The sequence below is a fragment of the Sander vitreus genome, chromosome 15, assembly GCF_031162955.1.
Source record: "Sander vitreus isolate 19-12246 chromosome 15, sanVit1, whole genome shotgun sequence".
NCBI lineage: Eukaryota > Metazoa > Chordata > Actinopteri > Perciformes > Percidae > Sander > Sander vitreus.
Window position 1 is genome coordinate 11,935,563 of NC_135869.1, and position 72,089 is coordinate 12,007,651.

The 72,089-nt window shown below is 39.8% G+C and overlaps 2 protein-coding genes across 3 annotated transcripts; one reads left to right on the forward strand and one right to left on the reverse strand.

Moving 5' to 3' along the window:
• Window positions 1–2,845: 2,845 nt before the first annotated feature.
• znf281a (zinc finger protein 281a) lies at window positions 2,846–13,833 on the reverse strand. Of its 2 annotated transcripts, none has more exons than XM_078269786.1 (7): window positions 13,714–13,833; window positions 11,019–11,472; window positions 8,344–8,445; window positions 7,874–8,000; window positions 5,502–5,585; window positions 5,277–5,395; window positions 2,846–5,177 (listed from the first exon to the last, which is right to left on the reverse strand). In XM_078269786.1, exons 2-7 carry the CDS (start codon window positions 11,421–11,423, stop codon window positions 3,576–3,578), a joined length of 2,439 nt encoding a protein of 812 aa, XP_078125912.1. In that variant the 5' UTR covers window positions 11,424–11,472; window positions 13,714–13,833; the 3' UTR covers window positions 2,846–3,575. The 2 variants fall into 2 exon arrangements, with proteins under 2 accessions (XP_078125912.1, XP_078125913.1); XM_078269787.1 differs by lacking the exon at window positions 13,714–13,833 and adding an exon at window positions 13,431–13,537.
• Window positions 13,834–19,713: 5,880 nt separating this feature from the next.
• On the forward strand, window positions 19,714–35,307 carry LOC144529911 (G protein-activated inward rectifier potassium channel 1-like). Its single transcript, XM_078269273.1, has 3 exons — window positions 19,714–20,505; window positions 30,021–30,237; window positions 33,732–35,307. Exons 1-3 carry the CDS (start codon window positions 19,840–19,842, stop codon window positions 34,388–34,390), a joined length of 1,542 nt encoding a protein of 513 aa, XP_078125399.1. The 5' UTR covers window positions 19,714–19,839; the 3' UTR covers window positions 34,391–35,307.
• Window positions 35,308–72,089: the final 36,782 nt, after the last annotated feature.

Consider the following 72,089-nt stretch of genomic DNA (forward strand, 5'->3'; position numbering starts at 1 on the left):
GGTTGGTTGGGGTGGTGGATGGGTCAAACACAGGACTTTCACCCAAGAGACCGGGGATCGTGTCCCATTTCCTAAACCGAAACGTAACCGTCCCGTTCTTTTCCTAAACCAAACCGTCCCGTTGTTATCCCGCATCCTGTTATTGTTTTCCTAAACCCAATCATCCCGTTCTTCTTTTCCTAAACTCAACCGTCCCGTTGTTGTCCCGCATGTCATGGAAACGTAAGTCCACCCACCACCTTTTCCTTAACTTAAGGGGCTGTGTTCATTTCACGGAATTTTCGCCGATCTGTGTTCATTTCACGGAATTCTTCCGTATGCCCATCACGGAATATTTTGTGATTCTGTTAAACTGCCACAGATTTTGAGTTAAGGGGCCGTGTTCATTTCACGGTTACTGCTCTGTCAGACGTGGGCTGGGCTCGGACAGGAAAACGCAGCCCGATCCGCACTCTAATCTGTATGGAAATAAAGGGGAAAAAGTTAAGGTTGGTGTAATTAATGTGCTCTTAGAAACCAAGAAATGAAGGGAAATGTACATAACTAAAACAGGGTGAGACAACTTTAGTTTTCTTGTTGTATCCTTAGACACCGGCTCACAGATCACTTTTATTGGGTGTGATGTGATATTATTTGAGTGAATGTAAACCCTATTCCATTAAGCTTTCATCATAAAAAAGAAAGACTTGCTACATTTCTTTTAATCCCAGAATAAGCTGTTGAATGAGCCAAGTGGGTGGCACACCTATATATAAAGCAGGCCTCCATTAGAAGCGATACATTTATTATGAATTCACAAACATAACTGAGGCCTACAGTTTCCCACTTCAAGAGGAACACTATCACCACCCAGTGGTGAGATAAATTAACAGCTAACATTAAACAGCTACATTAAGCCTCTTATGTGCTGGTGGCTATACCAAACACTAATATGCAGAGTATACGCATCGACTGCCACTGCGACGATGAATGACAAATTACATGCAGTCATTACCAGAATCCCATGAACGCCTCTGATGACTGACATTACATTTCAGTGTAGACATAATGTATTTGACTAATGCATTTACAGGTTTAACACCACTTCCAACATATAGGATGACAATAACAGCTCTTGATAACAGCATTTTATTGTTTTCTCCCTAATCAGTTTTAAATTCATTGGACAAGTACAGTCTTGTGAAACATGTCACAAGAAGCTGAAAGAACATAAAAATGGAAGATATCATCAGCTACAAAAATTTGGCGGTGATAAAAACAAAAAGGCAAAGAAATATAGTAAAATAAAATTTGTACAGGGGTCAAAATTCAGTTAAGTAAGATGTAGTGTTTTGTACTTCTTTTGTAAACAATAAGCATATTGAAATAATATGGCAAATCAGATCTAGAGGAGAGGAGGTCAAACTGAAGAGACTGAACACTGGTTGGCATGAGACATTTGCAGAAACCCTTAAAGCAACAACTTCTTAGTGGGTCACATAAATGTAGACAGATGTTTTAAACTAGTCACAGAAACATGACAATTTCTGTTTGTTTTTCTTTTTACATACAACAGCATCTCTGCTACATACATCAAACCTTCACTCCTTTGTCTCTGGTTTACTGTGATATGAGGTATATGCGAGGCAAATTCTTGTTAACGCCTCAACTGTTCAGCATGGCAACATTATTTAGGATATTACAGCATTGCATTCACTCTGCCATGTTTAATGATTGCTTAAAACAGGCCATCGGGGCATAAAGGGGTTTAAAGACTCATTCAGCAGAGTGATATCATTTCCAGCACTCAAGGCCAGTGGCAATGGAAGACAGCGTCCTTATTGTTGTCTTTACAAAAGAATCGTACAGCATAAATACATTTAAAAATCAGCAAGAAATTACATTTAACATTTACTAGACAATATCTTGCACCTGCACTTCTCAGGAATAGGCACCCAATTTCTAACGGGACATATATGCTTGGTACTGCCAGCACACGTGAAATATCTAAAACGCATACAAATTTTTGGTCAGCCACCTTTTTGCTCATAATGCATATGGCTGCCTCTCAGTAACAGCTGAAGAAATACTTGATCACTAACACATTTGTCATCAATTTTAATAAGAAAGCAAAGCTTCTAAGTTGGGTAACAAGTCAAAACTAAAACTAGAGGTTTGAATTACATTTACATTATCCCGATTAAATGTTACTGTATTTTAAAAGTCCCCCGTCCCACCCTCTCTCCCAATCTAAACCCTCCCTAAAAGTAAGGAGAAAGAGAAAATGTCAATGAAAAATCCCACTTTCACATAACCCTGCCACTCCCTCCCCCCCGCCGCCCACCATCCCTATATAAACCATGCTACCCAAACAAAAGGGTATCCATATTATACACCCAGAATATGTTCAACCCAGAAACCCCATCTGCATACGCCCAAACAACATCTCTCTGTCAAAAAGCCAGTCCATTCCTAACGTTTGAGCTTCCTTGATCCAACGGAGTATTTTACGCAATGTAAGAAAACGGCTCAAAGTGCTAATTGGATTCTTTTAAAGAAATAAGAGAACCGAGAAAGAAGCGGAGGACAGGAAAAGGGGAAGGCCATTCTATCACTGCCCAACAGCAACCTCTATTGGCCAAAGAAAAGCCCTAACATCACTTTTGTTCTCCAAAAATATACCAAGGACAACATTACCCCCCCCTAACCAGCCCTCATTCTTCCTCTACTTCAACTGGCAGTCTCCCAGAATGATTAAATCTGTTATTTTACATTACTATATATTCTTATAAATAAATATATATATATATATATATATATATATATATATATATATATATATATATATATATATATATATATATATATATATATATATATATATATATGGCCCTTATTGAAGAAAACATGAGTTTCACATTGACACGAAAGTACCATAATCTCTATATAGCCAAGTAGAAAGTGTTTTCAGTGCTCAAGTGAGCTGGCAGCAGTCTGTTTATGTCACACTCATTCAACAAGTAATTAAACATAAGAAAAATCCTCTTAGAAGTTGCAAGCTTAAACTTCTGAAAAGAGCGTTCACTGCACCTCGTAGGCTTCTCCTTTTTCACTTTTTCCTGAGTAATACTTTAAACCTTGTAACAGACAATTACTTTTTTTTTTTTTTTTGCTGTTTAAACTCTGGGCTATTCCCTGCCATCATGGTTATTTTCATTATTATTTTACAATTGTAAAGTTGATTGCTCAAACACTTCAGTTCATTGTAAAAGAAATACGTCCTGTGCTACTCTATGCTTATTCAAAAAGCACTTTCAGTTCATGATTCATGACCAGACCTAATGCCACTAATATGACAAGAATAAACAGTAAATACATATTAACTTAAAAATAACAGATACTTAAAAAAAATTGCATTTGCAGGAAGCCTTGTGGGCTTACTGTGGGGAGAGGAGTGGGCACAATAACAGAGCATCAGTATAATTAAAAGCATGTCACTTTAAAAAAATAATAATTACAATAATAATAAAATAGGAGCACTAAAAAATTAAAATAAGAACATCAACTTTACCGAGTGTTCTCTCCCTCTCAGGCTCTCATCTGTAGCTTTGGCTTGTTGTAGTTTTGGAACCTGTACTTACTGGCTCATTGACATCAGATAATAAACTACTATACCCTGAGAATTCAGACACAGGTGTCCGTATCCTGTGATCCACCTCCCCGCTAGAGTCAGTGCCGTAAGACAAGCCACGGCCGTCTGACTTGAACTGGGAGCCAAAGGCCTGGGCAAAGTTTTCTATCTGGTAGGAAGGCTTGGAGGAGTCCAGAGAAGCCAGATCCTGCGAGGGGGGCAGATGATAGACCACCGTGCCATTCTTGACCGGCATTTGGTCCTTGTGGCTGCTCAGGTCAGATGGGCTAATCTGGTAGGAGGAAGGGGGAGTGGAGGAGTGCTGCTTCTCCATCTGCTCGGTGAGCTCCTGAGAAGGGGTGAGCTGCTGGTGTGTGGAAGCCTCCAGGCCGCTCAGGTGGAAGCTGTGCTGTGGTGAGGAGCCCGTCAGCATCGCAAAGTGGGACTTTGGCACAGAGGAGGGCAGCGAAGGTGAGGACACTGACTGGCCAAACCCACACTCCAGTGGGGACGTAGTGTACATGTTCTTGTCCGCGTAGAGGGGGTTACCCGGGTGGGAACTGGTGAACGGTCCCGAGGCAGGAGGCCCGGGGCCCAGAGGGAAGCTGGCACTGTGGCTGGTGCGCTCCAAAGCCTGCAGCAGGAAGCGAGAGTATTCGTGCATCATGACAGTCTTCTCTCCAGAAGGGCTGGGGGTGTCAGTGTTGTGGCCCATGTCGGTGCCGTCTGCTGAGCTGGGGTGCAGCTCCACATGATGGTCACTGATGTCAAAGTGAATGTCGTGGTGCGAACCATCAGATTTCTGGGTGTAGTGGTCGAGGAGGCTCTGCAGCACCTCATCTGGGATCCCCGACTTGTCGAGACCCAGAGGCGCGTCACTGTCCATCACACTGGAAACGACACCCTGAATGACAGACTGCTGGGAAGACAAGTGACCAACGCCGACATCATACTCACTGCTGGTTCCTCCAGCCACCACTGGCCCTGAGGAGTTTGCATTGTTTGCTGCGTGAAGGTAGCGTCTTTTCTTGATGAACTGCATGGCATCGTCGTAGTTGCTGCTGCTGGTGGGCCCTACTTTAGCCCCGTTACCATGCATGAGGCCAAGGCCATCCATGCCATCACTCTGCTCCAACGAGCCTGCTTTGGCCTGTCCCAGATCCACTTTATCCAGGCTCTTACGATTAGCCTTCTTGAATGCCATCTTTGGAGCTCGGCCGTGGTGGCCCTGCTGCATGCTGGGTCCTGGCTCAGTAGAGGAAGACACCGTTTGATTCTCCACCGAGTAATCGTGGATGCTGTAGACTTCAGGTACAGTCCCATGAATGTGCGGTACCCTCATCCCTCCTGCATCCCCCTTCTTCTTCTTGCGATCCCCTCCCTCTCCAGAGTTTTTGGACTTTCCCCTCTTTCTCCCAGTATGTCCAACATTTACCTGAGTGCTTCCATAGCTGCCATGTCCCAAGTTTACACAACCCAGGTCCATCATCCCAGGATCCAGCCCCTTCTTTATGGCTTCTCCACAGGTTCGCTTGTGCTTAAGCAGTCGGTCTGTCCTAGAAAAAAACTGAAAGGAACAAACAACAAATATTTATATATATTTTTTCTAGTTCTAGATATATGAAGTATCACATTAGATAATCGGAATATTAAGCAGCTCACTAACCTGTTGGCAGGTCTCACATCTGTAGGGCTTTTCTCCGCTGTGAGTCCTCTTGTGCCTCTCCATGTGGTACTTCTGAATGAAACGCATGTTACACTGGTCACAGCTGAATGGCTTCTCTCCTGCATTACAAAAAGAGCACCGCTCAAGGTTAGTTGTCATTAGAAGCACACAAAGGCTCACAGATTAAATCAGATACAATACAGATGGTTGTTGTTAATCACTCACCACTGTGGATTTTCTCGTGTCGCTGGAGAAGGTATTTCTGAATGAAGCTCATGTTGCACTGACTGCATCTGAAGGGTCTTTCACCTGAAACGAAACCCCAGAGATTTATACGGTTACAATGTTGCATCCCCCAGAAGGTAATTATAGGCATCATAAATAACACAAGCACCTGTACAATGTAATGCAATCCAACCACGACACCCACTCAACCACAACCACTCTTTACTAAAAAGAGTGGTTGTAGCAGTAGGTGTTGCATGGCTATTGCATTGTATTTCACAGGTGTTCACATCATTGTGCTCATCCATTACTGTGTTTTTACTCCAACGTTGACTATACAGATATAGTTCATTGTTTTGAAAAACTGGTAAATGAAAAACTTTGAATCATTAAATCTAATAATTCAACATAGAAGTCTGAGTTTAGAAAACATTTTTCTCACAACATATGCCTAACTCAATAGAGCTCAACAGTCCGACCCCTCCTCTGAGAGACCTTGGGTTCCGGAAGTAAATTTGCCATTCATTTCTCCCATTGACGTCTGGAAAAATCTGGACTCATAAGCATACAACGTATCATTTTGAGCGAAAAAACAAACAGAAAATCCAAAAAAAGACAAAGATACAAGACTGTGTACATATTTTCATTTCAGAGCAAAGGAACTACTCATCCCATAAACCTCCGCGCACCACTGAATAAAGGAAGCTACGTTAGTTTAGCTAACAGCTAATCGCTAGCTGAGACAGCATGTAATAACTTTAAAAAGACCCTCAAAATAAAACCTGAAAATAACAGTTAAAATATATAACAGCTGTTACGTCAGCTGTAGCCTGCTTTTCCCAGTGTTTAGTTTGAGTTAATGTTATTTGGACTGAATCAAGCTGTCAGCTAGCGGTTAGCCGAATTAGCTGTTAGCTAAACTAACGTTAGCTTCCCGGTGGAGGCTAACGGCAGAAGCGTGGAACAGATCGTGATTTGTGCAGTGTCATAAATCCTTGTTAAACAGGATTATCATCTTGCGCATGCACATGACGGATCGTGCAGGTAGCACAGATCGGGTACTGACACCCCCCCTCCTCACCAGCATGAATTCCACCAATCAGAGGCATCACTGGGGGATTGTGGGATTGTTCAGGATTGTGGGTAATGAAGTACTTATCCAAGACATCGCGAATAAAAGACATTTATCTCAACAAGGTTGGTGCCCCATGAACCTTTGGCGTCTATATGAGCATATACAATCGTTTAGTCATGTCGGCATACTGGTTTTAAGTCTACCATCGACGGTTACAATTTTATGGCTTATAATAATAATAATAATAATAATAATAATAATAATAATAGAGAAATTGCATTGTATTTTTACTTCCGCACATGACCTCTAGCTGATATTCCACTGTAAATTGATTTTCTAAAATCACTGAACTCTAGCAATTATCATGTAACAGCTAATCATTCTGGCACATTACACAAATGGGAAAGATGATATTAAATAAAGAGTGAAGAGTGATTCATGAAAAAGGCATCAGTCCCTTGTCGAGTCAGAACAAGGAAGGAGTCAGGCTTACAATTAGGCACAAAACAAAACACTCAATTGTGCATTATAATACAGTAGCCCAGGCGAGTAGTCAAACCTGGATTTTTATCCTCATGTCCCAGGTTGTACATACTTGGCTAGGACTGTACCCTGACTAGAGCAGCTGCCCCATACCCATCCCATTAACAGCCTCGTAAGTCTTGTTTTACCTGCAAGACTCATGTTTTAATACCTGTGTTCATCTTCTGTTATATGAAAACACTGGAGTAGTAGTAGTAGTAGTAGTAGTAGTAGTGGAGGTTGTACCAGTGTGTGGTTCAAAAGTAGTTTAACAGACTTCACTAACATTTATCACCAGAGCATTGAGCATCAGAGGAGCAACAGAAATGAGTTGTGAATAAGAAAAAAGGGTCACGCTGCCATTCATCAGTTTCCATCACAGTATGGTGATTTTGAGACAGTAAAAGTTTACAGCCTGGCACACTGTTATCCTGCGATACTCTGTACTTGTGTACAATGACGATTTGAATCAATGTTTAGGGGCAGCCCTACATGTGTGATGCTAAATGCCAGGGATCATTTCAAACAACCTAAATATTGTGCAAATATGTGCAACTATGTTTACTTGACAGCTCTTACCAAGTACACTGAGAACTATCTGAAGATATTGTTGGTTAAACTGTACAAGCAGTAATGATAACATTAGCTTCAGTTTCTTCAGCTGGCGTAATAATGGCATCAATGATTTATTTTTGTGTTATCAAAAAAAGTGATAAAAGAAGCAAAGAAAGGAGAACATATTAGCATCATGGTGAAAATGTGCACATTACCATACCTGTGTGGATGAGGACGTGTCTGCGTAGGTGATAGGAGCTTCTGAAGGATGCAGCGCAGTGCTCACAGATGTGAGGCTTGGTTCCTGGCGACAGACAGCCTCCATCTGCATCCAGCATCATTGATTGCTGTGGAACAATGACAAAGAAACACAGGGTTCAGATTCAGTCAGCTGTCTTCAAAGACATCTGAATCTATTTAAAGGATCAGCTCATATTGGGCAAAATTGATATGTATGATGAGCACTATTTAAACTTTTTTTTTTATCATGTTAACAGTTTAAAACAGACTTAAGTAGACAGATTATTAATGTATAATTTTACAGATAAGGTTTATTTGTTTTTATTTGACAAAAAACAGGAATTAACTGAACATAACTAACTGCTAACATGCAATTATAAATGGTTCTTTGGTAAGGACTTAAATGGCAAAATATGAATACATTCACAGATACAGAAATATATGACAAACCTTTGCCTCGCTTCTCTTCTTTTTTGGTCTAACCTCCTGTCCATCACCATTTGACCTTCGACCTTTTCTCCCAGTGGGCTCCTTTCCTAACTGACTCGGCAGCTGTGAGGATGACAAAGGGAGAGGGCCGTGAGAGCGAGCTACGACAAGGAAATTACTTGATTGAAGGTTAACAGACTTCAGTCTAAAAACTATCACACAAACAAGTCCATGTTTGTTGCTCATGCAAACAAAACACTTGGACAATGTCTAGTGATTGTCTGTGGGAAACTCAAGAAGTGGTTCCAGTGGGCGAAACAACAATGCCTTAAATGTATGGCTTCTCTTTGCATAAGCAGCCTGTAATTCAATTTGAGAGCCTTTCATCTAACTATTCTGAAGAAATAGACAAACTGCACACATCATAACTGCATCATATACAAAACTAAACATTCAGAAGTATTACTCCTCTCTAAACGTTATCACAAACAATCTGTGTGGGGTATTTATTCAAGAAGGAAAAAAAATGGGTTCCTGATTTCCTCGGTTTACCTTCCAGCACTGCCCTTTCATTCCCAGTGAACATGCTGCACCTCAGTGCATATAGGGGCTTCTTGATTAACATAGCTTTTAAGAATAAAAAAATTATCATGAGAGCCAGACTGAAAAATGTATATGTGTGGGCTCCACCTGTTGTGTTAAATAAAATCCAAAAATCTAAACAAAAAGTGTAGACAAAGTAGACAAAAAGAATCTGGCACAGTGAAGACAAGAATTCATTCTGGTTTTCAAAAAACTTGCATGTGAAGCCCTGAAGACCTCTGATGCCTGGCTATTGTTTGAAGTGTGTGGATGTGTGTATTTCTATTTGAATGAGCACAAAAGACGACTGAAATGAAGTGCAAGCTCAAACAAGACAGCTGTGTCCTTGCTAGGACGTTTTCATTCACGCTGAGGGGGAATGACGTCACCCTTCTACCCAGAAAGAGAAACAGAAGGGGGGGCTCATTTATATTTTGCACCTCAAGCCGCTGGTAGTTTTATGTCACAATAAACAATTTCACATAAGCTCCTCCCCTGTACCCGTCCTCCCTCAGGCTCCTCCCTCCCAGGCTTTTAAAATATCACCTGCTTCACAACACAGCAGGGCTTTTTTGGGGGGACAAACTAACCTAAAATTATTCAAAATCAAGTAGATTTATTTTGACAAATCTCAGTGTCTATTGCTCGTGTTTGATTCTAAATTGGTCATGTTAAATGCATAAAAACTGTAGCTAATCACACAATAATGCACAAAAGCCTTATAAACATCTTTAAAAAAAAAAAAGAAAAAAAAAAAAGGTTGAACCTGAACTTAACCATGTCTCAGGGGAAATTATGGCTAGCTGGATCTACAGCAGCAAAAAGGTTGCTAGCAAAAAAAGTAGATGGAATTAGTGCGTTGTATGTATAGTAGGGATGCTAATTAGATTTTTTGACCAATAGCCAACCCTCGTTAACCAATCATTAACTGTTAACCACCAAGCACGCAACCGAGTCCCAGTTCTCCAGTTCAGGACGCTCGGACATACTTTCCACAGCCACACACAGCTGGGGACTTGTACCGGCTGCACAGCTACGATGTTGCACGCATTGTCGCAGACACACTTTCCTGGAACTGCTTGTGCGTCCATGTGACTGACACAAGTTCGCAGCTGTCCGCGAATCAAAATTTTCTAGTCCATCTCCACGTGTGAGGTTGTCAGCTGTGTGTCTGCCCGGTATACTCTGTGTGTTGGACGGCCAATTTAGCCTGCCAGTCCTCATTGACACAGTGGCAAGCGCCACGTAGCTTTCCACTGTGAGCACCGTCCAGCAGAGCTACAAACTTACAAAGCAGAAAAAGAGCTTAAAACGCAACTTGCTACTGCAAGTTAAATTGCAGTTAAGAAATACATGGTGCCATGCAAAAAATGTTTTTTTTAAATTTATTTTTAACTGTGTAACTGATAGGGGTGGGGGAAAAAATCGATACAGCATAGTATTGCAATATTTTCCGTGGCAATACTGTATCGATACACAGACGCCAAGTATCGATCTTTTATTATATACGTGTTGGTCAGTTTGTCTGCTTGACAATCCCATTTTGCAGCAATAAAATTGAAGTGAGATGAACAAACAGAGAAATGTATCTTTTTAGATAAAACAGATGTTGACAAAGTTTCCTTTTGGGGACATCATTTGAAATTGGGAAAAATTTGAAGTTGGGAAAAAGGTAATGAATTGCAATATATCGCAGAATATTGCAATACGTTTAAAAATTGCAATAATATCGTATCGTGACATAAGTATCGTGATGATATCGTATCGTAAGGCCTCTGGTGATTCCCACCCCTAGTAACTGATAGTATTAATCAGTCAAAGTTGTTATTGTCAGTTAACAGTTAATCATTAACTTTCCTATTGTATAGATATATTGACAATGCAGTTATCTGTTGCAGTTATTTGTGGCTCGTAGAAAAGATCTGAACCAGGAGGTGCTGGGGGGGCCTGGAAGAGTACTTGAGGCAGCAAAATCCTAACTTTCATAAGAACTTTAATGTGATATCTGGTGATATACGGAGTTAAAATATGTTGATATTTACCGATCAATTGTCTCAAAAACAGAAATAAACCAACTCCCCCTCACGTTCTGATTTGCTATCAGTGGTACTTACGTTTCCCATGCTGAGTTCATGCACCAGCAGGCTCTGGTTGTTACTGACGGTCACCTCCAGCAGCTCTGTGCTCTTCCCGAGCCCTCCAGGGTAAACTGGCAGGCGATAATCGTGCTCTGACAGCTTCTCCTGCTTGATACCCATGGAGTGAACATAGTCTCCCACTCCCACACACCCCATACGCCCACCCTGGGTGCCCATGCTGCAGTCAGGCGAGTCACGCTCCTTCTTCAGGATCATTTCTTGCGGTGGAAGGTCCTGCATGACCGAGTGGGCGGCCAGCCGGGTGAAGCTGGTCACCGGGGGGAGGTGGCTAAACATTATCATGCCAGGGCCGAAATTGGAGTCCATGCTCCCGTTGGAGCGCAGGTATTCATTGCCTAGTTTGTCTTGAATGATGTTCATGGTGTATGCCGGCGGGCAAGAAAACTATGGGGTGGTAATCAGTGTCATCCTGTGTAGGGAAAAAAAAACAGCAAAAGTCAATGTTAAAACAGTATTAGGGTGGCCGGTTAGCTCAGTTGGTAGAGCGGGCACACACATGCAGAGGTTTATTCCTCTACGCAGAAGGTCCAGGGTTTGAGTCCGACCTGTGACGGTTTTCTTGCATGTCTTCTCCCCTCTCTCTCCCCTTTCCTATCCAATAAAGGCAGAAATGGCCCAAAAAAAATAAAAACAGTATTAGGTAGGGATGCACGATCCAATACTGACTCAAATAGCTGGATAGGGAAATCGTCAACAATGTGGCAGATCTATTCAATTTGATATTTACATCTGATAATTAGACTGCATTTAAAAAGGTTTACACTTGAATTGTAAAGATTGTTAGAAAGTTGATTCAGTACATTTATATTCAAATCTATTGTTACATTATTTTACAAATTTAGAAAAGCAATGTTTAAGTCAAGACTGATGTTGCCTTACACATAAAAGAATGTCTCGAGTCACTTCCACACAGTGAGGCATACATCATAAACACTGGTATCGAATCAGTACCTGGTATCAACCAAAGCCCAGGTATTGGATCCGAAAAAGTTGGATCGGTGCATCCCTAGTAATAGGTCACTTTTAAGGAGGCACCATAACTAGCAATCAATCTGTGAGGATATAACACTCAAATAATAGTCAACAGACAATTGTGGAGTCAGTTAAGCTTGGTCTTCAGGAATCAGTGTCACAGCCTCTGATCTCTAAGTCGGATTAAAATTGACAATTTGTGGGTCAACAAATGGCTGCAGTCTGGCACAATGACATGTGGAAACAAGCAAAATGGACAAAAATGGGGCTACAGTGTACAAAATTCTCTGGTTGATTACAGTGTGTGCACAATATTTTGTACAGGGCAAAAAGGTCACTGTGGCTGCAATGCTAGACACAACATGAGATGAGGAATGAGAGGATTGAAGTTGTGTGTTAATCTGTTTGATGGGCCTGTCTGACCCAGTCATCCTATTTGCATGAGCTTATCTGTCAATGAGAGTGCACACAAACTGCATTTGAAAGACTGTTGGTGTAATTACGTACCTGCTGCATAAATAAAATGCATGTTTTGTAATACCTCTACACGTGGTGTTTAACGCAGATATTTGAAAGGTGTTGCTATAACGTGTTAATACCTATAAAATGCAATTACCTATGACCAAATGCAATTTATGAAGGTACCCAAATGGTTGGGAGGTGTCTCTTCGAAGCACAATTTAAAATTGTCCTGCATCTTTCATTAAATTTACATTAAAATGTATAGATATAAATTTACAATATCATAAACCATAATTAAAAGTTCTACAATTATCGTCGGCAACCGCATGAAAGACCCATCCAGCTAATGAGTGCTATCGAACTGCTGCCAAATGCCTTCAGCTCTGATAGTGAGCTAGCAGCAATAACCTACTCAGCTAACACAAAGCCAACTTTTAAAAAATGAAACAAGAGTTAAGCCACTCAGACTAACTTCATCTTTCTCAAATGTGTTTAAGTAGACAAACAAGTGTGATGAGGACCCTTGGTCTGCGTACATTTAGAAAGAACTACAAAGCTTGTTCGCTATGCAATTAGCTGCCTAGCTAACCATTTGGCTAACCACTCTTGCGGGGCCCTTCTTTGTGATGCAGGATCAGGCAATAATTAATATAGCCATGCAATAACAGCAGCAGACCTGCGCTTGATGAACACCAACAACAACGTAATATGAACAGGAAAAACAACGTAATCACGAGTAAAGGCGGCGTTCTCTTAGACATGCAAACAAAGTTCGTTTAGTACTTTTTTTAGTTGAAATTAAAGAATTAGTGGCAGGTATCACTGCATACACAAGACACAACATCAGCGCGCTGAAGAAATGATTAAGGACGAATGCTGGTTAGCGCCTAAAAAAAAACCCCAAAAAAACACGTAATCTTGCATCGTTTGTACTTATTCTTGGCTGTTTTCTCCAAGATGTTGGCTTAGTTTCCTGGATAGTGAACCGACTGTAAATGATGGAGCGACAACACAAGCATGACCCATAACAAACGGCCCATACAACTCCAGTGAACAATGACGCTCGTCGGCTAGCCGAGACAGCTAACTTAGCAGCTAACTAGCGGTGACGTTAACGTTAGTGCGCCGCGCTTTGTTGTCTGTCCCGTACAAAGAGTTCAACTACTACAGCGACCAACTCTGCCCCCAAAGCTCTGTTTTTATGGATTTATCTTACCGGTGCAGGACCATGACCTGCTGTTTTGGCTCGCGTAGTTCACCCTCAGCTGTCCGTTTCGATATCTAGAGCCAAAACATTGTTCTCCCTCAGCTGCTGGGTTCTTCCATCTTGCCTTAGCGCAGAGGATTCTGGGTCCTGAGCACTGAGACCATGCATGTATTAAGAAAACGAGTGACACGCTAAAATAAAAATAAAAAAATCATATTTGTAATTCTTGCATTTGAGATGTAAGGCTTGCAGTGCATGGGGAGACAGAAAGCGACTGCAAAAATCTTAATAGACCTTACATTCTTCAGATTCTAATATAATATAGTATAATCTTTTATTTGTTTATATACACGCCTTACATTTCAGTAGATTTTTCAGGATTAGTCGTGGTGAAAAAATTAACAAATTCTCCAAGTGAAACAATGCCACAATGTGAAAGCGTTAGAGTTTAGAGTTCTAAATCGGAAAATAAATAATTAATAATAACAATTGCAGGAAGAACAAACAATGCTTATTTATTAGCCTACTTGTATCTAAAATGATATACGCTAAGATATAGGCTATGTTAAAAACTCTGTTAAAAGTGAAAATAACGCCCAAATGTTGCTAGGCTAAGTAAAAGCACATAGTAAAAAATAAGGTACAAATTACACACAATCAGCTAGGCTATATTTTCTTAAATTATCAAAAGTAAAAGTAGCTCTAAAAGTAACTCATTACGCAGAATGACTCCTTTCAGAGTGGTAGGCTATAATATTTCATACATCACATTAGGTCATTGCAACCCTGGATTACTATTGTTAATGTATTAACATGTAAGCAGCATTTTAATGTTGTAGCTGGTTCAGACAAAGCAAATGTTATAGTTTCCACAGTAGTACAGTGTGTAGTCTAAAGATAGAGGGTGTCATATGCTGTACAGATTTATATAATATTTGAGATAATATATAGGTCTAAGGTGATCATATTGTTTTTAATTTAAAATATTACCTGGAGATTAAGCATAGGTGTTAAAATGCAGAGGAGTTAAAACTACTCTGAAATGTAATGAAATAACACAAAAGTACAAAGTACAAAATGATCAATACATTTGACCTTAGTATAATACTTAAGTCAATTACTTAATTGCACCACCAAGCACAAGTTGCAGATCACATCCAGTATAGTGTTTTTGCATAATCTTGGCTTTCTTTTGTCACTGCCTTGTTTTGGTTAAGTGTTTAGTTTAGTAATAATCAAGGAAGAAAAATGACTTCTATCATTTTGTTGTTTGTTCACTTTCAACAAGTAATGCCGTGTCATTTCAGTCATTAATGAAAAGAGGAAAGAAAATCACCTTGAATGGCAGTAGTGAATAAATATCCCTGAAATTCAAATGGCTGAATTGTTTAAAACAGCAAGTCTCAGATGATCATTCAGATGATCAGATGTATTAATTGTAGTAAAGTATGTATACATCTATACATACTTTAAACACAAGTATACATCTATGAGCACATCAGAGTCAACCGTTGCACCCCCACTCCATTTGCCTTTTCTAATGAACCAATTAATTCAGAAAGCAGAGCATAATTGAAATGCAGACAGTAGAGTAATGCAAAAAAAGGTCAGCGAGTGCATTTTTTATGTCCCTGCTCCTTTAATACATCCATGATGATAACCCACACAGCTGACACTGATATATTTGAAATCACTCTCATCTTGGAGTGTTTAAATATGTACGATAGTCGACTGATGAACTGAGTAAAGATGAAAATCAGTGATTAGAATTGGAGTGATTCAAATTGGAGTTCCAGGTTAATAAAGTTTACCATCTTACAATTTCAATGTAGCTAAGAAACGGGTTAGGGTTAGATTAGTTAATAAACAGGGTTTGGGTTAGGGTAACTACATTCTAGGATGTATCCGAAAAACTAGTGTCCTAGAAATAAGGTCCTGCAGCTTCCTTTATTGCAGTAACATACTACTCTGTTCACCAGTGTCTAACTGTGTCTGTCTGCCGCAGTGATGGAGTACTCCAGTCCTGGAATCAGACTTCTGTCGCTATTCTCTGGACTCGTGACTCAACTTAGACTCACGCACTTATGACTTGGACTGGAGATTTATGAAATCGGACTTGAGCATTCATAGAAATAGGAGTCGGAAGTTGGATGAAGTTTCTGACTACTTTTATGTGTAATAGGTAGTTATGGAGAACTGGACTCAGACCCAAGTCTGACTCGAGTCACTATTCTCTGGACTTGTGACTCTACTTTGACTCAGGTAATGTTCACTTGACTCAGACTCTTTTTTGGTGACTCAGACTTGGACTCGGACTTGAATACTGGGGAATCGAGACTTGACTCAGACTCGACAGTTGGTGACTTGACTATTACACTGGTCTGCCGTTTAGTGCAGAGCAGGTAGTGTACAGTGTGTTTTTTAGGGCTTTTGACTGAAAACATCTGCCGGCTGCAACCTATGGTAAATGGACTGCATTTATACAGCACTTTTTCTAGTCTTAGCGACCACTCTCACTTTACACTTCAGGCACCATACACCAGCTCATCAGATAAACATTCATGCACATTCACAGCAACTTGGGGTTCAGTATCATACTGAAGGACACTTTGACATGTAGACTGCAGGAGCCAAGGATCGAACCACCGACCGCTCTAGCTCCTCCAAAAACAGCAAAATTGCAGGCTAATGTGCTAAAAGATGCTACAATTTGATGATTCTCTGTTGGTTTGTCACTACAAGTTGACCCCTTTTTACATACACTATATCCACATGTTGTAGTAGTAGTGTGATCCATTGTTGACCTAAAGAATATTCATTATAGCTGTAAAAGAGCACAGGGCTGCTTTCAGCATATTTTTGTTTTGTTACTCAATTCAGACTTTTAGTAAAATCCTGTCAAGCTTGAGCAAAAACACAAAAGCACATAAACAGACACAAAGACAGGACATCCTGTAAGTGTGGTGTTACTTCAATGTCCTGTTCTGAGTCTTATATGTCAATCTCAGCTAAGGTTAGAAAATGTCACCCTATAGCTCAACTTTCCACCAGTCCTTACTATCAGCTGCGCGTTGAGGACATTAGGGTCTGACTCCACTTTAAATGAAGTAATCTGCCTTCGTTGGAAAGAGGACAGACAGACCTGCACCAGACCACAGTTAGGTTAGAATGATGAACATTCATGTCTGGAATCTGTGGCAATTTGTGTATCATATAAAGCAGATGGTTATCAATTCTAACTCCTCATTAATAATTCAGCCTATGCAGCATGTCTTTGTTTTCACTCCCTCCTCCCCTAAATCCATCCCAACCTCACACCACAAATCATTTGGATGTGAAAGCTGAATTACCTTCCTCATCTAACATTGGAGGCCAAGAAAACTGTGAACAATTGTGAGCCAAGGCTTGGTGGTTGCTTGTGCTTGTGCTGACTTAGATTCCTCTCACTGGGAAAGTCTGATGCCTACACATAACAGATGGCAATCCTGGCTGTCTACACTCTAATCCTCAATTGTCAGGAGGATCACAGCCGTGTGTGAGTTCCCTCTACTGGGATAGAAATCCCTTGTCAGTTATTAAAAACCTGTGCAATGGGGAGAATTGTGCTGTAATATTTGGGTGATTCTATTTGGTGTGTTGATAGTTGATATTTGATGGCATCTGCTACACATCAGAAACTAGGTCAATACTTCTCCCAATTATTAGGTGTTATATACAGTAGGGGCCTATATACACTGGTAAACTTATTTTGTAGTCACAGTTATACCCCAACAGATCGAACAAAGTCTGTCTGACTGGGCTTACAATTTTTGTGACTAAATTTAAAGTGTTGGTTCCACGACATTTATTTAAAAGCAGAAAAGGGATTAAAAAAATGCAGCCAATTTGTTTGCAGAAAAATAGTTTGACATTTTGGGAAATGCACTTGCTTTCTTGCCAAGATTTGGATTTGAAGAGTGATTGCACTACGCTAAATGTGTAGCTACCACCAGCAGCTGCTTAGCTTAGCTTAGCATAAAATCAGTTTGATCACCTGCAGCTGGGATGGTGAAATATCTTACAGTGTAACTGAAAGGGGATACACTTAAATAACACAGCAGGCAAATACATTACTAGATTATTCTGTATTTATTGTATGAAATATTCCAAAATAATCTGGAAATACCGAAAGGTCTATAGCACTTTTTTCTCATCCTCTCCTGTCTAAAGCTGCTGTCTCTTTGGAAGCCATCTTCCTCTTTCATTTATGACCTGAAAATAATGCAGGGATTTTTTTTTCATTATTTTGTCCACCCTATTTATATCTGTGAGGGTAGGCTAACTAACAGAGACACCGCTCTGTATATTGCTGTTCAACAGCACCAGAAACTACATCCTCATAAAGTTGAATCAACATCTCTCTAAACAGTTTCAACACAAACTGAACATTTTAACCTTCATGAAGGGAGGATTTACTGCAGGACTGTTAGACTGCATTACTTGTAGCTAGGAGTACCTAATAAACTGAGTTATGACTATTGCTTCTTCAGAGTCACTAAAGGTGCACTTCATTCATAAGCTGCAGTCTCTGTTTTTATTTGTGAGTTTTCAAATTGTCAGTTACTTTATTAAATGTTTTCTGGTGTGTTGTTGCCCCAAAACAGCAACTAAAAAAAGTACACAGAGGCAGACACTCTTGAAAACCAGGATCCAAAATCTGTCCATTACTGATTAAGTGCTCAAAATAATAAATGATGTAATGACCTAATTGTGAATCTTGTTTTCTTTTTAAAGAGCACAGGCTTCTTTCATGCCAGAAATACTCCTGGGTCTCAGCACAATTAAAGGTCTGAACAAAAAGGATTTGAGACGAGGGTCAGTTGATTAAATCAGTCAAGGGCTTCTTCATCCCACCTGTGTGATTGAAATTATAAATATACATTAGTTAATATTAGTAGTACTTATATGCAATGCAGACATTTGTGTTCTGTCTGATTAAAACGAGGGCAGAGAGAGGGCCTAGCATGCTTTTTTGGACTGTCCTTTGGGAGGATACATGTCCAGGAAATCCTCCTCTAGCCATCCAATGTCTAAATCAATAAGAAGGCTTCACAGGAAAGAGGAGAAGCACTGACTTAATGTCAGACCTAAAATGGCCAAAGCCTTTTGACAGTGAGTGGAACATTTAAGTTATTTACAAGAAGTCCAAAAAACAACAAGATTTTTTTGGAAAATACTGAAAACATTTCTCGTTGTTAGTAGATTGTTAGTTTACTTAACATAATTAACTCAATTTAATAAGCTTTAGTGATATGGCACAGGTTAACAGAGGCACACAGCATTACTATAGCCTATCTGCACTTATAGCAATTGGTTGTTACCCCCAATATTGCCCTGTATTAGATCTAATATGCACATTGATCGTCCTTCCAGTAGATGGCACAGTTTAACTTGAAAGCCCAAAGATCCTCCAGTCTCTGTGTGACCCTCCATGCTGTTAATCATACATAGAATCAGCTAACATGTAAACACAATATAAGCACTTATGAGGAATGAACACATTAATCAACCAATGAATTAATATATAAATATAGTCGTCCAATTGTCCACCACTCTCTCTCTTGTTTTTTTAACACACAAATGCTGTCTTGTGTAACTCTTCCCTCCTCTTTCCCTGCCCATTTCTCTCCCTCTCCTTGCATCTCTCTCTCCCACACACACACACACACACACACACACACACACACACACACACACCTCTTCATCCTCTACAGCCCACCAGAAGCTGTGAATGGTAGACAGCTCTTCGTATTTTGCTCTGCTGGCAGAGTTAGTGGAGACTGAGCAGAGCGCACAGCTACAGTCACCTATCTTTTGATGTCGTGTAAATACCTAGAATAATTTGATATTGATATATATATATATATATATATATATATTATTATTATTATTATTATTATTATTAACGGATAATATAAGTGCTTTAAAAATAACTGAAATACGTGATTTGTTTTTGTTTTATTCCTAGGATTTACACGCGCTAAGTGGCCATGGCGCATTTTACGCACTGCAGGTAACCAGTGATTTTGAGGCTCAAACAACCCAAAACATGGATTAAACAGCAAGTCGTTTTCCTTTTACTTCAGGAGAGCTCAAATGGCGGCACTTCGTAGAAAATTTGGCGAAGACTACCAGGTAGTGAACACAAATCGGGCAGCCACTTTTTCTGCTCCGGTTAAGAAGAAACGCCAGCGCTTTGTGGACAAAAACGGTCGCTGCAACGTGCAGCACGGAAACCTCGGTGGAGAGACCAGCAGGTACTTCTCTGACCTCTTCACCACTTTGGTAGACCTAAAGTGGCGATGGAACATGCTCATCTTCATCCTAACGTACACGATCGCTTGGCTGGTCATGGCATCTATGTGGTGGATCATCGCTTATATCAGAGGAGACCTAAATCACGGCCACGACGCGTCCTACACCCCCTGTGTGGCCAATGTGTACAACTTCCCTTCAGCTTTTCTGTTTTTCATCGAGACTGAAGCCACGATCGGTTATGGCTACCGGTACATTACAGAGAAGTGCCCGGAGGGCATCATCCTCTTCTTGTTTCAGTCGCTGATGGGCTCCATAGTGGACGCTTTTCTCATCGGCTGCATGTTCATAAAAATGTCCCAACCGAAGAAACGCGCAGAGACGCTCATGTTCAGTCAGGACGCAGTGATTTCCCAGCGAGACGGCAAACTGTGCCTCATGTTCCGTGTGGGCAACCTGCGGAACAGCCACATGGTGTCCGCTCAGATCAGGTGCAAACTCATAAAGGTAAGCTCAACACCAGATCCTCTCTGATGATACTAACTCCCTGAAAATTAACCCAAGTGTAGGAACTGATGTAAATAAATCACACCTTCTTTCACCAATAAAGCAATATCAATTGCACCGAGTTAAATGAAAATAAACATTCAGTATAATTAACTTTTATAACTTATAAGACGCCCTGCTGAATTGGATAGCACCGTTTTCTCTCCACAGTGTGGAACACTTCAACCAAAGTATTGCATATTGTAGTATATGGAAATAGTAGAAGCTCAGGGAAAGTAAAAAAACTAACAGCCTTTTTTTTTGCACAATGCTGTACTCTTAATTCCCTTGACTTTCATTTCATCTGAGCCCAGAGGGAAAACAAATAGTTGCATATTGCAGGTTTACATTTTTTTTTCATTCAAAGCTTAATTGTAAGCAGGTCCCACTACACAATGTACGCCTTGTTAAACAAAACAGTCTGGTAGCATTACCATAATCCTTGAGCTGCAGGATGGTGAGGCTGAGTGGCAGCCAGGTGCATCTGAAACCACTGAGATAAGAACAGTAAAGGCTGTCGGTCTTTGTTGTAAGCGCTGCAGTGTGGATGGTTGACACTGCGTCCAGCATCAGTGGTGACATCTGGTCAGATATGTGTGTATCAGTAAGTGGATGTGATAGAGTGATGGCCCCATGGGGAAGAAAATGATGCTCAGTGTATCAGCAGTGAGAGGGAGCTTCACACACTACCACAGATTGCTGGAGTCAGTAAAACAGCACTCCTGGGAAAGACCATGCAGGCATAAAAAGTATTTATGGCATCCATAAAGAAATGCATTATTTTCTTTCTTCTCTTTAGGTTTTCTTTTTTTTTTTTTTTCAACAAAAAAGGACAGCTGTTGGGCAGTCTAATGATGCAGGCAGGGAGGGAGGCAAGGCAGACTGAGCTATTCCACAGTTATAAGCATTGAGGAGGAAGTGAACAGCCCATAGGCATAAAGTACAATCACACATGTCAACGTCAACTTCCCTCATCTCTCCTGTGTGTGTAGGCTCTCGGCATCGCAATCATCTCTCATCTGTGCAACAAACCAGCACACTGGAACTCATACTAATTGGATTGTATGTGATTTTTTTTTAAACAATGGCACGCAGAACTAGAAGAAAAAAAATCAGGATTTGTGTTATTTTAAAAAAAGAAAAGAAAAAACGTTATTAATAATAATAATAATAATAATAATAATAATAATAATAATGACTGAGGCTCATGGATTTTATTTTTATACTGGAGATCCTCTTTTCACCTTTCCTTCTGGACTGCAAGAAATAAAATCTGTATAAATTCCAAGACCTCTCTGCCAACCCCACATCTTTTTTACACTCCCTCTCTGTGAAATACAATAAATACAGCTGTGTGCTCCTTAGTGTTTTTTTCAGTTTTGCTCCAGGGCTTTGTGATCTAAGACTCTCTCACAAAGACAGAATTTTTGAAGCAGCTCTGTCAGAGTACAGAACACAAAAAATAAATGAGTCATGAACAAAGATGTGTTTAGGCTAAACACACCTTTAGATATTACACATCACATACAATGTTTAAAAACTCAAATAATAAAACTTAAGTAGTCACATTTTAGACTCAATGCTTTCAGTGCAGTCCCTGTATAGAAATGTTGGTGGAGCTGTTGAGCTGCAACCCTCTTCAAGTCATACCTCATCATATAATACTCAGCCATTACTGGCACAGGAAGCATTTTAACTTGTATGGAAACCGTGTGTGTTTATGTGTGTGAGAGTTTGTGAAAAAGTTTTTGTGATGATTTATATAATACATCAAGCTGCATCTTAAAAAGGGTGAATGAACAGCTCTCTGGCATAAAATCTAACCAGATGCACCCAAAATCTTCTATGGTTAAAACTAAACTATTTCTTTGACACCACCTCATCATATAAAAGCTTAAATGAATTGCAGTTCCCGGGCACAAGCACCAGAGTTCGGTTTAACCTGACCAAACCAAACCGGTTAGGTGTGAAAGCATGCTTATGCCACATCCCCACTGCATAGTACGGCAAGGCTCTAGTAAACTCGACTCCCTCTTTTTTGGTTTTCCATTTGCAAAAGTTGTGGCTAGTACCTGGTACTTATTTTGGTACCACCTGTTAGACGACGAAACCTGTTAGAATTTGAGCCAGTTGTTGGCACTGCTGTGTTTGGACACCAGAGCCCTGCTCAACGGTCGTGGACGATTACTGGGTGACAGCAAAAAGAAGGGAGACAGACCAATGGAAGCTGTCATACAAAGTCCCACCATAAGCAGTTGAAATGCAGCTTGGCAGGGCATCCATGACAGCCTCAGAGTGCATCCTGGTGGAACATCCTAGCTAAAATATACTTTAGGAGGATAGAGAGAATGAAGGAATTGACTGAAAGTGATAAAAAGTGGTGAAAGAGCTGAAAGGAGAGTCTCACAGTAAGAGAGGGGAGACATAGAAACAATGACTAATTTACTTTTTTCTTAATATTGTCATTGTGTGAGTGGTGCCTTCTATTTCAGAGACATACAAGGGAGAGAAATCCTCTCGGCTGTACAGTATACCGTATCTCCTCAGAGGATTGCGCGATGGGCTATATAAACTAGTCACTGGAATTGATTTCCATTTCTTATCTAATAAAAATATAGATGCAATTATAAAATCATGTTGTGGAGGGCTGGGGAAAGACCTTAAAGCCCAGCAGATTAGCGAGCCAGAGAACCGGAAAACCTTAAGACTCTGGACTGCTCACGCTACGCTTTATATAGGATGTTTTGCTGTAAGAGTGTGCAATGCATAATCACAATGCATAATCACAATGCATAATCACAATACACACACACACACACACACACAAGTTTTCTTTCCGAGGCATTCAAAAGAAGGCATGTGCGAGGTGGAGTGTGTGTTATTTGTAATGTCTGAGCCAGCAGACTGAAGTCAGAAATAATACATTATTATTCTTGACTAAACACTACATCTTCAGGCTCCTGACAATAATAATGTATGAGCCTCGTTACAGTAATTTCCACACCCAAGTAGAAAATCAGAGGCAGCACAGTCACAATAAAACACATTTTTGATCAAGAACATTGTGACACCATTTCTGCCACAACAGCAGTTAAAGTCACTACTGTAAGTGTCATATTGAGGATTAAAACACAGGAAGGAAACCAAACCAAAGCAAACCAGAGCATAAGATATAAAAAGAACATTCTAGGCATTTATCTCCAAACAACATCTAATACCAGTTTTATCCTGGTTTGACTGATCTGATACTTTGGTGAAGCATACACCTGTACAGACACCCAATCAGTATGACTTCACATGCATCCTCACCAGATTAACAATGAAATCTAGCAGGTTCTTACTTTTGATACACCATCTCGCTATTAGATTTTTCAGAGCAGCCCATTATCCATAGAAATTGACTTCATATTACAAGTCTGCAGCAGACGATTTATGTAATAGCTGGCTCTTTAGTGTTACCAGTTAGTGCTGCAGTGTACACTTCAGTTGCCTAACCTTAACTTTAAAATAATTGCCATGTGCACATATTACAGAAATAAATAAGTGAAATAATGTTGGCACTGAATGTTTAAAAAATGTTGTCATGCAAAATCAAAGTAAATTCTGGCGAAAAAGTGGTCTTTCCTAAACGTTTTGACCATAGTTATCAGATTTTTGAGTTCTGACTTCAGTGAGATGGAAATATGAACATTAATTGGTCAGTCAAAATTTGGATGGTCCATGATACAGAAGTTTTCCCAGCAGAAAAGAAGAAGAGATGCAGCAGAAGACTCAATTATGTGTGTGAACAGCTCATTATTGCACACATAAACCTGAGAAAAACTAGCAGACATATTTTCCTGGGTTTGCCCACAGCTAATTGTTCGTGTTATTGTGTGAAAGGATAATAACAACCAAAATATCCAGTTCAAAGTAAAAGTAACTTAGACCACACTGACCCGGTGAAATCTTTCATTTTCCTTTTGGCCCTCTATTCACTGTAAGCCGACGTTTTCACACGTGAAAAAAAGCCTTTTCAGATATGCTTTCTAGAGTGGATACATCTGCAAATGCTCGCCTCACGATTAGTGGGAAATGGTCAGCCCGGCCAGGAGCCGAGTGGCAGGAAAATGAGTGCAACTTTTTTTTCTTTTGCCGCAGTCAATACAGCCAATTTACACAGAACAGGTGTTGTCATTATGAAGTGTTTCAGTTCATTATGTCGTAAAATAGTGAATTGTAGCAGCACAGGAATTGCTGTTCACCTGGATAACAGCTTTTATGCAGTAGCTTTTATGAGTTTCAATCAAATTACTACTTTATGCGTGTTCAGTTGCCTAAACGTAAACATTTATATGATTGAGATGATTGTTAAATTGTGAGTTTGGCTGTAACAACACAGTGTAGGTGACTGTGGAGCAAAAGAGAGGACACAACAGAAGTTTAACCAGCTGTGACAGAGCAACCAGGCTGTCTTTGATGTTGACCGTAATGCACAATTTTGTTTTGTTTTTGGACCGAAAGAAGCAGGAAGAAGAGACTTAGATCATTTCTGAAAACGGCCTAAAAAAGTTAGTGTGGAAACATCATTTTTACACCTAAAGACATTTTCAGATTTAAAATATGTGAATTTAAAATACACTGTTTTCCATTACTTTTTCCTAACTATTGAACTGTTTATCCATTACTTTTAGCTAACTGAACCTCTCTGCTCGCTTGCTTATTAGTCTTCAATTACAGTTGACGCCAAAGTGATCATACAATTGAATCAACAAATCTCTAAAACAGTTTCAACAAAAACAGAAAACTAATACAACAGTCCTGCAATACAGTAAATCTAAAGAAAATTAGACACACCTAGCAAGTGTAATCTGTGACACATTTACAGTACATGTTTACACATTCACAGTTTATGCGACCACGAGAAAACCAAGCAGTCCATCCCACGTTTGTTTCACCAATTCATTTGACTCTAGATTTGATTTAACCAATTAATCTCACTCAGTCTTGGTTGGATTGGGTGAAATGTTAGATGATGGCTCAAGCCTTTCTAAATGCACTGAGCAGGCAGAAGGTATCTGGCAGCAGGGAAGTCTGTGTGATTCAGCTAGCTTGTCTGTCAACCTGATTGCCTACAAGCTCCTTCAACCCCCTCTCAGGCTACTGATTGATGAAGGCCCGGCAGAGCATGGAGTGGAGTTGGGTTGGGTAGGAAGATCATGTCACTTTAGGTCTAATAAATTCTATTCATCACCTGTCTTCATCCATTAACATCATCCACACCACGGAAATGCTACTTTTGTTAGAATGAAACAAAACCCTGATGCCTTTCTAATGATAATGAGCAGCTGACAGGTTGGTGAGTAGTCACACGTGATGTGTATATGTGTTTGTGTGCATGTAGTGTTTTTGCTGCACAATTTCCCCAAAAGCATAATTGAAAATTATTAATAAAAGTCCCAGTTTTGATACTTCAGAGCTCGGGGAGAGAAATTTGTTTATTTGTTGGAGTGTGGGATTTACATGAAAAACAAAACAGTAGACAAGCTCAGCTATCTAAGGATCTCTGTGCTGGGAGACGCGTAGGAGAGTGCCAACGGGGTCTGTGTAAGGAGCTTTGCCTGTCAACGTTTGCATACAGGCATCCATCATTTTACTCTTCAGCAACAATGACAGACAATGAAAAGCAGAATTTCCCTTAGCTAGCATGAGATAACCCACATCCACCCAAATGGTATTCAGTGGCCTGTAAGCACCTGAACAATGCCGCCCCCTGACATGAAAGTGGTTCTCCAACATAAATCCAATTGATATTCACAGGAGATAGAAATAGAATGCAAGGTTTTCTGGCAATGCAAAGCTTATTTACTCTCACACTCACAGTGTGCCTCTCGTAGGTGATAAACTGACTCTGACTGGTAGCTGCTGCTGTGCAGGTAAAGTTTGGATGAGAGAGAAGCAGTGGTGGAAGAAGTATTCAGATCCTTTACTTGAGTAAAACTACTAATACCACACCGTAAAAGTACTCTGCTACAAGTAAAAGTCCTGCATTGAAAATGTTACTTAAGTAAAAATATGTATCATCAGGAAAATGTATTAAAAGTAAAAGTACTCAATGCAGAAAAATCCTCACATTTTATAAAAACTGGAAACGATCAAAACAGTTCTGTCAGTGTCTGTCAGTGTTTAATCGTCTAATCATTTCAGCTGAACTTGTAGGCCTAGATATTGTATTGTATTATAAAAGAACAGACTCAAGTAAAAGTACCTCAAATATTTACTTAAGTACAGTACTGGCGTAAATGTACTTACCTACATTTCATCACTGGAGAGAAGGCAGAACCAGAGATGTTGTCAACCCAATTTATGAATGAAAATCTAATGCTCACCCTCTGAAACCTGACATAAATCCATATCTTTTTATCCTTGAGTCCTGCAAAACTATCTGATAAAACAGCCAGTAAGGAAATATATAAATAAATATGATGTTTGCTATCAAAATAATTTTATGATATGGGATCATAAGTATTCTAACATTGGAGCTCATTTTCTGCTCATGGCTGTGTTTTTTAACATTTTTCAAACCCCCAAAACATGAGCAAAGTAGAAGGAATAGCATCAACATAAAATACACTGCAATTGTTAGTATGGCTGGCTAACTTACCACATACAGTGGTAACCTAACGTTTACTCCTAAGGCCAATGAGCACATTAACCAGAAGGGCAGTCGGAGAGGGCATGCCCTACCTCACAATGTCAACGCAGTGTGAATTTTCCCAATTGGGAACTCATTTTTCCAATTATTCTGACACCCCATGATTGCAGCACAGACGCCCTATCTTGCAATGTTAACGAAAGTGATATGTGATTCGGATCAGCTCCAAAATGTAATGGTTCTTCCTTGGCCCATACTATACCCTTCCACTAAGTTTCATGAAAATTGGGCCAGTAGTTTTTCTGTAATCCTGCTGACAAACAAACAGACAAACAAACCGAAAACATAACCTTCTTGGTGGAAGTAAAGTTTGTGGGTTTATAGTTTATGCTAAAAAAAGTCCTGTTCACAACGTGCACATCCATTGTGATGTAACATTATCTCCCCACTGTGTAGAATCCGGTCCTGTATGCTAACAGAGTTTAGGGTTATGGTATGGTCTGTCCTGCTCTTTATTGGATTCAGAAATGTTAACACTCCAGCCAACGCTACCCAGGATAGCTCCTTATCCAAAAAGACTTGTCTCTTTTAACGTTAAAAGTGAAACCTACTGTTCATAAGTAAGAACAAGTATGTAAGCTAGTGGAGTAGTTAAGGTTAGGATAGCCGATTGGTCAGGGGATAGGACCTGAACAAATCGAGTTCCAGGTCTTGCCTAGAACTACAGTTGGATCCATAATAACCCATCATCAACTGGTGAGGATGCATACTTTTTGGCTAGGGCCTGTTAGCTTTAGCCTCTTTTTGTTAGCATGATATCACGTAGGCCTACAGTACTGTATGTAGCCTTCAAAGTGCATATTTAGGACCCTCTTACAAGATTCTCATTACAAAATGAGTCAGCTGGAAACATTTGAAATAAAGCAAGAGCCAACCAACTCATAGAGCTAACGTTAGCTACATCTAATAAAATCTGGCATAGCAACTGTAACTATGGGGGGCATGGCAGACTTTATAGGGACAGTAATACCAGATTAATGTAATGTAAGTTACAGTGTGTTGAAATCAAAGATGTTCTTTTTTATTTTCTATTTCATTATCACCCCATGTGGGCCTGAACAAACAGATCTAGATGACATTGACTGAAAGAGGAAACTGCCTTTGTGGAAACGTATGTAATTATTTTTAAGGATTAACAAGAACAAAAGCTCCAAAAATGGAAGATATGGTTGTGGAAAAAGGGGGTGGGATTGTGTGTCTGTCTGTCTGTGTAGGAGATGATTATGAAGCTGTGTGATGCATGGAGGAATAATGTGTGCGTGGGTGGGTGGTGCCTAATTATTTGCTGATGTGAAATAAAAGGAGAAAAGGGGAAAAGTGACTAAAACTTAGCTTTTGCTATTAAATTCTTTATTAGAAAATAAACTTGACACTGATTTTGTTATTTTAATGTTAATTGTTGACTTAAAAAGAAAGTTTCCCAAGTAGGCCTATGCAGAATTTGTGTAATGCTATTTTAAGTAGAAAAGAAAGATACTGTATGTATGTAAAATCACAGAATGAAGTGTTTCTTCTCACCCTTACCACAATGGAAATCTACCTTGCTCCTCATTATTTTATAATGTGGTGATTTGCAAAGATAATCTTGACCTTTGAAGGTCAGATTTCAAGTGTGAGGGAGTGTGCAGGAATGGGTGACACAGACTTCTACGTATGGGAAGCAAACAAGAAGAGAAAAGGTGAACAGATTGATTAGACAGAATAAGACAGGATAGTAGAAAATACATCCAGGACCTTGGTGCTGAGCTCCAACGTCATCTGGGCAATTAAATGCTTCCGCACCAGTTAACTGTGGGCAAGTCCTGTCCAAACACGGCTGTCTCAAACGTCCGCCTGCAAGTCTAAAATCTACGTAAAGCGCCAAGCAAGCGTAAAGCGTCTGTGGCCACTGCAAACAAGGCACCAATGGACATTTGAGATAGACGGGGAGAGAAAACATCTGCCATCACCTTTTTAGGAGGTTGATATACATGTATTTTTACAGAATCACCCCATCACACCTTTAGACTGAAAGTTGAGGTGCTTGTTCTACTTGTACTCCTGTAGTTCCCTTTTCTGCTACCTTAGACTTTCAAACCATTGCATATAAAGTCTAATGCACTGTTACATATATCCAGTGGCTTGTGACTCCTTACAAAAACAAAGCAGTCTAGTTGGGACGTTACATTTCAGATGTCTATGAGTTATCAGTTCCACCAGACATCTAAACGTCTCATATGGTTTCATTTAAGTAACAGTTAGAGGCCCAAAGAGGTGAAATTATCTAATATTTCACAAGAAAGCGACTCTTAGAGAAAAATCCAATAAACAACCCATTTGGGTATCAGAACATTGTTTTTTCTTCATTCCTCCCTGATTAATTATCTTGTGATCCCTCTGATTTATCTTATCTCAGATTTATTTATAGGTTGGGGGTATATAAAGCAGTTAGAACTGGCTCCACCTCAACAAACTACAACAGTAAAATGCTGATTTTAAATTGATGCATCAGTATTAACCATCTAATAATGTCATATATGATGTAAGTCACATTTTTCTGCAGAAAGAGTACTTATCCTTTTGATACACTAATACATTTAAATGCAGGACATGTAATGTACTTGTAAAGACATGTTTTTACATTGTGCCATATTTTGACTCAAGAATCTTCCTTACTCTGCTTTGTGATGACATGCATCTTTTCTATCTTTATTTCACTTTCTTGTCTCTCTCGCTCTCTCTCTCGCTCTCTCTCTTGCTCGCTCTCTCTCTCGTCTTTCTCTCTCTCTCTCTCGTCTTTCAGTCCCGTCAGACACCCGAGGGTGAGTTCCTGCCTCTTGACCAATGTGAACTGGATGTTGGTTTTGGGACGGGTGCAGACCAGCTCTTCCTGGTGTCTCCGCTCACCATTTGCCACGAAATCAATACCAAGAGCCCCTTTTTCGACTTATCCCAGCGCTCCCTCATGAACGAAGAGTTTGAGATTGTCGTTATCCTTGAGGGCATTGTGGAGACCACCGGTGAGGGATTCTTCCTGAATTAAACTCCTTTTCCCATCACTTCTTTCACCTCTTTCCTTTTATGCTTCTATCCCATTCTCATTTCTTACCTTCTTCACTCTCAATCTAAATGTAAATTCCTATATTAATATGAATACACATAAACATTCCTGTCTAATAGATATTCATAATGTAACTCTGGGAAATCTCATTTCCCCTCCTAAGTTTTGCATATTTGGACGCGGAACCTGAGCAAAAAAAGTGAGAATGACAACAACATATAAGACACCCTGATTGAATTATGAGGGATATTTTATTACTGCAGGTTTATGTACACCCTATGCATAATAAAAGCCTGTGGTCATAGATGAGTGTCCCTTTGATGAATGACCCGGGTTTTAGTCGAAGTTCCACTCACACATTTTTCAGATGACAGCTGAGAGCAGAGGTAATTCTGAGCCTGTGAGACATTGTTATACAGCCGCTGCTGTAAACTACAGGCAGCCATGCTGGAGTACTCTCACTGTTCTCTCTGTTGCATATATAACAAAATGATTCTTCCCTCAAGTCCAATACGAATAAATCCTAAAAAATCTCCCTATTTTCATTTTAGCGCTGCTTCTATCCATCCTCCATAACCCTCACTTTGCCGCTGCTGTAGAAGAAACCACAGATCAGAATAGGCTTAGAGCAGGAGGGATCAGCAGGGAAGCGTAGAGGCATGCATGCAACGCAGTCTGTGCTCCGTTTATAAAACCATTAATCAGGGTGCATCCAGAAGTTTAGAGTTGCAGTGCTGTGGTACTCAGAGCTGAGGAGTAAAGGAGGGAAGACCCTGGCAGTGCCACCTCCAGTGGACCACGATATCCCATCATCCTCACAATGAGTATGTTTACATGCACACCAATATTCCACTATTATTCAGAATATGACAATATTCCGAATTTGATACAGGTCATGTAAACAGCATTTTCCGGTTGGATATTCCGAATAAGGCCTTTTTCCGAATATAGCATTTTACGATTGAGACATGTGGGATATTCCGGTATTATTCGGGTTTTAAAGGCATTCTTTGGACATGTATACAGCGCATTTGGAATATGCGTCTCAATCTGGGTTTTTACCGCAGTTTATGGCCTCGTGCCTGTTTATGGCTTATGGTCAGCTCTGTGCGTTGCTATGGTTGCTGTATACAAACCAACCAGCCAACAGTTTGCGAGGCTGCAGACCCGATAAAAAGGAGAAACACAGTTACAGTTTTCAGAATAAGGGCAAAACCCGGAATATGATGTGCATTTAAAGCTGAAGAGAATGACTGGATAGATAGAAAGTAATCTCTATAGAACATATAATCTCCATGTTACTGCATTTATTTTTTTTACGCTGAGTGACTTAATACTGTCACAAAACTAGGCTAAACATCATCACTGTATTGACTTGAAACATTTCTTTGTTGAGAAAGAAATGACAAAAATGAAGCCATCATCTAATCAATCTAGTCCTGGTAATTGAGAATGTCTTGAAATCAATGAGTGTGTTTACATAGACATTCAGGTTATGATAATCTTTTCTGGATATGATGTTGACATAAGCACAGAGAAATTGGGTTATTCATATCCCTGTATACATAATAAATACTAGTATCCCGGTTACTGGTTGCTGCAGACTATATGCACACGTGCCTGTGATGTTTACAAAACAAACCAACCCACACTGTACATTTACAGTAGAAAGGAGCCTACCTGGTCCGAATACCTGAATATCATTTAAACCCTAAAACCACAGCAGAACAGAAAGCATACCATACTACAAACCTTTGTAAACTATTTAGTATAGGGTACTTAAGATGGTTTGATGTAGGTCCCTTTACTCCTTTTTGCTCTGGAATATGGATTCCATCTGTAGGTTACACTTTCATTAATATGCAGATGACACACACCTCTCTGCAAGTGTATGTTTATTTAGATTCTTGCTAAGTAACAGTGGCCAGATTCAAATGGAGTCGAAGCATCACAATGTGCTATGTAAACAGTGCCAGTGAAGGCTACTGCCAGGAATTTTACATAAAGTCGTCTTCAGGGACGCCCTTCTCACTGTCTGCCAAGTGTTTGCATAGTTGTGATGAGGGCTTTTATTTTTATGCAAGATGCAGTCAACATTAACCAGCTAGTTGAATACCCATAGGACACCTGAAAGATGAAACAAAACTGGCATGCCCATCAGGCTTTAAACCCACAAGCTTTCACTCACCGCATCGGTATTACTGCTGTTTTATGTATCCACCGTCTTCAGAAATACAGTCATTCTCCTGGTAAGAACAGAGAATACAGCTGTACATTATCGTGGACTCACCCTTGTGATTAAAGCCAAGCCTCTAGGCTAATTAGGAAATTAAAATAACCTTTGTGTAAATGTAGAACTGACTTTCCTGTGGATGAAGATGAGTAGTGAGCCTGGAATAGCATAAGGCTATGACATAACACTGCACATATCATCCCTCAGAGGGACAGGCTTGACTCCTACAACAGCTAACTGTGGTGTTTAAAAGAAAAGCTCAGGTGGAAGCTGAGCCACTGAACCAGAACAAATATGTACTAGGTGCTTACTGATTGCGAATGACCAAACATCCAAATGTCAAGAGAATTATTTTACAAAAGGTCAAATGGAATAAAAGTTTAAGATGTTTGCGAGCTGTTATAGTGTACTGAGTGGTCACACAGTCACTAACATTTCTATAAATCCTTATATTATTAATATTATAGACAAATAATAAACAACTGCCGAAAGAGCATGATATCAGTTTGTCAAGAGATGATTGTCTGTGAACTGAGATTCAGGCCAGTACAATTCACTATGAACAAGTTACAATAAAGACCTGTACTGACAGGACCCATGGCTCTTGACATTGATGTATTGATGTGTGAACGGGGACTGCTTATTGGGTTGATCAGATTTAACCTGGCAATTATCATGACCAACACAGGCCACACTCATAACAAGCACCTCACCTTACACCCATGTTAACAGTACACAACAATGGGAATCACTCACCATTGCATGGAAACAAATAGCACTGCAATGACCTTCAGGAAAGAATATTTGAAGACAGATAAATGTCACATTAAGATGTCCTTTATCTCATATCATATGATAGTTATTCCATTTCAGTACATTAGAGGTGACATGCTTAGAATATGGAAATAGATAAAGTAGTAATTTTAGTTGGTAGTAATACCCATTTATCTGCTTCCAACAACCATTTGGGTAAGAATTCTTCCCAGTGGATTTACTGTATTCAACCTCCAGTATGTGACTACATCAGACTAGGTGGTAGATTGCACAGGAAGGAGCATGAAGCAGTGCTTCCATTAACAATAAATAAGAGCGGAGTGGAAAAAGAGGTAATGGGAGGGAATACTGCCCAGTCACATTCCTCCTTATTAGTCAACAATTGTTTTGTTGGAGTCAAACCCCATTTATTTATGTATTATCACTACCCTGTCACTCTCCTGTAGGTATGACATGCCAGGCACGAACGTCTTATACAGAGGATGAGGTTTTATGGGGCCATCGCTTCCTGCCAGTGATGTCCCTGGAGGAGGGCTTTTTCAGGGTAGACTACTCTCAGTTCCACAGCACGTTCGAGGTACCGACACCACCGTACAGCGTCAAAGAGCATGAAGAGAAGAATTCACTTCCCTCGCCTCTATCCACTCCCACCCCCACACTGACTGAGAGCTATGGTGCCCGACGTGACCGGGTGTTTTCCGTGGATTGCATCAACATATCAGAGGAAAGGAGGGGAGGGACTGGGGGTCGCCTGCCGAGCAAGCTGCAGAGGATGAGTTCATCCGGGAAGGAGGACCTGCAGAGGAAAGTGCTGCTGCTCAGCTCCCAGCACTCAGAGAAGGCCTGCAGCACAGGAGACCTGCCACTGAAGCTTCAACGCCTCAGCTCCTCGCCGGGGCCCGAGGCGGAGAACCGGCTGCAACTCAAATCCCTCAAGGTGGGGTTTGAACCCATGACCCAGTCTACTGGAGACCTGTACCAGCACAGCCCAATGCCCAAACTGTCCCCTTCTCCGGTCCCCATGCACAGCCCACTGCTCTCAGCCAGAGGGAGACCAGAGGACAACCTGCCAGCAAAGCTACGGAAGATGAACGCTGACCGCTGAAACCCAGACAGCCCCATAACAACAAACTTCCACAGACCTCTGACCACAGGTAGACCGGAGGACACGCGCATGGAAACAAATTCAGAGATGTACCTCTGGAAGCTTTGATAGGAAAAAGGCAGATGTTTCACTGACAATTTATTGATATGTTTTTTTTCTTGAGACACAACCTTTACTGAAATTACTGTGGTATTTGTGTTTCATAGCAGAGGCATTCATGCAGGCTTTTGTACACACGAAACAAGAACAAAAACACAAATTTCATGCTTAATGTAAAATTGATAATTCTGCAAGAGTTATGCATATATACACTAAATCCATGTATGCACCACTACACTTAGTAGTCAATCTTAGTTTTATCTAAATATGTTAGTTAGTTAGTTAGTTATGTTTTATTTCTGTGTCATGCCAAACATTTTGGCCCATCCCACATGGGATTACAAGACACCACAAATTTACTTATTTAACAAACATCTTCCTGTCACATATACAAATCATTCGGAGAAATACATGAATACAAATATATACATATATACACGTACACACATACACATACACACACACACACCACATTCTCATCTACAATTCATCTCAATAAAGAGCTTTTTTCCTCTTCTCCCAAGCTTTATCTAGATAATTGGCTAATTTATATGTTTCATATGTGAACAGCCATCTCAGTCTTTGAGCATCATCCATATTTACCAAGTCAATCTCAGCTTTTATCCTACGAAACAAAAAAAATCACGCTGTTCACAATAAAAAGGACAATAGAAAACAAAATGGAATTCATTTTCTATATCATTCAAACAACACATGGGACAGATCCGTTTTTCCTCTTCTACATTAACATATCGTCCTGTTTCAATAGTTAAAGGCAAAACACCAGATCTCACTTGAGCACATAAAAGATCTTTGCCTTTTTGACAAATCTCGATAAAGATGAATAATATAAAGATGATAATAAATGCTGTTTCTCTTCCTTGTGTTTTTATTGTTGTCACACCAAAGTTGAGTTGTTACAGTTTTGCCAGATGTCAATAATGGCAAGCAACACTTTTCTCAGTGGATAAAGTGCATATACCATAAGAGAGAGAGAGAGAGAGAGAGAAAGAGAGGATAATGTGCTACGCTACTGCTGAGAGAGAAATATGAAGTGTTTTTATTGGAGAATGGAGGCTGATTATAAATAACCCATTGTTCCAGACGAGAGTAATGTGGTCACTGAGGCATCATGTCTGACCAACACACAATGGATGGAAACAATGGACAATACCACAATATTTGCTTAGTATCCATTTATCCAGGTATGTAAATACAGATTTTATTTAAAGTCATATTTGGTCAACAGTGGAAATGTCTATCAAACAGCACAATATCCTGTTCCTGACCAGAACCATAATGTCTTTCAACAATTACAAACTGAGCTTAGAGGAACAGACACAGACCCAAACTAAATCTAGGGATAAACACACCACAGTGAATGGATGTAACTCCACAAAAAGCTTCTTTAGCACCACAGTATCTGAAGTACTTAGAACGCCTTAATTTTACCACTACAGCAGCACAAAGACAGGAAAATCAATGCAAGATGGAGATTTTCCCTGCTTTAACTGCACACTCGCAATGACCCTCCCCCTCTCATTATGCATCTGCAGCTTCGACCACCCTCTCAATTTACACGTAACTGCTCCGTATACTCCACCAGACAAGCACGAGCACATGCCACCGGTACCATTTCACATTATGTACATACAATTATATGTATAAATAATGCACCCCAAATGTATCAATAGTGGCCCATAGCTCATTTCTGCCCAGGGCCCTTAAGCAGTTCAATCCAGCCATCCTCACAATTGCCTTCCTGCTTGTGTGAATAAATCACTGTATTATTATAATTGAAGTGATTAACAACACCTATGTGTCAAGTCTTAACAGAGGACAAAAAGCAATTAGACGATCCAAATGACGATGGGTCCTTCTGTACTTTCTCAATAATTTCACATCATTCTACTTACATCCCAAGAAATTGGCCTCATACTGTATATAAGTTGACGACACCGATCGCCACAGAATTAGTGTTATTATTCTTCATGCAGCGATACAGTTATTCAGCAATGACCCTTCGTGTGTGACAACAGGAATTATAATTTCAAGTGGAGCCGACACGAACCGTTCGCTGCAGGGATAGGCTGAACAGGGCAGCACTGGGAGGAGACGGAACAAATGCAATGTAGGTTCTAAGAAATATTCCTCTGAAAACCCAATCATGTCTCTGTAGGGAAGACAGGGTCATTTTGTTCTTTCTAATGGAATGACAGAACGGCTGCGTGTAATGATGGGCTCTTTTTATTCTCTTGGCTTTCACTCACTGCACACATCACTGTCACACTTCTCTTTTTTTTCTCTCTCTCTATCCCCTTCTCACACACACACACACACACACACACACACACACACACACACACACACACACACACACACACAGTAAAATACAGTACAGGAAGAGTATGATTAAAAGTCTTTCGAAAGAGCGAGATTAAAAAGTAAATTACTTTTCAGTGTCTGAAGATGGATTTCAAATAAAGTCTCAGAAAAAGTTGTCATGCTTCTGCTAAGGGCTGTGAAAAGTGGGAAACAAGGGGAGAGGGGGGTGTTCTCTTTTGCAGTGGAGCCTCTAATGTCGTGTGCGTGTGTGCGTTTGCATTTGTGCGATCATATTTCGTCAAGATGCACGCCTGCGTGTGACAAGTACAATTTCACAGAAGAGGCAGTGTCAGACAAACGATGTCCGGGGAGGAAAAGTGCTTATCGGGCACAATGTAGCAAGGACACGCGGCCGTGAAACAGCAGAAAGGAACCAAAAAGAAATAAATGGATAAGAAGTAAGTAGATAAATGGAGCATAGAAGAAAGCCATTACTCATGTTTACAGGTATGAGACTCATACGGTGTACCAGTGCATGGAGTTACTGCCAGGAAGTGTGTGTGTGTGTGTGAGAGAGGTTAACAGTGCTATTTATTGTTTGCTGTCAAGTTGTGCTTTATGATGCTGGTAACTTTTATTAATAAACACATCTCCAAAATCCAAATCCTACACATGCTGACAACTCAGACTCAGGATATTATACTGAAATATAAGCCTTTCATTCAACTTAACATTATTTCCCGGTTTTCTCTGTTATTTTCCACCATTCTGCTTATTCATCATCGAAATAAATTCATTCCCCCCTCCCCAGATAGGCAATGCATAAAATGAATGAGTGAATAAAAAAACAATAATTTTATATGGCTTTTGGGTTTATATTTGACCTAATGGTTCACACTGTGATATGAGTCATTTTTTGTTAGTTTTGTAGCTGCTTATTTTGTAATGGATGCACTGCTATTCCTGGGCTTTCCCATGCAAAATGCCCTGATGACGAGATGTGTTTAACATTGTCCAATTGTGTGGAGTAAATAAAAGAAAGAGTTCTGTCTATGATTATATTAGATTTTGCATAAATTGCCATATCTTGATCTACATGAATATTGGAAACATATTCTTATCAATAGCATGATATTGATTTCAGCTTTGTTGCTCAGTCCTTTAGCCTGTTATGTTTACATACACTGGCTCAGGTAGCATTTGTACAAAAAGTACCAACACAACAGCACAGCCTCTGAAGCTGCCAGGTGTACAACTGGAAACAAATGAGACTGAATATTGTACTTTGCAGCCATGATGCCTTGCAGCTAGCTGAGCAGTGTGATGTTGAATTCCTTCTCTTTGATCACTGCACTCAGGAAGACCAAATCTTCCAAAAAACAGATATCGTATAACACAGCTGCATGCCAGAGCGTAACAGAGCACAACGATTCAAACAAAAAGCGCATCCTGCTGTTTGTCAAAAACGTAATGATTGTCTATGAAGGAAATAGTACATTTGAGTGTGCCTGAGTGAAGAATAGAGCTCACAGCTATTGATTTCTCATGAGGGGACATGACACCTCAACAGTCATCGTGCTAGGTTTGCTACACACTTCTCTCTGAGCTGTAGATGGTCCTCCCTACACCAGCTGTCAGCAGAGTCAAATAATTATCCAAGCCTCTGAGTATAGCATTGCGTCGCAGGTCATGGGTCGGGTTGGGGCAGTGAGACAGGTATTGATTGGTCCTTCGATTTTTATCCTAGTTGCATTAGGAGGAGTAATGAGAGGGATGTCCCAAGAGGATGCTCGGATTACGCTTCATTCCAGCACTTGAGCCCAGTCATAGATGCTAGCTTTGAAGAACCAATATTTACACACTCCCAACACATGGCCCATAGGGGAGTATTATGGTAATATATACAAGGGAAAATCAATGCAGTCAGCTATTCATTATTTTCAAAGCATGTAAATGGGGGTTGTCTCCACTGTAAAGCAGACACATTAAAATTAAAATGCTACACAGAAAGATTTGTGTGCTGATGTTATTTAGAATCTTTATTTTCCCCGTTTCCCACAAGCTTACTTTGCATGGATAAGAGGGAATAAATCCTCGATGATACATTTGATATCTGCAGTTTAGATCAGCGGTCCAACTCACCTGCGCACAGCGATATAGAGACACAGCCACACAGACTTATATTTTAAGTGCTGTATTTTAGTTTGGTAAATAAGAGTGGGCAAAGAGAGAACACTCACATATTGACCTCAGATGTATGCTTAGCCCCCAGTGCAAAAAGACTCCCATGTTGCCGTGGTGACAGTAGTGCAAATAATTGGCTTACATTTGATTGATGGCTGCTGCAAATGTTTGTAGTGTGTGTGTGTGTGTGTGTGTGTGTGTGTGTGTGTGTGTGTGTGTGTGTGTGTGTGTGTGTGTGTGTGTGTGTGTGTGTGTGTGTCTGTCTGTCTCAGTAAGGTGGTTCAGTCAGGAACATTTACCTTTTAGACACCACAAGTGGCAATTAGCTATTCAATCACAGTTTGTGCAACACAAAAGATGGCTCACTGTGGATTATAAATGAATGAGCTGTACATCAGAACTTCCCCACACCTTTCTATCTGATGGAAAAGAATGGGAAATGAATGTACTCTGTTTTTTCTTCTTTTTTGACAAGAGAGATAAGATTGATGTTCTTTGTCAATTGGAACTTTTTCAACTACTCATTTTGGAGCTGATATTAACATGTCAGAGTTGGAGGACAGTGAGAGAAAGTCAGAGAGACGGGCTCCTAATGAGCCTCTTCATGCCTTGTCTTGCTATTAAGTATTCATGTTCCAAGTATTTTTAACCTGTGGAGACATCAGTGTCAGGGTCATTATAGCAGAGGCTGAAACCCTCCAAAAACACTTCAGACAGGAGCTGACTCTCTAAAACTAAGGAAAAAAGGTGTCACGTAGGTCACGCCGTAGTTTTAGTAAGCAGAGGAGGCAACAGTGTTGGCACTGTGGGAATGTTTCTAGCATTGGTCGCAAATATTGGCTTGCGTCTCTGTGCCATATATTGAGTGGCATCAGGTAAATATAATTTTTTCGGTGAGGTTAATTAATCGTTATCTATGCTCTGTAGAAGTTTGATAGTTAAACAGAATAGCTCAAGGTTTGCCAAACTTGGTACTGTATATAATAAATAAAATGTGCATACTTCTGTATTTTTCCACAAAATGTGATATAGTGCCCTTTTACCAGAGCACCTCACTTACACTCAATCCCATTTGGTTGTTAGGAGACTTCCCAGACCTTAAAATGAAACTGGGTTCTTTTGGTGACACCCAGAATTTTGAAAGATGATTTTAGGAGATTTAATTGGAAATTGAACCACTTAATCATTCTCATAATGGCATGTAGGTATATAATGATGAGTCAGTATGCAAAACAAATTAGTATACATCTTTGAATATATTACTTAATCCTTGATATATTTTCATTGTATTTGTTGCTTATTTTTACCTCTGATTTAGTTTACAGGTTTAAACCATGCTTACATTTACTCAACGTTGTTACAGAATTTATTTAATGTATGTGGTTATTAAACATGAATGATTGAATGTTTATATCATGATACAGTATTTGTTTTTCAATTTCATTTTATTTAGTAAAATGTGAATTGTGTTAATGCTATCTAATTAGATTTGATGTAATACACACAAACAGTACGTAAAAAGGATAAAATGGACTTTTACATGTAATGCAACTCAATTTTAACAGCAGTAATCTTGAATTGTATTACGTCTAATGCAATTCATATGCTGACTTTAATAAAGTCGGTTGAACACATTCTTTGCCTTTTCCTGTAGACTACTTGACAGTAATGTCTTACAGCTACAGTATGTTGTAAACAACTCAGTTTTCCACCACTCAAAATACCAAGAAGTTCACTAAACTTACAAAAATACCAAGAAGTTCACTAAACTTACAAAAAATTGCTTGGAAAATTTTGCATCAATGTTTTTAAGTCTATCTAAGGTACAGTTTAATGTCTTATTTGAGTCACTGCACATACAACCTCTATCATTAGTAATCAGGATGTGTGGACAATAAGGTGTTTCAACCACTATAAAGATCACATCTAAATAAGGTAACTGGTGATACTTCACTCTTGTTGTATCAACACCGCTTTCCTCACACGGTCTCCCTCTTTTGAATCATTATCCCATCATTAACAGAGCCTCTCTCCTCTGGTCCCTTATGTCATGACGTATGAGTCTGGATCGCCACGCCTGATGTTCACTCTCTTCCCTCTGTTTTCTTGGCTTTGATATGTAAAATCTATCCTTCTCTGTCGGCCTGACCGACCCACTACACACCGGTTGCACAGCTTGCTCCTAATCTCCATCACACCGGGGTCTGCTTTAAAAGCGGCCAAACACAGCAGCCACCTCCTCACAAAAGAAGAATGCACACTCTGTTTGAACATCTGCCTGTCTGTCAGCATGCCAACTCGCTTGAGAAAGGAACTCGGTACCGGCAAATTCATTAAAACTCACTGGTCTCTACAAAGTGGGCTCAGCAGCATCAGGACCACAGGTTCTCCACTTGGTATTTTGGTAAACATGCACAGATTTAGCTGGATGTAACTACAGAGAGTAATTACGTGCCTCAATGGAGTGAAATGAAGTGCCTGTCAGTGTCTGAAACCCCCTTTCTGAAGGTGTAAGCCATTATTCCCATTAGTACTATTCATTGCGTCAAGATTACAAAGACAAAACAAGACAACATTTTTGAAGAGAGATTGGAGAGTCTGTGGGATGCAGCCAGAGGGTTACTATGACAGCCGGCTTTTCACATCCACTTCAAGTTAGCCATTAGGAAAATCAACAAATACTTTTGCCTTTTGACAAGGTCATATGACTCAACTACACAAAGCATACTGAGGCTTAAACCTGGTTTGATTGTCATTTCGAAGGGAGCTACAAGGTATAAGGAATGAGTTTTCACTCTCAACAAGTCCAAACTAAAGCTCAAAATATGTTGTTTGTCTTTCATTTGAAAGCAACATCTGAGCTTTTTCTGATCTTGAGTTGTGGTAGTTAAAAAAAACGACATTGACTATTGGTAGAAAAAAGGAAAAGGAGCTGCTACCTTGAAGTTTGTTGTTTCCTGAAGCGAACAGAGTTTGAGAACGGCAACACACAGAGAGCAGATCTATCGGCACTGGATGTTAGGCAATTATCTTGGAAATAACAACTGTTATTGATCCAGACTAGTTAAACTGTAACTGCTACGGAATTGTGCTGAACATTCTGTTGCCAGTACCAACAGAATGTCCAAGTGAAACCAACTGCAGGTGGCAGAATACTGGTTAAGGACAGCCCAAGTTCACACATAAATCTGTGATAATTTCCACAGGAATGTCGGTCCATTTTCACAACCCATCTCTATAGTGTACAGTGTCCCTGCCAACTACAGATATGTGAGGCTCCAATCCATCAGAAAACAAAACAACAAGTCTGTGTGGCCTTCACAGAATGACTCAACTACACCGAACATTATTCTCCTGAAATATAATCACACAGGTAAATGTTTTTAGCTGCTAATAACTAATTTAGGCTTAAGCTAATGTGGCTCATGCTCTTGTTTGATTTTATTTATTCAAGCCCAATCAGATGGTATTTTGAGCATGCTCCAGATTGACCTTTCCACTAGACTTTAGTTGATTCAGTCACTGCAGTCATTTTTAAAAAGAACACACTGGCATAAAAATAATCCGGCTACAATTGGCAGATATACAACTGAACTTGAATGGTGTCTAAAGGGTGGTTGGTTGTTTATCACTGAATAGGATATCATTTATTGACAGTAAAATGTCTAGAAATACCCATAAGTCCACAAACATCTTAACTCAAAGAAGTCAGACTTGAACTTCTCTGTGCAGCTCTGGCTTCTTTTTAGACCTGCCTCATCATGGCTCAGCCTTCAGTCCAGTGATCTGAGACAGAAACCTGTCCACAATTTAGATCAAAGCCCCAGGGCTTTTAAACTACAGACATGACACACAGACAGAAAACAGAAAGGGGGTAGTAGTGTGTTGTAATCTGTCCTCTCATTGACACATTACAACACAACAAGTTTAACACCACTGATAAAATATGTCAGCAACATGTCAGTAAAATATGTCACCCTGATTGGTGACACACAGCGTGATGTCAGATACTCTTTAATTATCCTCTTCTCATACCTTGTGAATTCCTGCCACCAACACCCTCTGTATCTTAGAAAACTGGAGAGGGATCACAAAGGTAATACAGCGCATCATACTTTGTATTGTTCTCTCTACATGTACGTGCACTTTTTTATATCTTTGCCTTTTACCTCTGCTTTCATCTCAGCAGCATGTTTGACTCAGGTTGAGTGCGGGAAACAATATTCTTCGTAAGCACAGAACAGATCCCTGCAGGGGGATTTGCCTGCTTACATTTTCTTATTATAAGTAGCATTATGTACGAGATATGATTAAATGAAACAGTAAAAAAAGGGGCCTGATGGCAATAAGAATTCACTTTAGATGCTTAGATAAGAACATGGATACCACTCACATATTTGTATGGTAAATGTAAAGTAGGCGGTTAGCTAAGCTTCTCAAAACGTGGTTTTAGGAGGGTTAGTCTCCGTCAGTTTAAACAAGATATAACATGTTAATAAGTGAGCTTTAGAGACGGTGGTAGGTAGATTTTGTTACCTTTGGACAGAGCCAGGATAGCTATTTCCCCATTTCTTGTCTTTGTGCTAAGCTAACTAACTGGCTGATGACTGTAGCTTTATATTACCATACAGATGTTGAGAGTAGCATTAATCTTCGCTTGGCAAGAAAGCAAATAAAAATGTGGAACTATTTATTTAACACACATTCTGTTTAGTTCATGAGGCACATAATGAGACATGTTTGCATATTAATTAGAGGAAACTACTTTTTTTAAAGACAAAGATGCCACGGTTCACTTTGACATTCATGGTTTATTGTCTCTGTGCTGAATGAGAAAACAAACTCTTAGAGGACAAAACACTTCCTCATTAAATCCTCATGCTACCTAAAGCAAAACAAGCAAAGGAAGAAAGGGTGAGAGTGAATGCCAAGTCACTTTAATCTTTCTCGAGCTATTTTCATTCCTGTTAGATCCACATTAACAAAAATAAAAGAAGTGATTTTCTTCCTGTTTGAAGGGAAAAAGAAAGTAAAAAGCATGGAAGCATTATGATGGGGTTCGACCTCGCTCAGCCCAGGAATGTAGTCTTTTGATTATTGTGGTGTTTTACACAGACAAGAAAACATTTGCTGTCTGACAGACAGACAGATGGCTCGCCAGATGATTCACTTTCTGTGCCACACACAGCCGACTACCAGCTGGGACACAAACACAAACTCGCGCAAGCACACGCTCACATGCACACACACCTGTTCTGATATATAATGAACCCCTGGAAGAATAGGTGTTTATAAAGTGTGCCTAAAAAGCCAAACATTGCTTTTAGTTTGCTTTTAGTTTCACAAAGCAGTGCTGAGAAAGTGGGTTTTCCTGTTTTCTCTTACCCAAAAACTGAATGTTCCCGTCATAATAATGGAAACACTGATGTGACAAAAATTGTGGTGAAAATGTGATTGAGCTCTGTTGTAGTTTGTAATGGTCTGTATGAGGATATGATGTTAACCTGATCAACACACACCTCTTAAAATGTGCTTTCATAGACTTTCTTTGCTTTGAGTGCAAGAAAAAAAGCTGCTCATCAATACTGTATGTGGCAACGAAATTAGTGGTGGCTCGGTTCTCATCTCATTCTTTTGGTTTGCTGTTTTATATTCATCTGTGATGTCTCTTAATTGTGTTGAGGGTTAAGAGATTCATTTTCTTTGCATTTGTTTAGCGATGAAGACAGTTATAACATGAGCTGTGTTTGATCGTGTAAATGGAAACATTGCGGAGAAAGCAAGTCCCATCAGGATTAATTAGCGTCTCTGTAGGAAGCTAGAGAGCAGTCCGAATGGATTTACGTGTGCTTGTGTTAATCTTTGCCTCTGATGAGTTGACAGACTCTAGTTCATGATAAGTATTAATAATGATTGAATATGACTGTAGTCTGCTTACATTTGCAGAGGTTAACTGTTGCTGGTGGACTTTGTTAGTCATTGCTTTAGAGATGCAAACACATACAGATTAATTAGACATTTTGGCTTATTGTCTAGAAATTGACAGGTTGACAGGGACCCACACGTTTGTAAAACTTGCTGACATTGCAGATGGTTAAAAGCAAAGCTGAATATTGAGAACCTGAATTTCAAACAAGACAGTATAATGGCATTTAACAATTTCAGTATTGCACTTAACGTTCAGTGTACAAACTGCAGTTTCTATTCTGTTATCCTTTGGCCCATTTAGCTGAATGACTCCTTTCTCTCAGTGTTTCATAGTGGAGGTGGGCCACCTTGCCTGAGACACACACACACACACACACACACACACACACACACACACACACACACACACACACACACACAGCTGTCAACACAACGTTGACACAATGCTATCTTATAAAATTGTTATGGCGGATGTCTTAGTTAGCTGTTGCCTATTTACATATCCAGCAGACAACAAGCAACATTATTATCCCACTGGGGTTTGTGATTAGGGCTGAAACGATTCCTCGAATAACTCGAATAATTCGATTACAAAAAATCCTGATGCAAAATGATTTGCCTCGAAGCTTCGTTAAATCAATGTTACCAACGTTGTGTTGCTGACGGACGGTGTTTCCACACGGATCATTATTATTGTCGCACACCAGACGCTGCTCAGTCTGCTGGCGACACATGCCAGAACGTAAATAGTGCGGGGCTAAGAGAAGAGACAGGCTGGAGAAAACGACAGAAAGTGTCCAAAGTTTGGAATCAGTTCAAACGTAATTCAAACGAGAACTCTGTACAGTGTGTCTACTGAAAAACCGAACTAGCTTACCACAATAATAGCACGACGTCGGTGCTTCAGCATCTCAACAGAAAACATTTCTCATCCATTCCACGAAGCGGACCTGACAAAAGTAAATCACAGAGTTGTATGGATGATGAAACTACACCAAACACACCAACTACCAAAAACAAAGACAAGAAAATGCGTAGTGGTGACCACAATCTGATCTAAAGAGCCGACTTGTTGACTATCCCTTCGTAGAAACAGCTGATTGCACCATTTTCTCTCACTCTCTCTCTTCACGGAGAAACAGCTGATCAACGATCTACTAGCATAAGTGTAACAGAGCTGTGTGACATTGTAATTAAATATATATATATATAAATAGGTTTAGTATAACTAATATTTACATATACTTACATATAGGCCTATATACAGATCAGTCTCAGGATGAAACTGGTAGTTCTGAAAGTTAAGTTGCACAACTTAAGGTCATGTTTATGTATGCCTTAGTGTGTGAGGTTGATGTCATTTCAGAAAATGTTTTTTTATTTTTTTTATTTTACAATGTAATATGGCACTTAAATGCACTTCATATGTTTAGTTTTTAGGGAGATGATATTGTAAGCAATGTAGGCAACACAAATGTTGCTTTTTTCCCAAAAATTTAACCAAACTATTGTTTATTATTGCTCTTCAATAAAACAAAAGTATTTCTTATCCGATTACTCGATTAATCGATGGAATAATCGGTAGAATACGCAATTACTAAAATAATCGATAGCTGCAGCCCTATTTGTGATACATGATGAATTTACTTCAATTATTCACTTTCAACTGTGGTTTGGTCTCCACCAACTCCTGAGGGAAATACCTGGCTCTTAAGCCGCTAACTTCTTCCCTCAAATTCAAAGTGAAATTATTCACCAAGGCATATTCCTTGCAAGTGTTCCTTACTTGGCAATACATCTTTTTCTGATTTTGATTGTGATCTGTTTAGGTGGCATTGCCATGGTATGCCCGATGTATAGATCTTTGTATATTTTCAAATAGATCTGTGAACGTTATCTGAAAGATGAAGTGACATAATTGGACATAATTTTAGTGGTGTGCTGCACATTGCTTCACTTCACCTCTATACATCGGACAATTTGAACAGAACAAATTCACAAGTTTTAGAGCAATTTTCCCAAAGTATCCAAATATTAATAATGTTTTCAGAACCACAAGCAGGTGTGTTTCCGGCACATTTCCACTGGGTTCGGTAAGTGCACACTGGAGGATACTGTTGGCTGATTGGAGAGCACGTTTCCAAAATGTCCAAGGGTCTTCACATTAGGTATAAAAACTACGCATTTTCTATTCTGTCTCAGGAAGGCACCACTGTGAATATCTCAGACTCATTAGTGACTAAAGTGCCTCTTTCCATTTCTTCTACACTGATAGATGCATGTCTAAAGGGAGCAAAATATGCACCGGTCCAATTTGTTTCCATCAGGTAGATTTGTCGCATCAGAAAAAGGGCAGCTTTAATTAGATCTATTTAGCAAAGTGAGTCTCAGATAACAAGCTCTGCCTCCGTTTGTGCTGTTCTATTCACTGTACGAGCCAGAGCCTGATTAAAGTAAACAAACTATTCATTTAATGGGCATTTTCGAGGAATGTAATTTGGCAGAATACTTCCTTTGGGAGCAGAAGCCAAATGCAGCGTTTGAGTCGCTGACAAGGCGCCTCGCTGCAAACCAGAGGCAGCTTCCAAATGATGCTGACAGGTCAGTGTGGAGAGAAACAAAACCACAGGTCTCCTGCATTTATCCCTGTCAAACATAGTTAACTTCCCCTGGTGCTAACTGTGTCAGCCATCAGTGGAAGCTGCTTGGAAAAAACTGTGTAAAAAACAATTAAGTTGTTATTCTACCAACTTACGATATACTATATAATCATCTAAATATTCTTGATTAAAACTCATACCAGAGTGTATTGTAATGTAGTTCACTTTTATCCTCTGAGTTGCAATGAAAAATGTAATCATGCAACATTCATGGTCTAAGCATTTAATAAAGTTGGACAGATACAAAGGAGGCATTGAGGCACCTCTCACAATTTGGACCATATTAAGAGACAGCGATTAGGAGGAAGAAACTCAAAGTATAGGCATGAATTTGTGGGAGTGGGCGGTGGAGCAGGGGGGAGATATAAAAGCTGCTTTTTACTAAACTTAATCCCACACAGTTTATTAACTCTAGCCTACCTCACATATGACTACAGTGTACAGTATTTGTCACTAGCTTTCTTTTGTAATTGGCTTATTTGGCTTCAAAAACAAATAATGTCCCTTTTTCTTTTAAAGCAATGTTCTTTTTTTACAGTTCAAAGGGAGTTGAGACTACAAAATGGACACTCACTTATGAAAGCCATTTACAAAATACATTTCATAGGGGCTGTTGCGTTGGACTCCGTGTTGCTGCATTCACACAAAAAACACAATACTGTATCAGACATGACCAACGTTCTACCAGACACAGCAACCAGATAACAACAGGACTGAACCTCGCTCACCTCCAATCAGCCCAGAGGTGGGTCATGTTTCCAGCCTAGGATTCAGGCAATATGTGCCTTTAGTAGTGTAGAAAGCTATCAGTGATGTTGGAAATATTGTACACAAACCAAAGTGCACACCTCTAAGCCGCAGTAGACCTGCAGCTTTTTTTATTAAGATCAAAGGGGTTGGCCCCAAACTCTGTGATCCAACAGCATTACATGTCATTTTGCACACACCCCAAAGTGCATGATGATCAGTGCTGCACTTTTGGATAGAATAAGAAAACAACTGCACAATATCAAGCTAGAGAAGAGCAGGATGCACCAACCAGAACTCATACCATTTTCTATGAATTAAATTATGTGATAATAACATGAAGTATTTCATTTAAAAGGTAAACAAAACGTTAAAAAACAGCTTTGGTTTTGATTTAAGCCTTTTAGACAGGATCTACATGTCAAATCCAACGATCTAAGAAAGACAAACTAGGATCTGAAGATATTTGAGCCCTGAGCTCGGTTTCGGTTAACATTAAGTTTGCTATCTAAGTTCAAGAATGCAGAAAGAGAGAGGGTAGATGTTTTCTTTTTTTTTATCATACATCTCTGGTAATTAATTCCAAGCTTGAGCACAAAACTTAAAAATAAGCTGTCAGAATATTGTAGCTTGGTTGTAGATGTAGGCTTCTGAGAGAGACAGAGAGACTAAAGAAAAGACAGAGATAGAGAGCACCTCAGACAAAAAGGAGGAGAAATAGCTGAATATTATCAAAAGCTTGTCATACTTGCACAGCTTCTTTCATTTGGTGTGAAATGTTCAGCGTGTCATTATGACTGTCTATACAGAGAGAACAAGACAAAAGAAGAAACAGATCCAGAGTGTGAAATGGTTTTATATCAAACAGCGTACTGCCTGTGATTGTAGCATTGTTTGCAACGACCCCGCTGGAAAACATGCTTGTCCACAGGATGATACTGACTGACGACGTATGTATTAACACATTCAATATTTATACGTTTCCACTCTATTTTACCAATGTTTTGCATTGGCAAAGTTTCAGCTACATTTCACTAATGAAAATGGCATAACATCAGAGAATATTGGGTGGAAATCAAGGAAATTAAAATATTTTAAAGCACCAAGAGACACCAAGACCTACAGTACACTCTGAGGTTAGAGTTTGGTGATAATCCAACTTTTATAAAGTTTAGAAAAAGTTTCACACTGTAAAAACTGTATTAGAAAGAATCACCAAAATCACCAGATTTGAAGGCATAAACTCATGTGTCTAGCACCTGCCCATTTTACTAGCTTGACTGTATGGTCAATAAACCACGCTGTCTTTTTGTCTGTATGAACAGTTTTCAACTTTAACTTAAACTTTTCTTCAAGTCTTTTACTAGTGTCTATGTATAGTTAAGTAATGATTATTCTATTTTTGATATATTGTGTAGCCTGTTGTACTTGAATAGATATAGAATTTGCACTGGCAATGTACATGCACTGACACTCTCTTGCACTATGATACCATTGCACCTTTCTGCATTTTTTCCACACCACTCCTTTAAACATGCTACAATCTGACTTTACTGTAAGGGCACACTATTGATATCTTCCTTTGTATTTTTGTAGTATGTATGTGTTTGTGGATGTCATATGTCTGTGTGCCTATGTGTATGTATGCTGTGTATAAGCTATTGGATACCTTCATTTCCTTCTGGATAAATAAAGTATCTCTATCTATCTACATCCATCGACCTCCCTACACACAATGCTTTGTCTTTGTCAGACTACATCCTCCTTCCTCTGTGGGACAACATGTTTGGGTCAGTGGGAGGCAGTGCTGGGTCAGTGCTGGGTCTGATCTGATCTGTGTGGGGTTATCTGCTCCGCTGTGTTGTGTTCTGTGTGTACCCAGAAGAAACTCCAGTCTATTCACATCTCCAGTTCCTGAAGTGGAGCAGAGCAACTGGGAAGCATCATACACACACACACTTAGTCAGCCAGTGTCTTGTTGGCCACCAATCACTCAGAGAAACTCCAGGGCTCTGTCCCAAATACTGAAAAGAAATTTCACCCTGAAACATACAGTAGCGATCCATTTCTTGATGCATAATATGTACTTATCTATTATATTTTGTATTGGTTTAGTTGATTAATGCATTGGTTCTATTCCTGATGGGTTTTAGTAAAATGTGTTTCTTGTTTCCTTCAGTTTCCAATCATAGTTTAGTCCAAGGTCAATTTCCTAGCATGGAAACCAAATGAATCTGCCAGCTCATGTTTAATTTGCTCTGGCAGATATGTCTTGTCCCCCCTCCCAAATCAAACAGATTTCGAGCCGTCCAGAACCTGGACGGGCCAATCACAACCATTTATCTAATGTGGGGAGAGTTTAAGACAATGTCATGTTTGAACATAGTTACTGGACCATCTTCTGGACATTCTCCGTCCAGCGCAACGCAGCAGGCTCACAAAACTCAGATCCAACTAGGCGTTGCTGATCAAATATGAATCAAGATTATGTTACTGTATGCCTATTTCTTGGCTAAAATGTTTTCAGAACACATTGTAGTGTACTGTTAAGCTGTAATTTGAGAACGTTTGTGACCTGGCCGCCATTTGCTTTGCACTTGTAGATAAGTTATGCAGGTAAACAGTAAAAACGGTGCTCTGAACCGATGAGTGTCTGGGCTCTTGTTTTTATTTGGTGCTTTAAACATCCTCAGCTCACTTACAATCGCACAAAAAGGCTCGTAAACACATTAACATGTTAATCACATACACTCATACCCTGCCTATCCCTGTCTGTCATAGATCCCCTGGACATTATTTCAAATGATGCCTGACAAGCAACCAGCAAGCAAAGAGGCTAAATAAGCTCGGTTATAAATAAATCCAACACATCTGCCTCAATCAGCCACTTCCTGTCTGCGAGAGACAAGCACTAATGGACAGAGTTAATGTAGCCAGTTATCCTTGATGAGTCTGTGTAGGAGTCAGTAATGCCCCGTCCTCTGCTTGGCTCTTCCTGTCAGACTCTCGAGCCTCCAGACAACCTGGAACACACTGTCCTGGCCTGCCATTGGCTGCCATGAGCCGACAGTCTAACCTTACTGCTAATAATAACAGAAAGGCCATCACCCTTCTAAACTCTGCTGACTGTTGTTGAAGGAGAGGTGTTGAGCGATATGGTGATGAGACAAAAGCAGACAACAAGGAAAAATAATAGCGGCGACTGACATTTTCGAGTGGATTGACATAATAATTGTATGTGTCTGTCTGTGAGTGTTTGTGTGTATGGGTGATTTTAAAACCGAGGTTATAGTTGTGGCTTTGTTGCGCTCCATTTCCATCCTATTATCTGCAAGAATGCCAAGAGATGCAACAATCCAACATAAATAGAAGTGTCATGCACTAAATATGGGTGAATTGACTGATTCAATTAAGAAATTACCACTTTTTAGTCAACGAGAATTCTCAGTGATTTTGTTCATGAAGTGCAACAAAAAGATAAGTGTCTTCAAGCATTGAAATTCTTCCCAATTAACAACAACCTTTTCCTGATCATAATCAAACGTGCGTAGTGCACGAATCCAACCGTAATAACACATACATGCAGATTGTTTAGTAATAAGAAACTGAAGAGCTCTGACAGTGAGTCTGTGCTCTCAAGAAAAAGCAACAGCATCAGTTGTTTCATCAAATGTCTCCTAAATGTGTCCTAAACCTTGAATAGGAGGCTATTCAAGTGTAATATTCACTTTCATTAGACATGTAATCAGCTTAGTCGGAATATGGTCTTTTTAGGAATAAGGGCAAAAACCGGATTATTATGTGCATGTAAACGTAGTCACTGTTACTTATTTATGAGTCACGATGCCGTTTGCATAGTTTTTATCCAAAACCTGACCGATATAACTGATTAGTTGTGTTTCTGCTCTTTAATGAGCGATCATATTTGAAACCTTCATAATTCTAATAAGATACATTTTTCAACAGAAAGTCTACATACACATCTTGAATGCAATTAACATCAAATATTTCTCCATTTTCAAATAACCCTGGTCATCCTGAAAAGAAAATGTACTGTACAATGCATCCATATTTGAAGCCAATACGAGACTTTGTAGTTAGAATAAAATATTTCCAAAAACCCACACTTCAGTGGGCATTAACACATGATTGTGATTGTAATGATAGACCCATGTGTCTGTGGAGAAATGGGTTGTTTGGAGACAAAACTGCATTTACACATGTTTGTTAAATTATCCAGATGTATCTCTGACCACCCCTGGACACAATGAATAATCACATTATCAGTGGTAATGTTATGCCTGACCTCAAAATGGGATTTATCCAATCATTCAGGGTGGATATTAACACCAGGTGAAGTCACGGCACATTGTCCGTCTCAGAGGCTGCTGGACAAGGAAGCCTTAGCCGGAAGAATCAGTATAATCATATGGTGGGAAAGTCTGTCCACCCTTAACCTCCCTGACAACTGCTGCTATCTTAGCACCCTCTGCTTCTCTGAGCGTCACACTCCCACAGTGTGATCCGCTGTCAACACCTCCGCCAGTGACAGCTTTGTAATATGTGGAAGGACTCTTAAAAGTAATCTCTCTCCCCTGACGCCTTCAAGAGCCAACAAATAGCACGACGACCACCGTCAGGAGCATGATAAGATTCCCTATAAGACAGCACTGACCAGAGCCCCTCTGCTCTCTCCTGCAACCAAGGCGATAAGGCTGCACACACTAAACACACAATATTAAACATTGTGTTTGCAAAGTACAGAGGCTTGGACTGCAATTTTACTAAAAATAGGCTCAGTAAAAAATACTATGTTTTTAAATTAAAACACTCGTCATTTTTGACATGTCATTTTAAATAACTACTGGTTTTCTTATTTTTCTGCAATTTTAATCTTCACAGCAACAAGTAGTAATGGATTTTTTAATATATAAACAAGAATAACCACATGTCAAAACACAGATTGTTGTCAAAAGATGAGACGTGAGAGACAATAATTGCTCTTCAAATAGACATTTTACTGTATTTGCAAATGTCTTCAATAGGAGAAGAAATGAGTGCTGTCAATAATTTCCATTCAGAGTAAATTATAGCTACCACAAGCATTGTGCATTAACAAATACTGATTTAATCATGAGATGCTTTTACCTTTACAGTAATAGAAAAAGCCAATTCACATTAGCTTGCGGGTGTTTCGTCATTATTTCCTTATAATGAGGAGGACACTTGATTTCATTGCAGCAAAAAGACCTGCTGCAGTTTGGCTTATTTTACATGTGTTTTACTGCTTTACTGGTTTCTTTGCTTTGTTTCGGGGGTTATTCTCTTCCTTTCTTTGTTCTGTCTTTCTTTCTTTTTTGGTGATGACATCCAAATGGACTGGAAAGTGCCGTCATTGAGTGCAGCTTTTCCCCAAACTGACAGACCATTCCCAAGAAAAACAATTTTAAAGGTTGTCGGAGCCTCTAGTGAGAAATCTTCCAATTCACAGCTCCCACTGAAGTGAAGAAAAATAAATGAAAATACAAGCGGAGCATCTTCTCAGTGACCCTAGTGTGTGTGTGTGTGTGTGTGTGTGTGTGTGTGTGTGTGTGTGTGTGTGTGTGTGTGTGTGTGTGTGTGTGTGTGTGTGTGTGTGTGTTTGCAACCTGTGTTTCCACTCATCTCCTGGTGTCCAAGGACATTTTGGATCGGTGTTACTGGTGCACTTAATGTTTCTCCCAGACAGTGGCCCATGCAGCACTCAGCGGGGTGTCAGTACTTCACACAGTTGTAAAGCAGCAAACTTGGTGTAAAGGAGGTGACAGTGAGGCAGATAGATGAGCTAATGCAATGTGCTGCTACAGGAACAAGAGCTTTATCAGCCCCCTCTCGCACAATAAAGGCTGGTTTGCCACATCTGGTCACAAGAAACACACTTTAATCAGAAGCAAAAGGTCAGCTTAGCACATTTTGGCCCGTCAGCAACACCAAAGGTGACTGCTGGCCATGATATTACAAGCATGCCAAGTTGCCCAGAGGTGTCCACTCAGGCCAGTGATCCCTAAGGCTCAGTGGATCTAAAAGGGTTTCCTCTGAGGTATGGTATAGTTGAAATTCAAAGTCAGTCCTCCAACCATCTGAACATGGATAAACTTGCAGAGCAACTGAACAGAATGGAAATGTGTGAACTACATATAACGCCTTTAGTTATTATGCAGATTGAGATTAATAAAACAAAACCTACTCAATGAATAAATTAGGATGTAATACTACATTACCAGCTGCAACATTTAAGTAATTTTCCCTTTAATGCATCAATAATTATAATCTAATAATATCATATAGCCATACATAAAATACTTTGTACTATAACTTTTTATTGAGTATTTTAACAGTAAAGTAGGAAAAGTAAAATATCTTCTTCCACCACTGATGTGTTGGCATGATTTTGTGACATCACTGTTTTTTTAAACATCGTATTTGAACCCTACCTCCAAAACGGTCCGGGTGTAGGGTAAATCGATCCAAACGTTTTAACCATAGACTTTATATAAAGATGGACAGCTTGACAGATCCCAAAAAGTGAAGCCAAAACTGCACCATATTTTTACAAATATTAAAGGATATATTTATTGTATATATGTATATTTACTATTTGTTCCCTTTTTTTCCACACAGAGGACAAGCAACGCTTTGTTGAAATGCCAGATTTTTGAGCGAGTTTCGGTGGGACGTTCAGGGTGACAAATGTGTTAATGTAAAATAGTAAAGAGGTCAAGTTAGCCCTCCAAACTAATGCGTGCTAACATTTATAGCCAAATAAAAACCACCATAGTCTGAGCAAGCGACTATATCGTATTAAAGGTCCCATGACATGGTGCTCTTTGGATGCTTTTATATAGGCCTTAGTGGTCCCCTAATACTGTATCTGAAGTCTCTTTTATATAGGCCTTAGTGGTCCCCTAATACTGTATCTGAAGTCTCTTTTATATAGGCCTTAGTGGTCCCCTAATACTGTATCTGAAGTCTCTTTTATATAGACCTTAGTGGTCCCCTAATACTGTATCTGAAGTCTCTTTTATATAGACCTTAGTGGTCCCCTAATACTGTATCTGAAGTCTCTTTTATATAGACCTTAGTGGTCCCCTAATACTGTATCTGAAGTCTCTTTTATATAGACCTTAGTGGTCCCCTAATACTGTATCTGAAGTCTCTTTTATATAGACCTTAGTGGTCCCCTAATACTGTATCTGAAGTCTCTTTTATATAGACCTTAGTGGTCCCCTAATACTGTATCTGAAGTCTCTTTCCTGAAATTCAGCCTTGGTGCAGAATTACAGCCACTAGAGCCAGTCCCACAATGAGCCTTCCTTAGTTTGTGCCATTTCTGTGTCTGTAGCTATTGAGGAGGAGAGAGGGGGGGGGGGCAAGGTGGAGGGTGGGGGATTGGCCTTGACCAACTGCCACTTTGCTCGTTTGATAGCCATGATGTCTCTCTCTCATGGGTGGGGCAAATTCTCTGGGCGGGCAAAGCAGAGAAAGGGAAGGTGACCTCATAAGGAGGAGATTCCAGATCGGCCCATCTGAGCTTTCATTTTCTCAAAGGCAGAGCAGAATACACAGGGCTCGGTTTACACCTATCGCCATTTTAGCCACTGGGGGACCATAGGCAGGCTGGGGGAATGCATGTTAATGTTAAAAAAAACCTCATAAAGTGAAATTATCATGCCATGGGACCTTAAAGTTGCTGTGAGCTTTAAATTCACCCATTCTAAGCAGAAGATAACATCATCTCAGAGCCTGACTAGGCAAGGCCTCTCTTCCTCTGGGCAGCTGCCTCGGTCTCACTCAGACTCACCCTGGGTCTGGTTTCTCAGCTGCCTGTTAATGTCACTGACATCTTCAGCGAGCCGACGGGATTATTTAAATGAAATGAGCCGGTTTGACCATGGAGATGCAAGAAATATGCACTAGTCTACACAAGACCTTCTTTCTGTATATACTTTCTTGCTCCCACCCCAGACACATCTGACCAATAAAGGCCATTTTATGGTTCTGCGTCGAATCAATGACGTACCCCCTCAGACCCCTCTGCGTCTCCGTCGGACCCTACGCCGTAGCCTGACGTGCACCTCTAGAAACGCACGTCGCTCGGCCCTGGTAGCGTTGCATTTCCCCTGACTCATTTCCTGGTTCTCCTTCTCCATAAACAACATGAAATTAAGGAGAGGGTGAACTTTTCCTGCTACAGATTTCCCACCGTGGTCAGAAAGCACAGGGGAGACACTTTGTTTCTCTAACTATGACTCTAGAGTCGCTACTCGCTCCGAAGCTAATTGCCGTCACTCTCTCATGTCTCCCTTGCTCTACACTCCCCACACACACACGTGCCGGCTCGACGCACACACCAGCACAATTATAAACATCAGGCCACTTAAGTAGGCTACGGAGAAAGCTCTGCGTGGAGCCTCCGCAGAACCATAAAACAGGCTTAAGAGGAGTGAACTTTCTTGCGTGATTTGTAATGACGCATTTTGCTACGATTTTTCCAGGTGTAAAAACCAAACCAAACTAAGAGGAAATCGCTCCAAGTTTACAAACTCATCAACTAACGAACTCTAGGTGTGAAAACGCCCTATATATATGCACTTTTAGGACGGTCCCTAACTTCTGTTTGTATATGTTCAGAGCACTTTATCTGTTCATATCCTTACAATGCATTTGTATTTGTTTCCCTAGTGTGTACTGACCTCTGGCAGACACTAGATTAGCCTACCCACAGAAATCCATTAAAACTGCCTTTTCTCCCCACTATTCTAATAGTAAGACGATCAAGCCACCTCCCACACTCAGAGATAAAGTAATGCATGAAGCTATACTGCATCCCAGCCCACCCTGCCATGGCACTGTGCCATGGCATCCAATCACAAGCCAGGAGCTGCAGGAAAGGATGTAGGGCACGAAATCAATTTCCTTTGTCGCCTCACCAGCACCGGCTGCTCCCCTGGACCAAATAAAATGTAATCCTGCCATGACTCCTCAATTAAAATAAACTCTAAAAAAGTATATTACTTTCTGTGACTTCTCTCTATCCTTTTCAAAAGGAGATTAGCCAGGGAAATGACTTCTTGACAATAATAGAATTGTTATAAAAAAGAGAAGAGAAACGATTCAGGACATTTTGGTCTTCCTTCTGCTGCCAGTGGGGAGCTTCTTGTCAGTGACAGGTAGACTGTGAAAGTTAAAAAAGATGTTTCAAATGAATTGTGTGTGGTTACAGAGTTAATCTCATTAAACAATAATATTAAGTTTATTTGACATGTCTATTGAAAGTCAGGTGGATTTAAAAAAAATTCTTTAGCAAAACAGCCACTGAAACCAGCATAGTTAAGGCAAAGTATAATACAATATGTGTATGTACAATAAATGTGTATATATATATAATAAAACGCTTGAAATGTATGAAATATGAGACCAATTTATCATTTGTCAACCGTCTCCCTCTGAGATGCAAAACACATATTTTCAAGGGAAAGCAAGTACGGGCTGTTCCCCCGGGAATGACAGCAGAGATGACAAATGGAATCGAGTGAATAGAGGAGAGAAGGTGTAAATAAAAGTTGTCAGTCACGTATATGCCCCCTCTCAATTCTCCTGAATCTATAGATGCCAGACCCCTGACCTCTCTTCAGAGACTGGTGTGGCTGAGCTCCCCAGGATGAGAGAGGGGGAAGATGACAACCCTCAGATTTGTTTTGCTGCCACACAACTACTTGACTTACTGAGAGCAAGAAGGAAAGTGGACGGAAATAAGAGGGGACAGGAGAGGTTGATGACCTGTGAAGTATAAAGGAAGAAAAAACACTGAATATTTTAAGAGGTAAGGGAAGGAGAGTGAGGGCAATCAAGAAAATTGTCATTATGAAATGAGGGAGGCTGAGGGAGGCTGTGAATAAGAAACATTCTTATTCATAAATTTATAGTGCTGCTTTATGTGAGGTGAAGTGCTCATGGACAAAAGATCATCTAACAATAATGGAGAAAAGATATTGCTGTGACATTTTAGAGTATATACGCTTTGTATGAATATATAAATAATAATAATAATAATAATAATCATAATCATAATAATTCTACCATTTCCTTTGTGTAGGTTAGTTTATTGCCACATGAAACACAAAATATGGGTAAAGTTGTATAAAATATATAAGAATATGTAAGACAAATACACAAACACTGCATGTTTTACTGCATATAAACGTTACGTTATTTCTTTTGTGTCGTTTTCTTTTTATACTGATTCCTACAGATTTTTTTTCATTAGACCATTTTAGTTCCAAAAGAGATACTGTGGGTCATGATAGATGAAAGTGACAAATTGCAAGTAAGAAAAGCAAAATAGTAAATTTTGTTTAAAAAACAACAACAACAATGTAACTCGCACCGCCCAGTCCCATCTGGATCAGAATTTACTATTCCTGTTGGACCTCAAAGTATATTGACAAATGTCATCTTCCAGTGTTTTAGACCATTTAAGATGTTCCCTAGAACACAACAAGGACAAGGTAACAAGGAGGACGTTTAATTCTACATTCCTTCTGCTCCTTAATCTGCCTTCACTTCACTTATGCAAACTGGGAAAAAAAGCAATATATAAAAGGACAGGGTTTTTTTTCAATACATTCCAAATCAGAGCACCATGAAAATGCCATGCTGGTATGGTCTAAATACAGAAGGGGAGCTTAGAGTTAACACATCTTTGTTGCAATCAATGAATAAATAGTACCAAAACAGAGTGAATGAGAAATGGGACTATATAAAACCTGTGGCAGATGTTCTGCTGCTAAGAACATCCCCAAAGAGGCCATAGTGAGTCGGTGAATAGGGGGAATTTCTGGCCATATTGGAACAGATAGAAAAACATGACCCAATAGTAAAGAAAAAAAGTCCATCAGAAATGCTAAATACACAAGTAAATGGACTGCATTTATATAACGCCTTTATACCTTACCGGACAATGCGCTTTACAAGTTGCCTCTCATTCAACCACTTATACACCGATGGTGGCGGAGCTGCCATGCAAGGCGCTGTTTGTTGCCTTTTTCTCCTGTTTTGCTATCAGAAGCCTAGGTTAGAGCTTGGTCTTTTCTTTACATTTTATTTTGGTTTAGGAAAGTTTTAGGTTGCCTCTAGAGTTGTTTTGTTTGTTGTGTTGGGGCCTCATCTCTGAATAAAATAGAAACTGCTACTTTGTAATTCTTTGTTCTGGCCGTGCTTGGGAGTGGGAAGAGTGAAGGGGGGGCACCCGTTATGTTGCATCCGGTTTACCCCTAGACATCAGCACGTAACACCAGCAACTTGGAGGCTGGATGGTTTGGCAAGATATCATCCAAGAGGTCAAAGAAAGTGAGGCATTCAGTGTGCCAGCCGATAAAACTAAGGACATTAAAAAAAATTCCACTTGTACATGAGAGTTTTTAACATTTTCAAAAAGCTGATAGTTTAGATGCTGCAGGCCTAACACAGAAGATCATCAATTGTCAAAAGAGATATGGGCTGGAGCTGGATAGCCATACATATGACGGAGTGTCTGTGCTGAGCGTAAAACATGCAGGTGTTTCTGCATGCATAAAGGCAGTGGCAAAACATGAATTCTATGTGCACTGCAATGCACATTGCCTGAACTTAGTTCTGGTTGATACTGTCAAGTCAGTACCTGAGGCGGCATGAGAATGTAGTTGGACTTATTCCTTATCCTTCTGTTTGGCTATTGCTGTATTACAAGAGTCTGCAGGAATCAAACTTTTGATTAATTTGCAATTATTCAATACTTCTTAGTCTCTGTTTCGACGTGACTTTTCAATTCTACTCAATCCAGTGTTTGCCTAGTTATTTTAGCCAGTGTGATAAATGTGAGACTGTCTGGTTTATTCCCACCCTGAAGACTTTCATCCTAAAGTAAAAAAGTATTTAATACATTTAGCCACAGTGACGTCTAAGCAGCCCTCTCCTGGGAGCTCTCCATGACGGCAATGTAGGTGGTTTGACCCCTCCACCCCTCAGTGTGTGGGAGGCATGTTAACAGTCAAGCTACCAGCCCTAATTAACTCAATTACAGTACAACAAACTGTGCCATGGCATTATGTTATAGGTTTTAACTAACAGCGGAAAAATGATCCCGCCCTCCTAATTAATGGGTCCAGGGTGAAATAATAGGAGGCTTGATGCATTGATGGCATGTTTCCTTTTCTTTATAAATTCTATATCAGGATTAAAAGGGTGAAAAAAAGGCAACAGAAGACCAGCTCTAGCCTAGAGGGATCTGTTGTGACATCCGCTATTGGCAAGCCTAGGAATGATCAAGATGACATGGATGGTTTTTAAAAGAACATCTTCTATCCAATCCTTGACTCTATGATTGGGGAGATACAGAAACACTTCTCCAAGCATAACTGCAACATAATGAGAGTCGTTTCAACAGCTACAAAGTCAAACTTGGATGATCTGAGGCTTGAGCTGCACCAAGTCAAAAGGATTTTGGAGAGGAAAAGGAAAGGAGGAATGCAAAGCCTGACCAGCATATTGTTTCTGGAGCCTTTTAAAGAGGTGAAGTTTTCCAGTTGTGCAAAACTGCTATTGCAATACCAGTAAGCAGTGCAGCTTGTAAAACAAGTTTTTTTTTAATCTGAAATTGATCAAGAATCCCCTACGAACAACCATGACTGATGAGTGACTGAGTGAACTGGGAGAGCAAAGTAACTAGATATGAACGAGTGTATTCGACTATTCAGTAGCAAGCACAACAAATGCAGAATACAGCTGTTCTGAGACAGAGCACAGCCTACATGTGTGACGGGTAACCCACATGAACAGACACTGATTTCAAGCTCAGAACATGGAGGGAAGATAACACACACACACACACACACACACACACTGCAATGTCTGTATTAAAAATAAAACAAGTTAAAAGAAAATGTTATTAGAACAAGATTGTGTTTTATCCATGCAAAACAAAACTATTTTTAAGGGTCTTGTGCACATGAAAAGTGGCACTGCAAAAGAGCCTGAAAATCTTGCCTAATGTTTTCTAAGCCAATTGTCAATGCTGTATTTATTTCTGATAACATTTTCAGATTTCCCATGGGCCCCCACTGACTGGTTTCTCAGCATGTCACGCTCTTTGTGCTGCTGTCGGGAATGATTTGGTATATTTTTGTTGTACAGATGTGTGGCCCTCCGAGTCACACTGAGAATGAGTAATCCCCTTCTTGACCTTACACACTCCCCACTGTTTGAACAGTCCCACAAATCAGCCTCTGGTAAATGTTGGCATTAGCATTTTGGCATTTCCACTGTTTGTACTTTTTTGCATGTGTGATTCGTGTTGCGCATCAGCTTGAGTGTGCAGCCAGTTCTCTATATTAATGTAGCGCTGTGAGACATTTTTCACAGTTGTATTCGTAAAAAACAAACCAAACTTGTAATGTCATGAATTCAGAAGGACTGTGTCTTGAACAGGAAGGCAGAATTCTTAAACGTCAAGAACATCCTCAGTAGATATTCTCAACATGCTGCCTGCCTCTTTCAGGGGATCAAAAGCTCACTTTTCACTGATCTCATTAAGGACAGTGGCATTTCATTAACCAGGATCTATCATAAAGCACCATTATCTCTCCATCTGATGGAGTCTGCTCTTCACAGCCTCCCAGGCCTGCTATAAATGATAGCTAATCTAATCCTGGAACTCAGTGAGTCTGAAGTGAGGAGAGGAGAAAAAAGGGGGGACAGAAGAGTAAAGGCAAAAAAAGACTTTTGAGCTAAAACATTACAAAGCATGAGAAAGTAGAGTTGGACTTAGTCCTTAACCTCCGGCTATTGTTTTTCTTCAGTGCTGTATTGCTGTATCACGAGAGCCTGAAGAAATCAAACTTTCAATACATTTAGCTTAAAAAAAATTCAATATTTCTTAGCTTCTGTTTCAATTTGGACTTAAATGCGTGCAATATATAATACTGACAGCTAGTGTTTAAAATAGTTACTGCAGTACAAATTCAAAATACTGGAGAGAGTCGTCTCCCCCGCCCCCTCCTCCCCAGACTCGAAGTTCACGTTGGTTGCCAGGCTGAGACCGGAGCATCCACAACAATGTTGCTAGACGCTTGTCTCACATAGCCTAAACAGGCTACATGTTGTAAACAGCCATGGCACGCTTGCCTGGTCCTCCGGTAACGTTAGCAGTTAGCAGGGTTAGCATGGCAGCGTCGGGATCACTTCACTGGCTGTGTCTCAATTGATTTTGCGAGAAACCAACTCGGTACTCTAGCTATATAATTCAATGTGAGTACACAAATGTTAAAATGACATAAAATGCCCGTCACTAGTAGCTGTGATAAATTAGCCTGAAGCTCTCCAATATTTACCCAGGGTTTGTTACGTCTCTGGTCACACAACTGTTAAAAACATGCTGTTTTTTTGTCGTGTCGTGTAGAATCTATCTCTGTTGATCCTGTTCATTTGTTTGTGCGTTCATGGCTGTACTAAAGTTACAGCTGTAGCGCGCTGGGTTTACGTTTTTACAGGTATATCTGGCAACCCGGCCTGGCTGACAAACTGGGCAGTTGATAACAACAAACAGACCAACACAAACAGAAATTCCGTCACGGAACGGAAATTTCAAAAAAAGAAAATACTGGCATTAGCATTGTTGTCAGAAAAGATAGTATTTCAACTTAGCATGTTTCCTTAATATCTGATGACGCATTGGGGTAAATTTTTGGATTTATTACAGTAAATATATATCATATTGGACCTTTAAGGCTCAGCGTTGTTTTGTTCCTTTTCATTTCTTGTCTCCAGTTTTCACAGCCTAGAGGAGCTTGTATTCAGGCCTTACTGTATATGTGATTGTATGTGTAATGCGTCATGTACATCCCAACTGCGGATGGATGGCAAAGGAAAAACGTGATGGTGGTGGAGATTGGTGTGAAGCAGCGCCCAACTTCCTGCATAAACATATGAGCTTAGCATCTGAACTGACTCTGTGTATATTGTTAATGTGCTTGTACTGCGCTGTGTGTAGTGATGCATGAAGGTATGTACTGTAAAGTCCAGTGAATGTATACTGTGATAGTTGAGGAATGAACTGCTGTAGTAATTGCATTGAGTGCAGCAGATAGATAAAAGGAATGATATGTAGTGTTTGAAGAGGAAATGTGTGTAAAACAAGCTAAAGCTATGTAAAAAGTACAGTCATATCTTCTAAAGATTTACACATGAAGTATCTTATATATTTAGTAATGGTTGACATGTATGTGCAGTATACACGTCATCAGTGTTTGCTTCAATGTTTACCACTGTTACCATCTTGGTTTAGCCTGTTATCATGCTAACATTAGCTAATTAGCACAAAATACAGCTAAGGCTGATGTGAATGTCAATAATTTTAAAAGGTATTTGGTCATATATCAAAGTATTTTGACTGAGTATGGTGCTAGATGAAAAGTCAATGTATTAATATTGTGGATAATAAATAAAGAATATTCATGTACATGTTTTAAATAATAAGAAACTAATGTGAGTTTAATAACCAAAATATTAGCATTTAAAAGCAACTATCAAACATTAATAAAACATAGGTATGAGTGGGTGTTTGTACATGTAAATGAGAGGAAAGGGTGAAGAGGAAAAAGGTCTTTGTGCATCTCTTTGGTTAATAGAATAGATAATGAGCCCTTAATAGGATTTTCCGGGCAGTACGTGGATACCCATAATTTCCATAATCCCTGTGCCCAATAAGACTAAGTACGGTTAACCATCAACATGGCAGTTGTTTCACGACCTCTTTCCACCCACTCACCACCACCAGCAGCAGCATTTCTTGTTTAATAGGAGACCTGGATATTAATCCCTCACCAAAATTAGCTTTATCTAGAGTATCAGGAAGGGAACACAATGTGATTAACAAAACCGAGTCAGCTGGCATGAATACGCCTTGTTGAATCCCTTTTCACTGCTTTTTGTAATCTCCTTTGTGTCTATGAAGATACCTTTTCATACTTTTTCCAGGTGACAGAGTACATGATACTTCACTGTTATTTATGTGGGCATAACACTTAGAGATGACTGAAATGCGAGGACTTTAGTAAAATGGTTTCTATTCCAGTCTGTGATTAGTTAATAGTTAGTGGTTTATACTTTGTTCATAGAAAGCTGGACTCAGCAGAATGCTCATTAAAGGACAAATCCGGCGCAAAATGAACCTAGGGGTTAATAACACGTGTCCGAGTTCGACCGTTCTCTGGGATATGTTTTCATGCTAATCGAATGTGACCAGTTTCATCGCAAACTGCTAATTACCTTATAACGCTAGTCGTCGGGGCACGGCTAATGTAAAAAGAAATCGCTATTTCTATACCACTAACAAGGCTCAAAATAGCACCACACTTCCACGGTAGTATAATGAGGGTTCCTACATGTAAACTGAAGCATTGAGAATTTTGTGTACAGACAGTTTATTAAAAAGATAGTTTAGAAAGACAGTACCGTTCGCGTATACAGGCAGGCACCATATTGGGAGTCGAACAACGAACGCGTGCAACATGAGCAGAACGGTCACTGGAAATCTCCCATGGTCCGTGGTTTCCAAATGGGTCGATAGGAATTACGTTTGTGAAATGCATGAATTATATCGGTTTATTAATATATATGCATAATAAATATATGCACAGCGTTCGTCGTTCGACTGGTCGGACTGTTTTCCCAAGATGGCACCCGCCTGTATACGTGAACGGTACTGTCTTTCTAAACTAAATCTTTTTAATAAACTGTCTGTAACATTTCAACCTGGGCCCCATTTCCCCATACATTTGTGTCTAATAGACTGATGTGACCAAAAAATCTTTGCAATTGTCTAGTATGTGGATGAGGTTGTTATAGTTCGATGACCACATGTAGGCTATTCCTTTGAGCCAGAGTAGGCTACAACGTTACGGTCAAAGAGAAAGAGAGAGAGCGAGAGGTAGCGGGCGGAGGAGGGTGAAGCAGTGGCTGAATGCCTGCGAGGCTCGGGATATTGGTAGTGCTCCCGTGGGTGCTGTGCCCCTATATGCCCAAAGAATACGTTGTCAGGAGTAGGACCTGTTGCTGCCAGATATCTGTGGTCTGGATACTGCACACATCCAGACCACCTCGGATATACCTCGGACACAACGCTGTGTTACCACGTCAGGATTTCCCCAGGGCTGTGAGACATGAGCAAATACGAACCATTGTTTTTATTGAAAATCTTTTAGATAACACGAAACCATGGATGTATTATAGCCTATTGACCACACAAAACACTGTGTGCAGCTGCAGCCTCCCTCTCTCTCTCTCTCCCCTCGTCCGCTCTTCATCTGTATACTTCATCCATAGACTATAGTCTATTCTGGCTCAAATGAATACGGGCAGCAATCCAATTATAACGACCTCATCCACATTGTCGAAATAATTTAAATATTGAGCCATTACATTGAAAATCTTTTAGCTAACAGGAGCCTTTAATTTCTTTAGCCCACTCTGTAACAACAGAATGCCTTTTTCTTGTCTTGCGTTTCACTCTCCACACAGCTGTCTTAGGACAAAAAGTCATGTCCTGAGATCAATAATGTTGTCAGACACTTTTAGTAACAATTTGAGCCTGTCAGTACTGAAACAAATCACATTTATTGGGGAAAAAAAGCAAGGCTCCACAATTGCCCAATTAGGTTACATTGCAGCTCGGTTCGCAGGTTGAAATAAATGGTAGTTACCCTTTAATTTCTGTTTGGGAGGCCGCTTGGATTTCATGCTCAACTCTCGTTTGTCACTTCATGTTGGCTGACAATTCGAAACTGTAGTCAGTAAGTGGGGATAGGCTGTGTTTTATTATTTTCTCTCCTCTTGCTCCACTTTTTGATTATGCTGATGGAAGTTTTACCAGTGTGTTGCTCTTCTTCAAGAATACGTTTGGTGACATTCTATTTCATTTATTGTCAACAAATCCCAGGGAAAGATGAAAAACAACAATAATTTTTATTGTATTTTTACTTATTTTTTTAAGTATTGTCAATCCAACATACAATTCACCAGAGCACCAAATGTGTTTTAATCCGCCACTGAAAAAAGTCCCCAATAAATGCAGTATTTTCACCTCTTTGAGTAACATTTCCGAAAAACTACAGTGCCCTGCTTTTTTAGTAAATTAAAGTCTTATATATAGACATATTTGTTACCTGTTTTAATAGATTTTTTAGGAACAGTGATCTTGGTGCTGAATGTGAGACTGATTTGTTGTTAAAGCCTTATCCTTTAAAGACAAATGTTGTCTTGTTTTGTAGGTTTTGTATTATTCCTGTTAATTACATATTTTGCTCACCAACTTAAACGCTGAGATCTGGGGATGCGGCCAACACCGCAGCTACTGCTTCTAAATAATTTGGTTTACAAAATATGGATGAAGTGTGAATTTGTTAACAAATTGTCTGATCATCTTGACTATTGTGGTGCTTGGGCTACTGGACATGGTTGTAATGTTGTGTCTAATAATAATAATAATAATAATAATAATATATTATAGAGAACACAGTACTCGTTTAAAAACAGTCCTTGTGCAAAGTGCTTTGCAGGAAATACAGCCATACAGAAAATGAGAAAGTGACATTTGCTAGACTGGTGTGTTGACACAAGGCAGGTGTAGTTTGGTAGAAAGAAAAAAATTCATATATGTAACTGCTCACAACCAGGTCTGTGGATTATCTTGAGTAACCAGGTCATGATTTCTGGAAAAAGACATGTTGTTGAGTTTTTCAAATGTATTTTTTTGCCGCTTTGAGCACCATCTAGTTCCATTATATTGGAGAGAAGGCAGACATCTCTACGGCCGATAGCTCCAACACTGGGAAGCTTGCACCAAAACAATTTAGATTGATATAGGAGCATATTGATTATTGATTTTGGGGTGAACAGACCCTTTAACAAAACCAAAAGAAATAATAGTCAAAACTATTTAAATAAGACCCAAGAAAAACACATACTTAAAGTTTGTTTGTTTGTTTCCAGGAGTCGTCACTGTGATCCCCTGTAATGATGCAACACCCTCACATGAATGCAGAGAGAAAATACTACAATCTGTAAGGATTGCATCACACTTAAGATAGTTCAGTCTGCTGTACAAAAAGACATCAAAAGCAGTCTGGTAGTTTTCAAAGGGGGAGACCTAACTGCCCCTGTCAGGGTCTCAGTCTACAGTGTGCTTCAAAGGCACACAGTGCAGCCTCAGACAATAAAACACAAAGAACAAAAAAAACGCCTTTTCAGAGACTCTCCCCAGCCAAAAAGCCTGAATTCCAGCATTTGTCTGAGCCAGGTTCCAGTCTGCTTTGTACTGTGATACATTCAGCGAGCCTTCGTTGAAACACTCTTGTTATCCCTGATTGGCAATTAGGGACTCCTGACGCTGAAGATGGCAGACGTGATTCAGTGATTGGGTCACATCCTTCAACCTGCAGTTACAAATACAGGCAGGGTTGTTGTGTTTCTAACATCATCACTGCCATATTACCATCCCTAGCTGAGGAGAGCCCAGGCACAGATGAAGCTAATGATGGAGAGGGCTTGGGCGGCGTTGTTACTTATCAGGGACATGATGAATAAAACATAAGCTGTCAACCGATGGTAATGAAAGACGGGAATCTGCTTTTACAAAAACACACAGTAGGAAGAAACTGGAGGGAAAAAGTGGGAAAATAGAGATGCCGAAACTCAAATAAATTGTGACAACAGATGCATGTTTGCTCAGGAAATGTGCATTTAAACCTATTCAGATGTCTGCAATGGAAAACAGCAACCAAAGACCATTTCATTTTTAATTTGAGGGTAGTTTCTAGGCTTGCGTAAAACGTGAGACAATTGACTCAGAGTTTAATATCTCCGGTTGTAGTATTAGGGGCTAGTGGTTTGGAGTCTGGGTACTCCTAAATGCCCAAATTGGAGAGGTAAGGAGGCAAATACCATAATAGGAAAGCAGAACTACTGGATAACTTTAGCTCTTCAGGGCTCTAAATAATAAATAATAATAATAATAATAATAATAATAATAATAATAATAATAATATTATTTAAATAAAACGGGTTGATTGACAATCACAAGAAGATCTTTTTCTTTTCTTGTAAGAATATTTATTGGGCTTTTTTATGCATTTTTATTAGATAGTGGAGATAGACAGAGAAGAAAGGAGAGAGAGGGGACGAAACACAACAAGGAACCACAGATCGGATTCGAACCCAGGCCACTGCCAAGTACATGGGGCGCCGCTCTTCCTGGTAAGCTGGAGGTCACCCCAAGTAGATAATTTTAATAAAGGCCATAAGCCCAAAAGGTTGAGGGATAACTGTATCGGGCCACATTACTGAAAGGCTTTATGGCAATATAGGATTTAAACATTTTTTGATGAACTATTTAATGAACTCGATAATCCAAGAACAGATGATCCATTCTATTTAAATGGGTGCATCTGAAAGATGCTACCGTCTCCGCTCTGTGACATATTCGCAAGACTTACTCTTGCTATCTGTCCCCAGCATCTGTCTTGAAATGGGAAAAAGGGCTTTTATGTATGCTGCCCCTGCAGCTTGGAATTTGCTGCAGATGGATTTTGGTCTAAGGGAGCTGGTCTCTTTAAGTGTTTTCAAAAATAGATTGAAGAAGTAGGAGGAAGGTACATCAGGCTGTATGTTTTGACTGAGCTATTTGCCCTATGGGATCGAGGATATGATGAGTCTTATTTTTGGTATACTTATACTGTGATCTGAAATATTATTGTCTGTAACTTAAAATGTACGTCTGACACTTTGTTTCATGTGCTGCTGCCTGTCAAGGAAATGTTTAATCTCAATGAGTCTTTTAAATTACTAGTTAAATACATTTTAAAATCTTTGAATGTAAATGTTATTTTATATCAGGATATTAATGTGTATCCTGATTTGATACATTTTCTGTAAAACCAATAGTGAGATTGTTAATGGATAAATTAACCAGACAGAAATGTCAATTTTTGGCTAATCCAGCAAATTAATCACATTATACATAATTCACACAAAATCTTATAAAAAATAAATATTGCCATAAATCAGTGATTCTTATTGTTTTTGCAACATTGCTCACAATAGTCTAATACATCCAGGGATAATAAAGGGACAAAAGTATTATCCCGCTGTGTATATATTGTTATATCACTTACAAGTACATTATGATATATATTGCTTTTGCAATATAAACTGACATAAACCATGATAAAAGATCCAGGTCTATTACCTTGAGCAGTAACAAAAACTCCCTACAAAGTTGACAAGGCTGCACACTCCCCCGTGTCATTTATCACGGGATATGTCGGCGAGCAGAACACAAGCGCTGATAAATGGAGGTGAAGAGGAAACGGCACAATGAAGATTAGAGATCTGAAGAGAGAATTAAGCCCCTTGGCGTTCTTGACCCTTAGGAAATATATTGGTCCGTACAGCACCTCGAGGCCAACTCACATTCTCTGTATTCATTAGAAATGTGAGCTATGTGCTGCTGTATACTACTTCATGAAATGCAACAATGTTGTGCTCTTTTAGGCTTTGCCAGTCCAATCGTTTGACCTCATTTGGGCTGTATGTCCATGCACAGACACACACAAACAGCAAAATCATTCTGTTCTGCTACAGCACCATATGGAGCTTAGTAATATACCGTAGAGGAGTGGAGGACATCCCTGAGGAAAAAGTAGTACAACGGTCTGCACAATGCAGTGTAATGTTTTCCAACCACTTTACCGAGTCTCACTAGTGTTATCAAGTAGAGCTTCCTTTTATCTATCTGCTGCACTCAATGCAATTACTACAGCAGTTCATTCCTCAACTATCACAGTATACATTCACTGGCCTTTACAGTACATACCTTCATGCATCACTACACACAGCGCAGTACAAGCACATTAACAATATACACAGAGTCAGTTCAGACGCTAAGCTCATATGTTTATGCAGGAAGGTGGGGGATGCTTCACACCAATCTCCACCACCATCACGTTTTTCCTTTGCCATCCATCCGCAGTTGGGATATACATGATGCATTACACATACAGTCACATATACAGTAAGGCCTGAATACAAGCTCCTCTAGGCTGTGAAAACTGGAGACAAGAAATGAAAAGGAACCCACAGCAGAAAGAGTAATGAAGGCAGTATTGGACTCATACAAACAGAAATATTAAAAAGAGTGACAGCTGATCTCTGACAGACAACAAAACAACGCTGAGCCTTAAAGGTCCAATATGATATACATTTACTGTAATAAATCCAAAAATTTACCCCAATGCGTCATCAGATATTAAGGAAACATGCTAAGTTGAAATATTATCTTTTCTGACAACAATGCTAATGCCAGTATTTTCTTTTTTTGAAATTTCCGTTCCGTGACGGAATTTCTGTTTGTGTTGGCCTGTTTGTTGTTATCAACTGCCCAGTTTGTCAGCCAGGCCGGGTTGCCAGATATACCTGTAAAAACTTAAACCCAGCGCGCTACAGCTGTAACTTTAGTACAGCCATGAACGCAGCAAACAAATGAACAGGATCAACAGAGATAGATTCTACACAACATAAAAAAAACAGCATGTTTTTAACAGTTGTGTGACCAGAGACGTAACAAACCCTGGGTAAATATTGGAGATGTATTTGAAAGATGGAGACAGCTTAGAGCCCAAAAGGACGCAGAATTGGCTAATTTCCTCCTGAACAGGTAAGCATTAGCTTCAGGCTAATTTATCACAGCTACTAGTGACGGGCATTTTATGTCATTTTAACATTTGTGTACTCACATTGAATTATATAGCTAGAGTACCGAGTTGGTTTCTCGCAAAATCAATTGAGACACAGCCAGTGAAGTGATCCCGACGCTGCCATGCTAACCCTGCTAACTGCTAACGTTACCGGAGGACCAGGCAAGCGTGCCATGGCTGTTTACAACATGTAGCCTGTTCTAGTGTACACACTAGAACGGCCATGACGGTCATTTTGACCGTTTTGAAATTTATATGTGTAATAACTTTGCTGAATAAAAAAATACAATCCTGCTGCTGCCTGACTTTTCCTAAAAGAGTCTGTATTTTAATTTAAAATTGTTTTTATATACATTACACAAAATGCAAAGAAAATACAATCACTTTTACCTATTTCGGTCATACACGGTCATATTGACCGCTCGGATTTTCGCAGTATTGTTTTTAATTTTTCGCGCAGTTGAAGATGCATCTTGGTTGCTTAGTAACTACCATAGTCTCTGTCAGAGAAACGTAACTAGCGGTCTCAAGTAACAAGTGTGGGCATCACCGATGGGCCGAAGGCAAAGCCAGAGTCGGTAACGTAGTCTACTACGGCGTGGATGGACTCTGTTCTGAATCGGAAGGCAAAAACCGGGCGCTCGCTCTGTGAAAGGCTCGGAACATGTAGATGGCCGGTGGCTGTTTACATGTTCATATAACTTTATACATCCTCGAACTGGCTGGAATCATTGCACACATCCTCTCTAAGGAGTGCACCAGCAGTAAAATTGTCCGGAGGAAGTTCATGCAGCAACTGGCCGAGGAGCTGAGAGCGGAGTTTATGGAGGAAAAAAGGGCACTGGCGCACGGTCTGAGCAGCGCTGGTCACCGCAGCAGACGAAAAAACGGAGGCAGTGCCAGGTTAGGTTATAGCTAAATGTTCAATAAGAT

Bases quoted from the DNA above. Each gene is read 5' to 3' on its own strand.
- znf281a (XM_078269786.1), bottom strand. From the start codon at position 11,423: ATGAACATCATTCAAGACAAACTAGGCAATGAATACCTGCGCTCCAAC. The intron at 8,446-11,018 runs GTAAGTACCACT...TCATCCTCACAG, and splicing joins ATGAACTCAGCATGGGAAAC to CTGCCGAGTCAGTTAGGAAA. The intron at 5,178-5,276 runs GTTAGTGAGCTG...TGTTCCTTTCAG, and splicing joins GATGTGAGACCTGCCAACAG to TTTTTTTCTAGGACAGACCG.
- LOC144529911 (XM_078269273.1), top strand. From the start codon at position 19,840: ATGGCGGCACTTCGTAGAAAATTTGGCGAAGACTACCAGGTAGTGAAC. The intron at 20,506-30,020 runs GTAAGCTCAACA...CTCGTCTTTCAG, and splicing joins TCAGGTGCAAACTCATAAAG to TCCCGTCAGACACCCGAGGG. The intron at 30,238-33,731 runs GTGAGGGATTCT...ACTCTCCTGTAG, and splicing joins GGGCATTGTGGAGACCACCG to GTATGACATGCCAGGCACGA.